The sequence below is a fragment of the Aphis gossypii genome, chromosome 1 (assembly GCF_020184175.1).
Source record: "Aphis gossypii isolate Hap1 chromosome 1, ASM2018417v2, whole genome shotgun sequence".
NCBI lineage: Eukaryota > Metazoa > Arthropoda > Insecta > Hemiptera > Aphididae > Aphis > Aphis gossypii.
The window spans coordinates 3,999,713-4,068,378 of NC_065530.1; the positions used below are offsets into that span (position 1 = coordinate 3,999,713).

General features: G+C 25.3%; 4 protein-coding genes across 6 annotated transcripts; all 4 read right to left on the reverse strand.

Moving 5' to 3' along the window:
- Positions 1–7,889: 7,889 nt before the first annotated feature.
- LOC114120164 (cationic amino acid transporter 3-like) lies at positions 7,890–17,495 on the reverse strand. Its single transcript, XM_050210393.1, has 12 exons — positions 17,042–17,495; positions 15,249–15,477; positions 14,467–14,595; positions 13,267–13,422; positions 13,072–13,176; positions 12,832–12,987; positions 11,578–11,702; positions 10,064–10,161; positions 9,861–10,000; positions 9,505–9,774; positions 9,164–9,417; positions 7,890–8,657 (listed from the first exon to the last, which is right to left on the reverse strand). Exons 1-12 carry the CDS (start codon positions 17,051–17,053, stop codon positions 8,424–8,426), a joined length of 1,908 nt encoding a protein of 635 aa, XP_050066350.1. The 5' UTR covers positions 17,054–17,495; the 3' UTR covers positions 7,890–8,423.
- Positions 17,496–17,950: 455 nt separating this feature from the next.
- On the reverse strand, positions 17,951–38,999 carry LOC114129015 (high affinity cationic amino acid transporter 1-like). Its single transcript, XM_050197118.1, has 14 exons — positions 38,516–38,999; positions 31,776–32,001; positions 30,268–30,396; positions 28,833–28,988; positions 26,864–26,968; positions 26,614–26,769; positions 26,420–26,544; positions 26,007–26,104; positions 25,782–25,921; positions 25,582–25,684; positions 25,366–25,508; positions 20,200–20,366; positions 19,915–20,023; positions 17,951–19,060 (listed from the first exon to the last, which is right to left on the reverse strand). Exons 1-14 carry the CDS (start codon positions 38,540–38,542, stop codon positions 18,957–18,959), a joined length of 1,788 nt encoding a protein of 595 aa, XP_050053075.1. The 5' UTR covers positions 38,543–38,999; the 3' UTR covers positions 17,951–18,956.
- A 15,813-nt stretch (positions 39,000–54,812) lies between these two features.
- On the reverse strand, positions 54,813–58,205 carry LOC114129024 (myosin regulatory light chain sqh-like). 2 transcript variants are annotated; one of them, XM_027993642.2, is made up of 4 exons: positions 58,089–58,205; positions 57,037–57,235; positions 55,727–55,956; positions 54,813–54,964 (listed from the first exon to the last, which is right to left on the reverse strand). In XM_027993642.2, the coding sequence occupies exons 2-4, from the start codon at positions 57,221–57,223 to the stop codon at positions 54,860–54,862; spliced, it is 522 nt and encodes a 173-aa protein (XP_027849443.2). In that variant the 5' UTR covers positions 57,224–57,235; positions 58,089–58,205; the 3' UTR covers positions 54,813–54,859. The 2 variants fall into 2 exon arrangements, with proteins under 2 accessions (XP_027849443.2, XP_050065616.1); XM_050209659.1 differs by lacking the exon at positions 58,089–58,205 and adding an exon at positions 57,943–58,022.
- Positions 58,206–58,819: 614 nt separating this feature from the next.
- On the reverse strand, positions 58,820–65,872 carry LOC114129022 (cationic amino acid transporter 2-like). Of its 2 annotated transcripts, none has more exons than XM_050203010.1 (14): positions 64,642–64,952; positions 64,160–64,391; positions 63,272–63,400; positions 62,982–63,137; positions 62,445–62,549; positions 62,071–62,226; positions 61,857–61,981; positions 61,669–61,766; positions 61,452–61,591; positions 61,281–61,383; positions 60,466–60,608; positions 60,102–60,268; positions 59,761–59,869; positions 58,820–59,185 (listed from the first exon to the last, which is right to left on the reverse strand). In XM_050203010.1, exons 1-14 carry the CDS (start codon positions 64,654–64,656, stop codon positions 59,079–59,081), a joined length of 1,785 nt encoding a protein of 594 aa, XP_050058967.1. In that variant the 5' UTR covers positions 64,657–64,952; the 3' UTR covers positions 58,820–59,078. The 2 variants fall into 2 exon arrangements, with proteins under 2 accessions (XP_050058967.1, XP_050058963.1); XM_050203006.1 differs by lacking the exon at positions 64,642–64,952 and adding an exon at positions 65,134–65,872 and having other exon boundaries at positions 58,822–59,185.
- Positions 65,873–68,666: the final 2,794 nt, after the last annotated feature.

The following is a 68,666-nucleotide window of genomic DNA, read 5'->3' on the forward strand; positions in this document are numbered from 1 at the left end:
TATTATATGCTGACACGTCAACTTTTTATACATTTTGTTTTAATTTATATATCTCAAGTTATTAGTTTTAAGCAAAACATTATGAGTTGTAACTCAGATTTTCTACATTATTATTAAATTATCAATAACTATGTAATTAAACTGAATTATTAATATTTGTTATATTTATCAAAAAAATTATAATTTGTAAATATATAATAACTTTACCTAATTCATAATTAATTTACTAAGATAAGTATACATATTTTTTGAAATAAACAAAGGAACCAACGATATATTTAGATATGACTTCATTTATGTATAATTTTATAAATATTCAAACAATTAATAGGAATAATTCCGATTAGAATTAAAGCTTCTTGTTTTTTTTTTTTTTTTGCTAATTACTTTGGTTATTGAGACCCATGCCGTGTAACAAAACATACATTTATAATCTAGTAAATATTAAAAAAAAAAATAAAGGATTAATAAAACAACTAAAAAGAATTTAAAAATTTAAGAGAATAGAAGATTAAATCAACATTTATAATTCTAATTAACATATGGATATAAATTTAATACTTATTTAATACCTAGAGTATTGAAAAATCATAATATTTCTATTATAGTTATAATATTAATTTATATCTGAAATTATAAGAATTTAAAACTTTGCTTATTAATTTCTGCCAATCACATAATGCATTATTTCCCGTTGTTTAACAAGTTGCAGTCATAGTTTAATAATATTCTGCTTAATATCATACATGTACATCGACAAGTGTTCACATGTCATAAGCACGTGTTTTGATCATTATAAAAGGTAATGTAAATTATTAATTAAACATGCCACGTATAAGTATTGAAATACAAAATAAATGGAAGACATTTTGAAAATAATAATGGCTCAACCTGTATTACGGTATATATCCACTGCGAAAAAACATACTACTTAACTACGTATATGAAATAAATATATATTAGCCACACTCGTCATAATCTCATAGTTGACGTACAATTTACTCTTTGAAAAACCCATACAATAAGTATTATACTTTCACGAGTTCACGCACAAGTGTTTACGAGATATTGGTTGAAAAATATGTAAAAGTAAAGATACTAACTGCACAAGAGACAACCACCTAACTTATCAAAGTCTTGTACTTGAGCTCTATCGATAGGTGAATATTTAGTACAATGCTCAAAGACCAAAACTACAGAAACAAATATTTAAAAAATATCAAATTATTGTTAATTTTTTATTGATTACATTTTTAATTTTAAATAAAATTGAATTCTTTCGATAACATTTGAAAGCCAACGTGCAATAATTACATTACTATTATTTTCTTTTTATCAAATCTTAAATAAGACATCTTTTTAAGCTATAGAAAGTAAGTCCGGAATAAGTAAAGTGATCAATAATAAAAAAAGTGATACCTTTTATATAAATAGAAAATATATTTATTTATAAAATATTAATATATTTATGTAAATAACAAATTCAGCATTTGTGTAATACCTACTTATTTGAATAACCATACCTACCATGTGTAAAAGGATACGAACAATTAATAAAAGCGAAAGTCATACCTATATTATATATTTATATTCGTTTTCAACATTCAGGGCCTTTTCTTTGAATAATATATTATTATAATCATAATAAATTAATATCGTTATAAATTTATCGAGTCCAGTCTACATAAATTACTTAAATATTGGCGTTTAATATTTTATTGAAAATATCGTTATACTGCTATAATATAATTTAATTTGACAGGCGACTATAAGAAAAGGTGAGATATATATAATTTTATAAGATAACATATAATATTCATTCTAAACATTAAAATATAGTAAAGTTATAAACGCCCTTGAAACATACCTACTGAGTGTCGGCGTTCGTCACTTTAGCGTTCAACCAATATTTAACAATCTTGGTCATTTTAAATTTTTATAATATATCGTCTTAGATTGACGGGCTATGAACGGTGTACCTTAAGCACAGATATCTGTATTAAAGATATCTGTGACCTTACGTTTCGAATATTACTTATCGTATTTGCAATGATTAAAAATTTCCAGGGATCACATGAGATAATGACATGAGTGAATTATTTTACGAATTTTGGAATTATTGTTATTTTTTAATAAATAACGTTAATAACCGTATGAAATGGAAATGTTGGTTGCAATAATGGCTTCATACGAATTGCGTCCGGATATAAAAAAATTAATAAGTTTATTCGTACTTGGGTACATCCGTAAGTACATTGCATCCGGCCTCATCTAAATAATTACATGAATTTTTTCCGGTTTTACTTGATTTTGTCAAGTTTGAGTCTGATTTTGAAAAAGCGATCCACTGATCATTATTAATCGTGTGGCCGATAATTACATGCAGGTTTCATTTAGGTCAAAGTTGGTTGAAAAAAAATCAAAGGTTGTTTTAAGTCAAGAATTCAAAAAAAAAAAAATCAGGTATGAAGAGTATTTTCTTAAAATATTTTTTGATTACTCATTTTTAAAATCAGATAAGGTGTAGAATTGTTTTACACGTTTTAATTTTACCTAGGTATACTCTTATTGTATAACAACGATAAAAATCAATATTTTTGACCTACCGATAGTCATAATTTTCTATTGAAGATTCCAAGTCTGTATGAAATGGGAAATGGGAAGGAAAATAATGTTTTTACCTTGAGACGCAATTCGTGTATTCATTAAATATCTTTGGAATGCAATTCATATAGAAAAAGAATGTCGGGACGCAATTTGGATAATAATTTATTAAATAGATTTTAAACGAGAAATGTTAATGAAGCTGTTGATCTAATTGCGATAGGTACTAACACTAACTGACGAACTAATATCATTTTATCTGGCACAGATATAACGGGATGATAGTAACTCATTTTTATCTACTAAGTATTATAGTGATCTTATTAAAGAAATTAGAAAATCAAAAAAGTAACCAGGGATAGTTTTGTTGCGGGTACTCAAGGGTACCATTGCTAACATCCAAGACCGGTTGCAAGAATAAAAATTGTGTGTGTTGCAGGCTGAAAAGTTTTATAACAGTAAATGTTACGTAGTGCAACTTGTAAAAATAATTAATTTTTACATAATTTTTCAAATTATAGAATTTGAATTTCACGTACATACTGGTATTAAACAATAATTACCTGTGTATTTGGTCAATAACGTTAATGACCAACGAATAATGTTAATTTCCATTTAACATTAATTACCGTAACATATACATACACAAATACTCCGATTAGTCACCGAAGATGTAATACAATATAAAAAACAATGCAAACAAATTCAATCAGTATTGTTCAATTGCACATTTTGCTTGTTTATCAGTTTGACAAAATAATATACAATTAAATAAAAGGAAATATTTTAATGTGTAATGTTTTTGATAAAATGATAACTGTTTTGATGTAGGTAAAATGTTATTGAAATTGATTACTAAATTTAAAATTTATTCGTTAAAGGTTTTAGATTTAATAAAACAACTTAAAACAGTATTACGATAAATGGGTAAAAATAAGTTAATGGTTATTAGTATACTAACAACTAATATAACATGTAATATTTAAAACAATGAGTTAAATTTATCTTATCAGTAAAAATTACTAAAATTTCCATCAAGTGGTTACTATTTATAATAAACTAAATTAGTTATTGATTTTTATGTAATACATAACTATTTAGCACAATTTAAACTTGGAATAATGATTTATCATTATTTATATGTTTATAAATGAATAGTGCTTTGAATTTTTTTTATTGATATTGCATGTATTGGATATACTAATTTATATTATGAGTATTATTTTTATTTTTACATTGTATTTTTTGAGTAAAATGACTTTTTTAAATTTAATAAATATAAAAAAATTAGCTATTTAAATAAAAAAAGAGCTTTTTAACATTATCAATTGTTATAAAATAAATTAAATTTCAAAAACATAATATTATGTAGATGTTACTGAAATGATTATGTATTACTAATGTATCTTTATATGATAGGGATTATATTTGGTGTTAAAATTAGACAATAGCTTTATAACTTTGTACTCTTGACATAATTGTTTAAAATAAAAATATTACCATATATCAAAAGTTTATGTTTAAAATAATATCAGGATATAATAATTATAAAAGTTATTTTTATCTGAATTGTTTAAATATTAACAATATAGCATCTACCGGCTACATGTCGATTATTCATAAATTGTTATTATTAACCACTATTGAATGTGACTGTGTGATAATTCACATTCAAAATTTAACTCATCATATTACACGCATAGTGCATACCATTCAATTAAATATTAAATACGATTTAATTACTATAATAGTTATTATACACAAAACTATCATTCATATGCACTTCAGTAGACGAACAAATTGATAAATAATAAGTATATTGCGTCCCCTCCTTCACTCATATAAACATTAAGCTAAATAATACCGCGTTTCGTAATCGTAAATGAAAAAACTTTATTAATTAGAGACTAACTGAGTATATGTGTAGTTTAACTTAAACCTGTTGTATGACGCCCCCGATAAATCCACTTAAATTAATTTGCAATTGTTTTTATATTATATTGCAGTTACATAATAACCTAGGTTTCAAATATTAGGGCATCACCGACGTGAATTGTGGCACACAAATATTACCTGCAACATAACTTATAGCCTATAATTATTTATTTTAATACTCATTAATTGCCAGTTTTTTTAATTTCTTCTTTTATCGTGTGATCATTTTTATTTTATAAACGGACTTGCATACTTGCAATTTTTTTGTGATATTTTATTATACCAATATCAACATGTGTGTTATAGGAACGCAAACACTGACATAAAGTTATACTGATCCCGACGAATATTTTTAAGTCAAAATAATCGGAAAAAAGGTTAATATGTATAGTGTATACCTTTATGAACACGTTTGAGCATTCGGTATATCTTTTTCGGGATGCCCAGTTTTCTTTTTTTTTCTTTTACGTTAAATACATTGGTCTAATTTTAAAATAAGTCACTATAATTTGTATAATATGTAATTCATTTTACTGTGCATAACGTCTATGTACTAGTATTGAATATAAAATAAAAAAAAATTAAAACTGCACATCTCGAAAGAGATATACAGAATGCCAAAACGTTTTCCTTAATATAATTTTACTCTCTAAAATTAAGCTTTTAAATTTTTTTTTTTTTTTGCTTTACACGCATTGAAGACGTTTCGCAGATTCTACAAAGACTAGTAAAAAATTAGTTAAAAATAAGTCAATATAATTTTTATTATCTATCAATCGATTCTGGAATGATGAGGTTAATTTTTTTATGAGCTCTGCATACTCGGCTGTCGTATGTGTTACATACCCATCTCCCTGTTAAAAATGCACAATAATAAGGAATAATGATTTTAGTTATTTTTTGTGTAATTCGTATTGTTATTATTTTATTTTCTGTTGATCGACGTGAATATAAGATATAAGTTACACCACAGTAGTGATTGAAATTACCGATGAGATGTTCAATGAATAGATTTCAACGGATGATTAATACAGTAAATTCGCCGATTTGGTATATAACTCCAGCAATTCCAGCTTTTGGTACTTGACAGTGATCCTTGCATAATACAATCTAAGAACGTCCATGTCCATTTTTATACATATACATGGTTATTTTTTTAATCGAGAAACAGTAATTATGTATATAATAAATATATAGTAAATATAGGTATATAGGTATATAGGTATATAGTAAATAATGGTGTTTTGAATTTTTTTTTTCTAAAATTAAATAAAACATAAAAGTTATTTTAATGTAATTTGTATGACATATCATTATTTGTCAACATTTTTTAATCCTAAATTTGAGCAAAACTCTGTGTTAATGTTATATGTGTTGTCCATAATATCTTCATCATTATTATAACCAGTGTCAGAAATATTATTTAAATATAAATTACTCTAAAAAAAATTAATTACAATTTGTTAAAAATAAGTAGAATAATAACAAAATTATTTAATTTTACCTAAAACTCATTTTGTGTTGAATTAAACCAGTTAAGTACTTTATTATGATCATTATAATATACCGGCTTAACTTTTTTTCTCAGAGACTGTCTCTGCAATATTATTATTATATTATTATATTAAACTATTTTTTTCTTTTATTATAAAGCAAAATGTTTCAGCACATATCAAAATAAATGCAATAACAACTATTTATACTATTTTTAGTTTCATCAAAATAGCTTAATTTTTATTACACTTACTGAAGGGTTTGCATTATTGTCTTTTGTTGGAATATTTTTTAAAGTTTTCAAAAAAGATGATCTAGGATTGAAGTTTATTTAAAAAAAAAAAACAGCTAATCACCAGTAAAATAATAAATTTTAATATTAAACAATGAACATTTCTACTAGAAAAATCTATTGATATAATATTGTAAAATAATAAATTATTATAAAATTTTGTTTATATTAATATACTTTTTTAAAAATAACATAATAATATTATTATAAACATTGACATATCAAGTTTTGCCACCATGTGTTTTTTTAAACATACGTCTTATCAATTATACTAAAAACATATCAATTTTTCGCATCGCATAGACGATTAAATAATGACTTATCAGTTTGGGTACCAACGGATGGCGTAATATGTGAGAGAGACATATCATATTTTGCTACCATATAAAACACGTGATTTCTAAACCATTTACATAATAATCCAAAAATGACATATTATCATCCTCTGCCATCACACCACAGATGTATATTCAAGTATGTTACAATAATATTTACATACTATTATTTTAATTTCATAAATTATATTATATAAATTTAACAATTTTATTAAAAATTTAAATAAAATAAAATTCATAATAGTATAATACGTATAATAATAATGTGATCTATTTAAGTTTTGACACTTGGGATCACATGAATCACGTATTCACTTTATACAACCAAATATTATATACTAAATACATATAAAGTATAGAAAAGTTTTTTGCAATTTATATAATTATATGAATTAGCTGTTTCTGTTACATCTTTATTAGTTATAGGAATTTAAATAATAATATATTTTTTGATAATCATAAAATTGAGTTGATTTAAATGCAGAAAAATAAAAGGAGTAGAATTAAAAAAAATTGTAAATAGTATTTGTGATGAAATTTTGCTTTGAAAAACCTCGAGGGGTTAGCAAAAAACTTAACTAGAGAACACCAGTAGCCAAAACAAAAAGATCAAACATTTTCAAGAGATCGAAATTGTTCAATTAAATAAACATGATCTGCTTAGTCTAACGCATTGGAGAAATCTGTATGAACCACATTCACTTTGGTGTAAGGGTCAGAATGACTAAAAAATATCAGTGTAGAGAAAAATATTATAAGTATTAGTTGCAGTCTAGAATATGTGTTGCTTTTCAACAAGAATGTGATTGAAGAATAACTAAATTTAATTGAGCACAGCCGATTCCAGAAACATAATGTATAATGTATAAAGTAATAGTTGGTAATTTAAGTTTAAAATAGATTTTAATCTATACCTAATAATGAGTTAAAAAAAAATAAGGTATATAATTATTATTATGATATAGTATTTTAAATGTTATATATTTTTTAATATTTATCTTTAACTCATCACTTCGTAAGATAAACTACGGGGTTGGGTAAGAGAGTTTTTCCTTTTGAATAAATTAAAGTACCTACAGAAAATATCTATTGTATGAATTATGATTATCACATACCTTTCAAATGACTCGAAGTGTGAAATTATATTTGATGTGACTTGATGTAGTGGATGCTGGATAATCGAGGTGGAAAGAGGTATGTAAGAATATTATATTCAACAAGTCGAGAAATATAATGTTAAAGTGAATTAAATTTATTTAAACTTATAAAACATTGACACAGAGAAAGATGATACATTTATTGATACAATGTTAGGTAAAAGACTGAGCCGAATGGAATCGATTGAGCCAGGAATTAATTGTTGTTAGCCATTTTATAGACATGATATGCCGCCTTATTTGTGATTGAATTTGGAGATTGCAGCGATTGCTCTTTTGTGTATCATCATTAGTATCTTATTTACTACATAGTTCATATTTGTATTATTTCAATGAATGTAATAATTTTTAAATCATTTTTTTTTTAAAGTCATTTAATTATTTGTAATTTTATTGTTGATTAATGTTTGTAATTTTGTATAGTAATGCAAATAATATTCTATTTATTTCTTTTATCTGAAAAGTAATTTAGTTCATAATAATGTATATTCTGGTATTCTATGTTTATGTAGTTGTATAAACAATTTATAAATCTAAATAATAATATATCAAAATGGATATATCATTACAACCTTATCACCATTATGCATGTGTTGTAACGCGTGTCTATAAATTAGCAGAAACCTGGTTTATAGGCTCTGTAGAATTCGAACGACTTCTTTTCAGCTCTACTCTCCGTTTCAAGCCCTCAGTACTATTATTCATACCATATAGAGCATAAATGCATAACCCGATTAGCAACCAAATAGTAAAACGAATCCAGGTGATTATGTCGAGTTTCATCATCAAGTAAATGTTCGTCAAAATGCTAATGCACGGTATGAGCGGGACCAGTGGGACCTGCAAAAACGGAACATATCAGTAGGTATTTAAAATGTTGTTTATTGATTAAACTAATGCTTGCAATTGAATGATAGTATATATTAAATTTAAATACATTTATAAAACTATGAGCAGTATATTGTGCATTTTTTCTATTATTTTCGGAGTGTATTGATTAATATTTTGGTTTAACAGTGATTTTTTACCTGTCTGTTATTAATTTTTGAATCAATAAAAATTAAGTGCTTTTAAAAATAACAGGGATAAAGAAAAAAATAGAAGATATTTAAAGGACACACGTTTTTTAATAAAATCAATATTTTTTTTTGATATAATTTCAAAATTAATGACCATTTGAAATTTTAACCTTTTCTATTATAAATTTCGTTACATATTTCAGAGCTATAGTCTTTTTTTTTAATTTTTTTGTCTATTTATATTAATTTTTTTAATGATTTGAGACATTAATGATTTATTTTTATACCATTTTTAATTATAAGTTCGAGTTTGATTATGCTTTGTACCTTGAACGAAAGTTTTTTGTTTGATTGGGGCTGTCTAGTCAGTAACAGCAACAGAAGCAACAACCCAATTGCCAAAATGGCACTAGTGTACGTCGCGATGCTGTTCCCGACGCATTCGTATTCGTTGCTGGTTACATTGACGCAACCTGGTTGGAAGGTCGTTCCGTTACTGTCGTTTTTGTCACACAATTGATGAACGGTAGCGACACACTCTGATTGTACACTTATAAAGCTAAACAGCGCCGACGTGCAAACTATAAGAAGTACAAACGATGTGATTAAACATTTTACAAAATCATTAACTACCACTAGAAAGCGTGCTATGACATTTCGAAACGTACTAAACGATATAATGAGGGTCGTGGCTACGCGCTGAGTGTCTTTGTCGGCCTTATTGTTATTGGACAGATTTAGGTATTTTACCACCGCATTTACAAATCCACTGGTCTCTAGTTCATCTTTGCTCTGCTCGTTTTCAGACTCGTCGACGTCCGAATCGGTTTTGTACCGTAACATCAGCACACAAATGCACACTATCGAGTAAGCTAATAACGTGCCAATCGACATCATGTTCATCAGTTGATCAAGGTTTAAAAGTGCCGTCACAATACCTGAAGGTGACCGTGAATTAATTACACTGAGTCAATATTGCACAAGCCATTCATAAACCGTGCAATTATATTAATATTATAATTACCCGCAAATAAACCCGATAATATAGTGGCCAATAGAGGTGTTTTAAACTTGGGGTGAATAATCGAGAACATACTGAACATGAGACCGTCTTCTGCCATGGCCATCAAAATCCTTGGCATCGAGAACATGCTGGCTAAGAGACTGTAAATGTCGTAATAATCGTGATTAAGAAACCATTGATATTTTTGTCAAACGTGTTCTTACCTGGCAAACATAGCAAATATAGCACCGGATGAAACAATCAATTTTAACGTAGTCCAACCGAGATGATCGTAAACGTAAGGGAACGGCGCGTCGATGTCCTATAACGTATGATAAGTGAACATGTTTATAATTCGAAGTTAAATATTAGAAATCTGTTGGTAATGTTAGTACAAATCAGAATTAAAACTATAAGAATAATATTATGGACTGTACTTAAGTATGCGATACAACAAAATTGTTCTTAAATTATTTTTAAATTTAAACACATACCTTCTTTACTGTGTTCGTGTAGAAAAATAAAGTAATAAAAAAAGAGACGATGCTACCAGGGGCGTCATTTGCGGTACGCAGGGAATACATTTGTGTACCTAAAATTCTAAATTGTAATTTTTGGCCCGCAAGGCACATCCACTTGGCCCGCTCGGCCACATCACAAAAAAAATAAAAATTATATTTATATACATTATACTTATATTAAAATAATAAATTTATATGTAAATATTATGAATTATGATAGTTGATAATTGATTGATTGATCACGTCTTTATAATCATAAAATAACCGTTGTATGATTATTACTAGTAACCACAAATTTTACTGATTTATTCTGTGCCTATCTATTTTATTGTTAATTGTTTTTATTTAATTTGACTGTTTAAATTTCATTTTATATTAAATTTAAACATTTATAGCTTTTGCACTGCTAACTGCTTGTATTATGTCATTTTATTTTATTTTAATTGTGTTAATAATTATTATTATATACCACTATAATATATTAATAATGTCAAATAATATGTCATGAAAAAAATTAATAGCGACCTGCTCAATATTTATGCATACAAAAAAAAAATTGAAATGACGACCCTGGGTGCTACTAGATCATTTTAGAGACACAATTTTAGTAAGACCACTAGTCACGGAGTCAAAATCAAAGTCAGCACGGACTATAATATGGCTATAGCCTCTCCAATTTTTTAGGGTTTAAAATAGTATTGAATCATAGAATGTTTCATATGATTTATAAAAATGTATTAAAAGATATGAACTGGTTGGAGTTTAGAAGCTTAATAGCATTTAACAACATTAAAATATTGTCTGTATCCGCTTTGAACACTGTCTGTAACAAGTCTGGGTTAACTATGATGGATGGACGTTAATATGAAAAATTTATGTCACAAATGGTACAAATACCTATACAAATATAATACCGGTTTTGATTCAGAAAAAAATTTATTCTTAACTAAGATATATATATAGTTTACTAGTAAGTAAATCAAAACAATCAAAATGAGTAAATTGTAAAACATGCCACAAATATACAAATAAATATGAATTAACTGTGTCCGACCTAACTTACCTAACCTAACCTGAGTATTATGTAATATTACTACTTCCTATAGGTAAGATTATAATAAAACTGATACCTAAGTGTATAAAAAACAAAGGTTAAACTATAAAGGTATCTACTATTTAAACGATAGTCAAATTTCGATTTTGAAATTAATAATTACCTGATCATAGTATGGCCACATTAGAGTTAAAACAGAACTGATACAGCAATATGCAAATGTTATGATGGTCAACGATAAAATGATGGCCAACGGAATGTCACGTTTTGGTTTTTTTGCTTCTTCTCCTATGTACAGAAAATAATTATTTTATTTTATAAGTAGATATTATTGCTTGGAGAGTTAAACATAACTTGCTATTGATATTTAAAAATAATGATTAAATTTAATTAATATTTACTTTAAAATATGGAAATTATTTTCATAATATTATAAATAAAATAGTATTTGATTTGTGTGGTGATAAAACTAAAAAATACCTGAATAATATATGAAAACTATTAAAAAAGGCATTAAGGACCAATTGAATAATAAAAATAATATTTTGCAAACAAAGATAGACAACATGCAACGTTTAGAATACAAACTTGGGCATTTTATTATACATTCAACAATTACAATGGAATATGCATACGTCAGGCTTAAATAGAAAATTACGTAAATTGTGCACTTTTTATAATATGGTAAAACAATTTTTAAATGCACATTAGTTACAAAAACATATCTTACTTTATTTCACTGTATAATATAATATGATATTAATTAATTATGGTACGAGAAGGAATTACGCAAAACTACATTAACTGCATAGAGCTTACAGAGAATACCTCTCTAAAAATCATGTATATAAAATTATACCTATGTTGTTTCCTAGTAAAAAATTATACACAGAAATGAAATTATTAACGGTAAACAAATTATTATATAAAAAAAAATATTTCATTATATTATGTATAGTTACCATAAAATAACCTAAGATAACAAAAACACAAGATCTGAAAATCTAATATTTCTCAAAATAAAACAGCGCAAAATATTAATTATCTATTTTATAGCAGATGGAAGATTATACGAAAATTTTCCTACTTTAATAAAATATTGCCAAACATCTGTTATTATTAAGGATTTGGCTATAAAATATTAAATAAAATGAACAAAATATTTTTATGAATACTATAGAACTTATTCTTTATTCATAATCACTAATATTATTTTATCAGTGATAATTTATCACTTTATTTATTTTGTAATACTATATTGTTGTAATTCTTTGGAAACTGTCGTTTTTCAAAACAAGGATTTTATTTTTAGTGGTAAACGATATAAAGCAATATTAGTATATTTTATTATTAACCTATTTTTGTTGATTTTAATATAGCTAAATACATAAATATCATTATTATATTTTACACTCACCTGTAGTTGCCACACTATCGAAACCGATGAATCCGTAAAAACATTTGGCCGCCCCCGCAGTCACTCCGGCCCATCCAAAAGGCATAAAACCACCTTCGCCGCCTTTCACATACTTTGGGATGTCTTGTTTTGGAATACTCCAATTGTACAAATTAACTATCATAACGATAACATAACATTATATTAATGTATTTATCATCAATGATTAAACAAATTTAACATACAAATATAAAATGTTACCTTTAAAAAATCCGGTTACAACAACTGTAACTACAGTGAATAAATTGACGACTGTAAACACGTTGTTGATCATTGTAGATTCCCGGACTCCCCATGCTAGTATAACTGCAAACGTAATGTATAAAATAAATAATAACACCATGAAAATATATATAGTGGTTTTTGTGTTTTGTTTTAAAACAATATTCTACTCACGCGATAATAGTATTACGAGACTGAACGACAAAACATCTGGGTAGTCGGCCAAAAAACTGACATTGATGGGGAAAAGATAGGTCATTGTATTTTTTACAGGATAGCCCAACAGCGCATCTATGTAATTACTCAAAGCTTTGGCAACGCTTGCAGTACCTGAAATGTGCAGTAACATCAAATAAGTTTTAAATGTTAACACATTTAGCAGGTACTGAATATTTTGAATTAAACTTAAACATTTCATCAGTCTTATTCAACGTTATGTAATTTTATTTTATTTTTTTAATTTCTAAAAGTCGTCATATTTAGAAAAAAAAATATATAATAAAACACCTTTTATACAATTTTAAAACTAATTATGCAGTTTGCCGTGTTCAGAAGATTGTATCACAGAGTAATTTTGGGTAACACAACCTTCAGAAATTGATCTTGATATACTTCAAATTATTTTAAAAAATAAATATAATACTAATGATGTCATTCAGTTAATACTACGAACATAAACACCTATTTAGACTGCATACGAACTAAATGTCTGAGTATCAATAAAACGTTTTAGGATGAATTGAATCTAGGGTTATTTTTAGGTATATACTAATTGAGTCCGGTTAAACTTTAAAAATAAACATATCTTCCTTCTCATTTGTACAGACTTAATACTGTCTGTAATAAAATGCTACAGGTGTGGTTAAAAATGTTTTTTTATGTATTTTTTAATATAACAAATAATAATATAAAATAGTTAAAATTAAATACAAATAATTTACGTCATCACGTAGTCTTTTCCATATACATATAATATATTATAGGCAGTTGGTTTTATGTTTAATTAAAATAATCCTAGGACTCAATTAGTATATTTCTCGTTTATACCCGGTACTCAGTTAAGAGGTACATACAATTATGGTACTTACGGTTCATAAAACATAAATATTAATGAAAATAAAGTCTCAAGATCGATAAGATTGAAAAGTATTCTTCTCTACTGTTGTATTTAACCTGTCTCGCTGCGGCATAGATATGTCATACACTCATACGTATCGATACGCTTTCCGAGTACATCCGCGATGTAGTCTGGTAATAAGCCTAAAATATAGTATCTATTTTCCCGTGATCGCATAGATCAAAATATTACTTAGTTTACGATAACATAATTATACAGTGAAAGCTCGATAGGTCTTAAGTCTTGGTACCACTCACCGATAACGTATTCAAGTATCAGATTCCAGCCGATCACAAACGCAACGAATTCGCCAACTCCGACGTAACTATAAACGTAGGCTGACCCGGCTCTCGGCACTCGCGCTGCGAATTCAGCGTAACACAGGCCTGTAAATATAATATTTATATATTTATATATTATTGCAATTTAGTCTTAAATAATAATATAGGTATGTTATTTCTGGTTTGAACTTTTTGGAGTGCTCGGATGTCTTAAGTGTGATAATACATTTATAACAGACACATTTAAACTATATAAGGTTTTCAACTCATTTAAATAAATAGACTATTTTTGTCATGAAACTCATCGGCAATATGGTTGTTCAAAATATTAATTATACCCTTGAATTACGAAAGATGAATTCATTTTATTTTTATTTTCCAGTTGCGATTAATTCTATGGAAAATATTTTTCAAGTGTTTTTCATAATGTTTTTTGATTATATTTATAAGAAAATCAACTCAAAAATATGTAAATTATACTTAAATAATTACGAAAAAATTAACTGGTTTATAAAAAATATAATATAATATTTGAAAATATTACAAATCTCAGATGAATTTGTTTATAAACGAGAATTGTCTTTTCCTTATCATCCGAAACCATTAATTTGATTTCAATTGAAATTGACTTTATCAGAAAATTGCGCGTATATCAGAGCACAGCCTTGGTTTAGTGAAGTTTTTAATTTGTTTCAACAAAACCATACTTCAAAATGTATGTTTTTTACATTAATTGTTTTATTTTTTTCTTGACTCACCTGCAAAAGCTGACGCAAAGGCAGCCAAAATGAATGACAGCACAACGGCTGGCCCGGCTTCTATTCTAGCAACATTTCCGGCGAGTACGTAAACACCTACTCCCAATGTAGACCCAACGCCAAGTGCCGTAAGGTCCATCAGATCGAGGACTCTGGCCAATTTCTTCTTGTCTGGTTGTAATTCATCCTCGTCTTTCCGCCTGAACAACACCTGGTACAGGGTTTCTCGCTGGATAAAAAAACATCCCACTTGATATTATTATTATCCTTCAAACAACCAATTAAATTGTTTATAGGCAAAACCGTAGAAAATTAATTTTATGAATCAAGTTCCCGATATCAATATTGAAATAAGGAATTATTTTAATATTATTAAAAATTGATGATTCTGTTCATTACAGGTTGTAAAAAGAAACAACACGCTGATACTTGCTTACATTCGAAGTATGGATACATTTTTATCTGATTTTTTTTTAAGTTGTAAACAATTTTTGGTACTTTGTAATGATTCAAAAACATTAATAGTAGAAATTTGATATATTTCGTTACCTACGTATTAATAAAATTAGGACCTGAAATCATTTTCTAAATAAATTTAAAACTTCAATATAAAATGGTCAAATAATCAAAAGTAGTATCAAATATGTTTTTTTCCTTATGATACTTAAAATTATGTTGAAATTGAAAAAAAAAATAAAACAATATCATTTATACAAAAATAATAATAGTTTTATAATAAAATTAAATTTAAAGAAAAAAATAATGTAATCTTAAAATTGAATAATAGTCAACGAGTGTATGATACTGTTAACCAATTAATAATAACTATGTTAAACTATTATTTTTTTCGATCCATTTTACAACAACACAAATTAAACGTGTGAAGAACGATAATACATAATATAAGCCGTATGTATAGAAAATAGAAATCTAAATTAAAATTGTTAACATGAAAAAACAAAATTTTAAATTTAAAAAGAAATTATGTTTAAAATTGATTTAATAACAAATTAGAAAAAACTAATATTGATAAGCAAACAAAATACATAAAATAATATCGATTTCAAACCCTGACTAAAATTATTATGTTTTATACACAACAAAGATATTAAAATATTTATAGTAAATTTAAGTTGTTTATACCATTGGCCTTAAAACTAATTATTATTGTATAATAATATGTGCATTAGTTTTGGAAAAACTTAGTGCAACTTTTCTTATTATATTAGATACATAAATTGCGAACATTTATATTAAATATTAATTGTATTAAGTATTTTTACTTTCGGTAGCAATTATTTATCACTGAATTTAATTATGATTATTAACATATTTTTTTAATTACCTACTCAATGTCCACGAGGTACACTCAAATTTACTATAATAATATCCTGTGATTTCCTCGGTTGTTAAAAAAAAAAAAAAATTTATTACAGTAGTCTGATAGTAAGCCTAAAGAACATAGATACTATTAAATAATATACTATAATGAATTCTTTTTACTACACCTATAATTGTCCAGTTTGGATTTAATGGTAGGTGTTAGAATAAGGAGAAGTGACTCTTAAATATACAAATTATTTATGCAGACTACAGACAACGATGTAAATATTATTTTTTTAATATTACGTCGACGAAGTCATATTAATATTTTTAAGCTTTCGTTAAATTTACCGGTGAACTATGAGTCACACACACACAATGTAAACATTAAACGATATTGCGATACTATCGACTTGCGACAATATATATATATATATATATATATTATTTATATACAACAATATACGTACCAACTTTATCATGACGTCGTTGTCGATCCGGGCGTGTAAATCACAATCGTACGTACTGTTTTATAGATAATATGAACCCTTGGCTCGGCCAAGAGATTTGAGAGACCGACTTGCGCCACTATCTTTCGGCGTCTTCTAGAGTGTTGCAGCTATTTCGATTCGCCCGATGTGAACACCACGTGGTTTAAATTATTATTATTATTATTTTATTTTATATTTACTTAATACAGACCACGGTACTATTTAACTATTGGGTGAAAGTCTGTATCTCGTAAAATATATAAAAAAATAAATTGTTACTATTATTATTTTACTACGACTGTTCGTTTACGGTGGTTTTTTTTTTGGTTATTATCAGATTACCGTTCGTCGACCGTTTATCGTTGTCGTTGTCGTAGTCGTCGTAGCCGATTGCGCCGATGGACCGCGTGTGTGTCCGTATACGAATAGTATTAAATCACATACACGCATCGCTCGTGATTTTATTTTCCCTTCCAACATCAGTCTAGCGCTCCTAGTGACCGAAGAGGGTTATTTGCAAACATTTTTGCTGCCAAATTACCCGACCTTTCCATGCCATAATATTATGTTGATACCACCACTATATAAAACAGTAGTGGACGCCACATTGACAATTTTTTTTTTTTTTTTAATTATAATTATTATTATTAAACGAGTAAAATGTTAAAAAAATCGAATTGAATGAATATTGAACTCTCGTATTTTGAGTAATTTGTAATATTAGTAGGTATATTAAAATATTATACTGATACACACAACTTATAGAGAGTTTTCACTGTCCGCTAAAACGTTTTGAAAATAGGATCGCGTCATCGTTATAAATCTAATATCTATCTCACTGTACTATAAAATTCAACAACACATTAAATAAATTAGAAACAAGATGTATAATTTGTATGTTGTTATATATTTTTAATAGGTATTATAATAATAAAATGTACAAAAAGTAATACGTAAAACAACATAAATAATCATATTATTATAATATAACATACATTTGTCAGTATAATATAAATATAAGATACATTTGATATCCATAAACATAGTTATCAATTATGTATTCATGTTATATTAATATCTTCAGACTCCATACTTAACAATTGTATGTAAAGCAAATTAAATCACTCTTAGGTACTAGTAATTAGTAATATCTCACAGATTAATAAGGATTTGGATGTTATTACAATATGTGTGTTCATTTCTTTTTATTTAGGTACTTCAATTAGGATTATGAATATTTAAGTAATATTATATTATAATTCTATGAACATTTTAAAATAAGAATTTTTATAAATATATATTAAAATTTTATATTTTTAAATATTTAATTTTTAGTTAAGGAATAATAATATTTCCTTTTACATCAACGATCACAGTGGAAAAATACGTTTATAATACTATATTATTATGAATTTATGAATTATTATACGACATATTGACATGTGAAAAATAGCCAAACAGATTTAATAGTATCAAATTATTATTTTAATTATAATGATTATTATTATTATCGAAAAATATCAAGTACTTCTATGTTTCCAAGTTTCTTTTTAAAATTGTATTTAATTTATTTGCACTCCATTTTGACATTTAATAATTTTAAAAAACATAATATTATATCTAAAAATATATTAATTTAAAATGTTTGACCAAAACTAAATATTAACACAAGTATAAATAATTATAATATAAATATTATAGGGTACGTATAGAGTTCGGATGTTATAGGCTATAGCTCTATAAAACATTAAATAAAACACTTAAATTAAAGCAAGAAGCACTAAAAATCCTAAAACTGGGATAAGTACCTATTTAATATAAGCAACTAATAAAAGTACCATATAAATTAAAATATGATTTCAGCTTATGGGTAATTTAACAAATAAACATAAAATTAACTGGATAATTTCGGTTTGATTTGAATTGTGTTTAGCTGGATTTTTTGCTTGTTGCCTTCCAAACTGTGACCAATACCGTAGAACAAATATATCAATAATCCTGTGAACAGTATAAACATATATAATTTTAAGTAAACATTTTAAATAGAAAAGAATTTGATAAGTAACTTTGAAAAATTAAATAGCAATTATAATCATTATATTGATAATAATAAGTATCTAAAATTACGAAACAAAAACCAACTAAGGTTATCCGTTTTTGCCAATTATATAATTAACCATAATAAAGGCTGTATAAATATATTATAATATATGTTTTTAATTTCCTACTTGAGATTTTATGTGTGACGTCGATGAAGTGTTCACATGTTACATACACGTGTATTAAATACTATTATAATACTTGTATAATATAATATTATTAATTAAAACATTATAACAAAAGTTTTGTTACTAAACAATAACGGTACACCATTTTTGAAATAATAATAACATAAAGTATATCGTGAAGAAGACAAAACGCTGACAATTTGAAAGTTGATAATTTAAAAAAAAATTGTATAGGTCACAAACATAATGAATTTATTAAATTTAAATTAATTGCATAGGTACGAACTGACTACGAAGGTATTCTGACTAAAAGACGGTATATTATTCTACATTACTAAGTATAATGTATACATTTAAATTAAATTATATTTTTAATTATTGCTGTGACTTTTGTAAATAAATTGCTAGGTCCACATCGATTAATAAATGATGACTTACACAGCCAACAAATACTAAACTAGCTACACTCATCATATGATATATTCAGATTGTTGAAGAAATATTTATTCTATGAAAACATGGAATAAATATTATGTACTCTCATGAATTCTACACATAAAATATGTGTTAACAGAATATTTGGTTAACAATGTAGTTATATCTTTTATGTATAAATAAACTAACCACATATAAGCCATACGATGAACCTTATCCAAGTCTTGTACTCTAGTTCCATCATCAGATAAACGTTTAGTACAATGCTCAAGCACGGTATGAGTGGAACCAAAGGCACCTAAAAAAATCAAAGAAATTTAATTATTTTTTCTCGTTTTTCAATCAATTATAATTTATACATGTGTTAAAAGCACAAATATTAGAAAAAAACAACGACATTAAAAAATATTCTTCAGACTAAATTTGAAAACCCATTTACAATTTTTGAATCTTCTTTAACAAATATGCTCATACCTTAAACGATAGATCTTCTTGAGCTGTCGGAAGTCTGGCCAGCATAAACAAAGTGACCAACAAAACCATAAGTGATATTACATTTATAATCATGAGTACGTTTCTTGTGTTGCCATGATGTGATTCCATATTTGATAAACTTATCCCAAACACAAACGTACATACACCTATATTAAAATACAGTTTTCAATGAATATACTCGTAAGTTTTGTGTCGCCATTTTTTCCTCCAAAAAGAATGCATTCTTAAAAAATAATTAAAAATTACTGTTACCTATAATTTTATTTATACGGTTACAAAATGCTTATTACTTAATTACTATGTTTACTAATAAGTTTATTTTGATTTAATATTATATTTAAAATATATTACTATAATAATTTGTAATTAATAATATTGCTTCTGCATGTTTTAAGATTATATTTATACCGTAATACCATAAAACTAAACAACTTAATTTGAAACAGTACCGTATTAAAGCAGTATTTCCTGCCAATTTAGTATCTATTGAATAAAGTAATTTTACAAAGCTATTATTCATACTAGATACCTAACTATAATATTGTTAGCTTTTTCTTTACGTATTTAAAATAGTAGATATTTATAATATTAATATTTCCAGACTATTTCACCTAAAAATTAATTTTTAAGTAAGGTACCTAACACCTATATAGGTTAACAACTTATCAAAATAATTTTAATAAGTACTTATATATTAAATTTAATAATCGGTAAATAAGTTTAACTTTTATGATATTGTAGCTATTAAATATTATTTTTAATTTAAGATACTGTACAGTTAAATTATTACAATCGTACATTCTTTCATAGTGTATTATGCGAGTTATTAATTGTTAGTATGGTGTCACGTAGTCGTGTAATCTTTAAATTAAATTAAAATAGAAGCGAAACATTAAAAATTAAAAACTATATACAATTTAATTTAAAATAAAAATAATCTTAGCAGATATTATTTGACTAAAACTAATAAGTATTATAAATATAAAATACCAATAGTAAAACAAAAACCATTATATTATATAGTATACGCAATCGGTAATATATAATTTTTTTTTTTTAATATTCTGCCCATTTAAATCCAGAACACCTTTTAGACCATTTAATATATTATATAATAGAGATTCTTATAAATATATCATACAATAAGTAGTAATCTATATTGTATCTGCATAATGTATAGTGAGACATCCATTTAACAAAATATTGTTGAGAACCAACTAAATTAGAATCATATTTATTTAATGGTATTAAATCATTTCTTTATAATATGATTTTTTTTTTCTCATGATACTATATAAAATATGAAAGTTTACACACTATACGTCTACGTATAGTACTTTATAATAATATAGAAATAATAATTTTGGATGTTAGCATTATGGAACATTCTATTATTATTTTCTTTCCGGCTTTGATCAAAATCTTACATACTCTTTTGAATAATTATCATTTAACTAGAGTAATTTAATTTTCTCAAAATATCTATTGTTTTATTATAATTATTATCATTCTTTTATGATTATTTTAGTAGTAGCTGTTTAATAATGACAATAATATAATTAATAATTTATTATGAACTATGGTATCACAATTTTGTTAATAAAATATAAATTACAAATAATTAAAAACGATTTAGTTATTATTATATATAATATATACGTTTTTTAAAAATGTAAAACTGGAAATAAAAACGGTTTTGTTGGAAAAATTTGTTCGTTTTATTATCACCGTCACCAGTGTCGAAGTTGCATCACCCCCTTTTGGTCGATCGATGCGTTTATGAATGAGATGATGAAATTTCAACGGTCGGTATCGTCAGCCAAGCAGTACTGAGCCCTTAGAACGCGCAGCTGTAGTGCATATCCAACTACGTAATATTATAATATTATATGAACATTTTACGATACCTATACGAAACCAGTAAGGGTTATTTTTAAATTGTGATAATCAGAGTTATATAAAAAAATATCCCGTTAATCTATACTAAATTATTATTTCATTGTTAAATTATATAAATACTTTAATTTTTTTTTTTATCTAATTTCTTTTTATACAACACTTATTGTATTGTATTGATATTAATTAATTATAAATGTATAGAACCGAGATATCATATACTTCAAATATTTGTGATGTTGCCTATATTAGTTTTATTTTTAATTTAGATAATCATAAAATGTGTCTATACTAGTATAATTAGTATTTAGTATATAGTACATATTCTGAGCATAAGGGAATAATATTATGAACAGTTGCTTGTTTACCCGGAAGAAAATGCATCTAGTGATGACCACTTTAGCAAGGTTGAAATATAATTTAATATCTTAAAGACTCCATAAATTGTATTTAAGTTATTAAATAAATTAGGAACATTATATTTTATATTATTATTTGAGTGAGTTATTAAAAGGGTGTTGCAATAGTATTTTTAATGATAATGTAATTTAAAGCTAAACGGTAAATACTTCATACTTATATATATATATATTTAGATCTAATTTGCTACTAAAAATCACCTACATAGTTAAATATAGAAGTATTATTTTATTTTTTTATTTTTACTCTAAAGGAAGAAAGAAGGTATTATTAAAAAAAAAATGTTGATAGTAATAAATAATATATACAAAATATAAAACAATATTAATTATAAAACCAACATAGTTCAGATCAGAAAACAAAAAAAAATTGTTGGTTACAGATAGATTATTAGAATTTATGGGATTCTATTAGAATTAAATGATAATAAATTTAATATGTGTAGCTTGACCTTAAACTTATAGGATACATTATTTTTTTCATAATTATAGTACTTCGTGTATATGGTTATATAATTTACTACATATTATAGTATTATAACGCACAATATATTATTATTATTTGAACGATAACACGTAGTTATATACTTATATTATGTTATTATATACTAAACATAATTATTTAATACATAATTCGTACAAAAAAATTGTTTAATTTATGTCAAATGATGATTATAAGTTATACCTATTATATATTGATAGAGATAAAATTGTATACAATGATAATAATTAAATAAAAATGTATTTGATAAGGATGTATTTGTAGTTACTTAATGATAAAAAAATTTTATAAATCAAATCTACACCTATACCTTATACAAAATAACAAGAAATAACATCCATTATCAATTATTATTTCGATAAATTCATTTTTCTGCAAGCCCCCGCTCTAGAGACGCTCAATGGCATATTTATGTGTATAATAAGTTAGAAATGTTTGGAAATAATATTCAAGTGTAATTATATTGGCCGAAAAAGTGTAATTAATGAAAACATAAATAATTGTAAGGCACATCTAATTTTAATATTTTTTTTAAAACGTACACATTTTTCGATTTTAAGTTATTATGGTGTACAGATTTTTTTAATTCAAAAATAAAAATAACAAATATAATATGTTTAAATACCTATTATCATTGACTATAAATTTATTTAATAAATGTGGTTTTAATTTAAACTCAATTATATTGCAAATATGTATTTAATTTTTATATCAACAAAATTAAAATCAATTTACTTCTGTATATGTAGCAGGTAAATTATTACGTATTTATTTAAACATTAAAAATTAGTTGTTTGTATACAACAAACAACTAGAATACTACATCAATATGGTTATGTAGTTAAACCCCTACTAGTTTAAGTTAGCAGCCTTTTGTTTTAGTAAATACAAATAGCGTCAATATCCTATAAGAGTGCGCCGATAAATTTTCTAAGAATAAACATGGTTACGGAAATTTTAAAAACGCTTTATGACAATCACAAAACTGATCTATTTCTACAATATACAAAATATAAATTATATAATATAATATTTTCAAAAATTATTTTAACTGTTTTATTATTAATATGTTCACGAAATAATTTATTTATATAACAACTATATAGCAATGGTAACAGAGAAAATGATAGAAACAAATGAAATGTATTATTATTTTATAATTTAAAAATATAGTATAATTAAATACCTAGATGTAAGAAGCTGAAGTATCTAATTTATAAATTATTCATTCTAAAAGTTAAAGGACAAATAAAAATAATAATTATCAATAATTGTCAGTTAATATTATAAGTCGATGCTATTTTATCTTTTTTAAATCTAAAACACAACGGCGGTATTATAAATAAATACAGGCCAACTAACTAATAATAATATATTGTAACAAACATCTCAATTTTCAAAAAATTTACAATCTTATTAGATTTTTATTAGTATTTAAAATTGAGAAAATTCAAATATTTACATGTTAAAAATTATAGCAAATCATTTAATATTTTTATTTTTTATTTAACTACACAATTTGTTAATATTGTGTGGTGTAATCTATATAAAAATTATTTATAATAATACAATTTTAAATGCCATCTCAGACATGTGGCTATGTTGCCTACCCTTTGAGCCAGGCCTGTATATATCACACAATCTAACTTCTTATTTGTTAGATTTTACTCATTAACGACATAATTTTAATACTCAATTGGCACGACAAATATAGGTGAATCATACTGTTTTATATTTTTACCCTTTCGAAGTAATGCCTCTAGTTTTAAACTGTATGTACTATAAAATTCATAGTAGGTACCTTTAAAAGTTCTACACAATAATATTATATTAAAAACATCTCATGTTATCTTTTTCAGAATCAACATTAGGTATTTGACCATTAATTATTATTGTAATTTGAAATTGTTGTCAAAACATTTAAAAACCAATTACTAATAACATCTGTATTTTCAACATTATTGAAATACTCATGTACAAAAAAATATTATCTTGAAAATCAAGCTATGATTTTTTTTAAAACTTTAATAAGGATCTCTCACCCTTCCCTCGTAAAGCCACTAATAGAAAGTGATGGATAGGCCATGGCTATTTCTGTAAAAATTATACTACTAAGATAAAAACACTACTGTAATCATTCATAATGATAATAAGGTCAATGGCCTATCCATTATGTAATATCTACAATTAACCGGTTAGTGAGCACTGAGCAAATATTATAGTATATACCGATGATAATGTTCATAGATAAGCTAGAAAATGCAATAAAAAATAGGGTCACTTATTCTGATAAGATATAAAAATAATATTGTAAGAATATATACATACTAAATATAAATATCAACGCCCTTGAAATGAATTGGGTGTCGGAGTTCGGTACTTTAGCGTTTGACAAATTCAACCATGTGTAAACCGTAATCGCTTTCGACTTCGATATATTGTCTTGGATAGATGGATTGTTATCGGTGTACCTGTTAAACAATAGTTCAATAATGTATTTCGTTTCACTCTTAAAAAACTATCTGCAACTGTCTTCCAACTAACCGCAGTATCAATACGCAAATGCAAACAATCGTATACGCCTGGAGGGTCCCGATGGACGCCATATCGATGAGCTGCTCGAGATTGAACACGGTGGCCAAAGTTCCTGTAAACAACAAATATAGAGGTATTATAGGTAATATGAAAATAGAATTATTGTCAAGTCAATCGATGACAATGAGCGTTCGTGACAAGTATATTACCGGCGAAAACTCCACAAATGACCGTGGATATTAGGGGGGTTTTGGTCGTGGCGTTTATATTAGACAAGAACTTGAAAAGTAAACCGTCGCTGGCCATTGCATACAAGATGCGAGGTAGTGGAAATATTGCACCCAAAAGACTGTATAATGATAACATAAAGATGCGAAATAATAAGAAAAAGTAATAATCGACAACTTTATGATATTTATTATGGAGGTACGTACCTAGTGCACAAAGCAAATATCGCACCGCCTGAGACTATAATCTTTATCACCGGCATTCCCAAATTCTCATAGAGGGCTGGAAGTGGTGCATCTGGATCCTGAAATGGTACATCGATATTAAAGTAATATAGCAACGTGTATACTGTGTGTACGATTTTCCCATCATCGTCATTTTATTTTATATATAAATATTTAGTTCGTTATTAGCTTGTATTTGTTTACCCTTACTCAGAATTCGTTGAAATTGAGAAATACATTTTTCAGCCAAATTTCAACTGACGTCAAACAAATTCTGAGAGAGGATAATCAAACTCAAATTAATTACGAAAAGTTGATTGTGGGGGCTAGCCAATGTATGTATGTACTGTTCGTGGATGATATTTTTATAAATAATAAATGTGTCGAAAGCATACCTGCGAATAGTAAGGCCACATGAGTGTTAAAACAGTAGCCACCCCACAATAAGCAATTGTGCTCAGGAATAGAGACGCGACGATTGCCAGTGGTATATCTCTTTTAGGATTTTTCGTTTCTTCGCCTTTCGGTAAAAAATTTAAAAAAAATTAACCATCGATATAAATTGTGATGGAATAAAATTAATACTCACCAGTCGTGGCAATCGAATCGAAACCGATAAATCCATAGAAACATTTCGCAGCTCCGGCTGCTACGCCGACCCATCCATATGGTAAGAAACCACCTTCGCCGCCTTTTACTTCTGGTGGTATTTCGCTTTTCGGAATAGACCAGTTCGAATAATTGGCTGAAATTGTGCATTTCATCATTGTTGTTATTGATTGGTTTTTATTAAATATTAACATTTAAATTTGGTTTAGAATTTTGATTATAACACTCACCTTTATAAAACCCAGTGACAATTACAATGCAAACGGTTATTAAATTCAATGCAGTAAATATGTTGTTGGTAAATGACGATTCACGAACACCCCACGCTACCAGTACTATGTGAATAATGTAAAATAATCAAATCAGTAATGTATTCTTAAATATATATATATATACATTTTTAACAAAAAATTTAATTAATATACATTATTAATAATAATCAACGATTTTACATCCTCTTTTTACCTTCTAAGCAACATTCTACTTTCTGGGAACACATTTTGAAATCATTTGATCTATAATGTTACAGATACCGATATGAAAATCGATTACTAAAATGAAAACTTATTCAATAATAATTTACATCTATTAAAATAACTTTTATAATATTATAAAACTGGGTAAAATTACTGTATATTATAGTCACTATACATTATTAGTTTATTGACTTGTAATAGTGTATTACTTAGAATAGTATAATTATATAACATACATTATTAAATATTTAAGAAATTGGTTAGGTAAATATCTCATTGGTAAAAGTTATTATAATTTTTATTTAATTATCTACTATTAATAGAAAACTAAATTACTTATAGATTATTTATGTTCAATATAATTATCACGGTACTTATAGAATCATCATTTATAGTTTTGGTAATAAATAATCATTGATAAATAGTAAGTACTTTGAATGTTTTTATACTATATATATATATATATAATATATATACATATTGTAAGTATTAATGTTATTATGTATAGTATATTTTTACACTGTTTACTTTGAAAAAAATTGCATTATTTAAACTTAAAAGATAAAAATGGTTTTTATTTAAATATTTTTAAAAATTGCATATAAAAAAATGATTTGTTACCTTAGATTTATAGTAATATATTATTAGAGCTTATCTATATATAATCTCTAAAATTAAAAAAAAATTTTAGCTGCTTCTCGATAGTCAAAAAATTCATCTTTGTTATGTCTTATTAGTTATTATTATTACTCGTATAGTGTGCACATTAATACATTATTCTAATAATTTTTTCAAGCCATTTTAATTTATCTATCATTATAATAGAAATATAGTACTTACAAACTATTTTTACATTTTTAACTATGTAAATATCGTAAGCAGTACATCCCAATTAAACGTCGAAATTATAGACAATTATTATTAACTGTCATCAAATGTGAAAAGATTACGATCGGGCATTTAACTTTTCATATTATATTCATAACATTCAACTAAAAACAATTTAATTGCTTTATTAATTATTATATGTACGTTAATCATCTAGACGCAATTCACTAGACGAATAAATTAATAACATCGCGTCTCTGCTCTAATGTGACCGCTAAATTAAAATGTATCTGTGCAATGTCTCATTGTCACAGACAGCCGAATCTCTTTAAACTGATTTTATTCATGTACAACTTCTCCTCAGATAGAAAGAGAATGGTCATGGTGTCTATAAAGACGGTCTCGGCAAATTCGTAATTCTCAGAGGACTGAAGTAAAAAAAAAAAAACCTAACTGAAGTTCAACACTAAACAAAACACCATACAATTATTAGTTATTAAGCTAATCAAAACTGTCTAGTCAATTACTTTCTCTTCGTAAACTACATAATATCTTTTCTAGTTACTGTGATTGCACGATCTTGGCGAGAAATATATTCATAGTGCTCGTAGGGTAGGTTAGTAACACATTATTATTATAGCATTTCTTTCGTTACAAATACACACGAATTTTGTATTATGATTATACTAAGTGTATGATGACTCAATTTTATTACATGTTTTATTTCTCACTTAAAATATATATTTTGCCATATCCTTTTTTTTATTTTTGTAATATTAATTTTAAACATTTTCCTACACTACTTATACATGCTTATAATATTGTTGTAATTAAATAAACATTTACTAATATATATAATGTATGTATATTATAAAATGCAAATATTAACACTTACGTGCAATGACGACGATCACGACAAATGACGCTATGTCGGGATAATCAGCCAAGAAACCGATGTGTATGGGAAAATTTTCGATCATGTATCTTCTTTGCGGGCTACCTAATAGAGAATCGCAGTAATTGCTCATAGCCTTGGCCACAGATGCGGTACCTGCAAATTATCAATAAAAACCAATAAAGAATAACACGGTGGCGTGATAGAAAACCAATATAATACTTAGTATTGTGCTAGTTTTAAAACTAATAAAAATGGAAAAATTTTGAAAGTTTACTTAGATTTATAATAATATTACTATAAACGAGGATGGTAACATTATTATAAGTAAATTGTTGTATATCTAATGATTCGGAAGAGCAATATAGTTGGTAATATTTTTTAATAAACGCTGCATGCTCGAGTGTAGTATAAGTTGCATAACTATTACTCCATGACAAATGTATGATAATATTATAATAACAAAATACAATATTAGTTATAAAAAATTATTAATGTAAAGTCTACAAAATATTTATTTTTTTTTCTCTCAGATCCACATACTACATAAATAAAACGCACTTGTGTAAACTCGTTTAAATGTTTTTTTTTAATAAAATCACCTATTAAAATAATTATAAAGGATAATAATATTTTTTTAGGATTGACACATCGCTTTTATAATTTAATATCATTTAATATTTAATTTTAATGATACATTTTACAAATTGTAATGAGTTTTGAATTATTTTGGAGCAATATTTTTACAAATATATATTAAGTCATATAATCGAAAATATTTTTCCCTATAATAATTATTATAATGTGTGATACCTATCACTCTAAAATTACTCAAAGACAAAAACGAAAAATGATTTTAAGTGAATGAATTTTTTCTATGTTGCCTGTAAGCCAAAAAAAAGAAAAAGAAATAATGTTTTGGCATTATCTTAGAAATTTACAACACGACAAATGTTATGTTTACAATAATACATTTTTTTTTGTTAATTTTAAAATTAGAGTGAAATAGTTTATTATAAAATTTAAAGGAATGTTTATTATCTAAGGTATCTCGGATGCTTTTATTAATACCTATTTTAGTTTTGAAGTTATGATGATTTAAAAATAATCATGAATACTTTGTAATTAAAATATTAATATATCTCAGAAATTTGTTGAAGGATAATAATTTTTTAAGTTTAAAAATGTTAATTTATTTTAATTTTAAAAATAAAAAGAGCTTTTGGATTATCGTGTACCTAAAATATGCGTATGTTATGTTTATTAAATGAATACAACCCATAAACTAACTAAACCTATGCAGATATGGCGTTCTTTATTATTAATAATTATGGCCACCATCATTAATTATTATTATTTTACTCTCTGTACAAGGGTATTAAATACTACAGACAATCTAAGATATCAGCTATACTTTTTTGATGATCAATATTACCGATGAGATGTTCGATAAGTAGATTCCAGCCGATGACGAAAGCAGTGAACTCGCCAACCGCCACGTAACTGTAGATATACGCAGATCCAGCTTTGGGTACTCGGCCAGCAAACTCGGCGTAACACAATCCTGGAAATGTTCATGTCAATACAATACTATGTAAACTGTTTATTATTTTTTTTTATCACAAAACAGTCAACGCACAGTTATATTACTCAAAAATGAATGTCAAATGAAATATAATATATTATATTATATATGTATATATATTTATCCTTATTTTTTTTTTTTAATTTATTTTAACAAAAACCATAAAATATAGTTTATTTTTTTCAGAAAAATTTGTAATTATTACTTCTTCAAATTATGTGTAACCTACTACAGTAAAAATGTTTTCAAAAAAATAATTACTAAATATTCTGTCATAAGTGAATCGTCATGATAAGAAAATCATCTTATATAATATTATAACAGTGCATAATTTAGTAAAGGAACAATTTCACAACTGACTGATAAATATATTGAAAGTTATTGAACAATATTTAATGGAATAATATTTAACTTTATTTTAACTGGTAGAAAGTTAAAACGTTAACGCTGCTAAAGTCATGTCACGAACATATGTAAAAATGTTAAGCTATTTTAATTATAATTAGGTATTTATTTATAATATGAAAAAATGATAACAATTATATTTTTATATTAATAGCAATATATAACTTTATGCACAATTAAAATTAATTAATTATATTTTTAAAAAATATTTAAATTCTATGCTGTTATCAATAAATAATATGTAACAAATACACTAATGATTACTGAAGTATGCGAAAAAAAATAATAAGTTTAACATTTAGACAATATGAAATGTCAACATATTTAATCTGAAAATATTTATTTTAAGTTAAACTATATTATAGAATATGCATTTTAGTTTTATATAAATATTTTGCCCCTGATCATGAACACAAGATACTTATTGTATAAGTAATAGATTCGTTCCTCGTCTCCAGTGTTATGCAATATGCTTTAATATACTCGTATAGTATATTGTATCTACTATACAGGATAAATCACCAAGCATTTTCGCCTATTTTTATTTAATAATGTAACTATTCAAAATCTGTTTTTGAATTATTTTTTTACCATATGACTCTATAATATTAGTAATACAAACAAGCTTAAATATCTAAAAAAAAAAAAATAGTCTAATTACATTTATATTTAAAATTCTAAAATTTTAAATTTTAACAAATTAATTATTAAAGAAATATATGATGGTGAGTATGTTTAGTGAATCACAATGTGTACAGGAAGTACCTCTGCTGGGTATATATGATTATGGAATATTATTAAGCCCGGAAGTAAGTTATTACCCAAGGGCCTAGAAGAACCGTATTTTACTCTATAAGTTATCCTAAAGTATGATTTAAATTATCCTATAATGATATTTAACTTTGTGTCACAGGTTTGAAAATTAATTCTGTAGAAATTGTGTATATCCTTACCGGAAAACGCAGACACCACAGCGGCTATGGCGAAGGACAGGACCACGGCTGGACCAGCGATCGATTTAGCTACTGCACCGGCTAACACGTACACGCCGCAACCCAATGTAGAACCGGTGCCTAATGCAGTCAAGTCGAAAAAAGTCAACACTCGGTTAAGTTTTTCTTTGCCTGGTTCATCCGAATCGGTCTTTTTCCTCGTCATTGCCCATGTTAACGAATCTGTCTGTTAACACATAATATCAAAACAGTATCAGATCTGACATTATGTCATTTTATCATGAGATATGACTTTGAAACAAACATGACAACTAAAACAAAATAAACTATAGGATTGTGGTTTTTGAGAGAGGTGACTTCTTTTAAGTTTGACCTTGGTTTTTATTTTTGTTGTGATTTATTATTGTATTAATATATCAATGTTAAATAAAATGAAAAAAACATTATTCGATTTAAGTTTAAAAAAAAGTTTAACTCTTTTCTTTTTAGAAGACAAATCCACCGTATCAATGAGATATTATATTATTAAGAATATAGTGCAATGCAACATTAATCTTTCTGATACTTATATATACTTTTCAGTAATTTTTTAATAACAACAAATTATTACTATTATTTAATAATTTTCAGTTTAAGACTATTATAGAAAATATTATTATAATTATTTATACTTTAATATTATAATAATATTTCGTAAATTTATTTAATTTTAGCTAGAACTTACTATAGTTTAAAATAAGCTACAATCTACCTATATTTATTTGTGTTTTACCACGTGTATACATCGCTTTTATGTGTTAGATATATAAAATTAGATATTATTCTCAAACGTAATTTATATAATATTCCTTAATATAATAATAACATATAATTTTACTGCAAAGACATTTTTTGTTCGATTTTAATTACCTATAATAATAATAATAATGATGATGATGATGATAAAAACACAAAATAGTAGATGTACCCAGGACATGACAATTGTTAAGTACCGCCAGTACCGGGATGCTTGTAATGATAGAATTTTGAAGTTAAGTATACAGTATACTTAGTAAGTAATAACTGATATAAATGTGATTATATACGCATTGTGTATAGGCGTAAAAGTAACAAAATTCTAAAGAAAACATAACATCATAAATATCATAATGTACGTAAAATCTATACAGCATAAAACGAATATTCGTTATCAAAAATAAATTGAAATTTACTAAACATCAATGCTTTTAATTTCTGTAACAAGCAACTATTTCATCTATTGGTACATTCATTATGCATGATACTTAAAAGTTATGACATTTTTAAAATGTTTAACATGAAACATAAATGATATTTAAGTATGTATGTTCATCCATTGACGCATGACATTAAATATAACTCATCAAGTATATTATTTCATAAAAAAAACAAAAAATGTGATATTTAAAATTTTTGAGACAGCTGTTATTATAATACTTAGTACACGAATATTAAACAATATGTTTAAAATATAAAAAAATGATACTTAAATGGGAAAATGTAGGTACTGCTTTTTTAAAATGTCTTATAACACATTTATGTAACGTTATTTTAATTTTTCATACTACTTTTTGATGTAAAATCTAACCTAGGCGTAGATCTATATATGGTAATATATACAAACAATGTATTTAATTATACATTAAATAATAAACAAAAGTTATATAGAAACGACAGTACACAAAATGAAAATGTATTTATAAATATTTTTATATATTTATTATATTTATTTATTTATATATATTTTATTTTTATTTTATTATTGCTGAGTAATCACAAATTTTATATTAATAGTAGCATAGCTTCTTGGATGATTTTTAGTGTTATACTGCTATGAATTCAATATTTATTTATTCCTAAAGCTTATCTAATATTATAGAGTAATACATTTCTAAAGTTTTATTATTAGTATTATTACAACTACAGCGTGTGATCATTTACGATATTTAGCAATTGTAACACGTGATAGAAGTATTTTTATTAAACTCATATTCCAATCTGCCACACATAATATTTTGAGTAATAAAAATGTTAACATAATATTAATTCAAATTTAGTAGATTAAAATAATAAATTAAGTAATTTTTATAACTAATTTAAAATGTTTAAGATATGTGTTTATACTTAGTCACTGAATGGCTGTATTGGATGAGATTTTTTCAATTTAATCTCTGTTTGACAATTAAAATATTAGGTTGAAAGTAATTTAGTAATTACAAATTATACATAATATATAAATAACTATATAGCCTATTTATGATTTTTGTGAAATAGGATTTATAATATATATACCTATATATATTTTTTTTGAGACAAGACTATATAAAATTATGTTGTATTTCGAATGAAATGTTGAAGAACCATTCTAAACGAGATGGTATAACTTTTTGGTAATTAAATTGTTACCAAACAATTATTGTAGTACATTTTCGTACTGATTTTTAGTTTTTTCGAGTTATTTTAAAAAAAATATTGAAAATTTCTAATTTTCACTCCAAAGAAGTAGTAACTAGATCAAATTTTCTATCATAATCTTTTTTTGAAGTTGATAATCAGATGATATTCTAATAGGAAAAGTATTTTCAGAGAAAAAATAAATAAATAAACACATATAATTGTAAAATAAATGCATTCTTTGATTTACTATTAGAATCTAAAAGTTATAATAAAATGTTGCTTTTAGTATCGAATTATTCCAAAATAATTGTGATATAAAACTTTTTCGTTTAAAAAAATTCTAACTATATTGTTGTAAAACCAAACAAGTTTTTTTCAATCTAAAAAATAAATGGAAATGTTTGTATTATAGGCTAATAATGTGATAAAAATCATTTAAAAAGACAAACTTGACTATCGATTAGCTCATTAAAGTGTACTTAATAGAATTATATTATGTATACAATAAATTATCTTAAAGTGTACAGTATTTTTAGGTTTATGGTTTTATTATTCAAATTTCATCGTCTACCTATCACCGTCAATAATTAATGTGTTATATATTGTCATATAAAATCATACAAATTATTTTTATTTCAATGTAACTCTGAAGTCAATAAAAAATTAAACAATATTTCTATAATAGGTACTATTGGGGTTATAAAAACGACAGAGTATTTAACACGCAATAATAGTTATAGTTATATTTATGTTTCACGTGTAATATAAAAGCTCAATATTATTATCACATCAAACAATAATAATTACAGTCATAGTAATAAATAAATATTTATATAAGTCTATATTATGGATGTTTTGTCACGAATAAAAATGAATCGAATATTGTTCGATACTTCGATTCTACATTATCAAACGTTTTATGCCTAATAAAAAAAACACAGCTCAGGATCAATGGCATAAACCGGGATAAGGTTAATATGTGATGCATACTAATTATAATGTATTTGGTGGTATAAAATGGAAGATTGTCCAGCACCTCCATAAAATCTATTGTTGAGTTCATAACATGAACATACTAATATGATTTATATATTATACTTTTATTAAAAAATGATAAGTTTATTATTAGCATAATATTATCATTGAAATAGAGCTAAAATATTGAACCTATTTAACATAGTTACCACATATTGGTAATAACTATAATCAACTGACAACACAAATGTATCAACAATAATTTCGGATAACGATTATTGTTATCATTTTATTAAATATAAGGTATTTCTAATCAATTTATTGATCTTTTTTCTACTGTTATTATTTATTGTTATTAATTACATTATTGCTTGCTTTTATAAATTGAATAGTGAGAATTTTACTACTATCCTAATACAGAAGTATAAATATATGAATAAGGATGACAAATTAAAAAAGTCATCCTTGTAGAATAATTGTATATTATTTAAAATACAAAATCGTGTTTTGTTCTTTAAAGATTTACTATTTGACGGTTGTATTTTTTAAAGAAAGTTATGTAAACGTCGTTCCTCCACATCATCACAAATTAAGGCCAATTCATGCTACTGGGCACATCAATAGAAAATATCGAAGAAAAATTATGTCCTGCAGTGTTGTAATAATAATGTTAATAATACCATATTTATTATATAATTATTTTATAAGAACCAGCAGTTGGCAATTTTAAAGTTTATTTGTGAATTATGAAAAATGGCATGAGCGTTTGTTTAATAACAATATAATATGAGTTAGTGTATATTATGTGGCTGGTCATTTTTTCTTAATACTATATACTTAATTACTATTATATTATTATGAGTAAATCGTGTCCGATCATAGGTTATGAGCGTAAACAGTATTGCAGAATTATCGTATTACCGTATTATAAAGAACGCGACAAAACAATAATACAACACATTATCGTGCATAATGATTTGCTGCAGTTTTTGAAAGCGAACAGAGATCGACTGTTGGCGATTATGTTATTATAATAATAATTATCGTTTAAACGATTTAGAGATTATTGTAACGTAATCGTCGCGTGGCATAAATTATGTTGTGTAACTATACGTTATTATCAATTTCCGATAGGCGCAAACAAAGTAATATAATATAATATAATATAAATTTAATTGTGTCGCGTGCGCTATAGGTATTGTTCTCGCGCTGTGTCCCGCGTAGTACCTACAACAGTTCTATTCATTAATATTTTGTGAAAGACACGACAGCACTACTGCTGCAGATATCAATGAATTCATTTAAATTGTAATTTATTTTTTATGCGGTCCTGTCGACTTTTACTTTTTCTAAAATGTTAATGCAAGTTTTTCAACTTGATTCTAGTATGATTGTTATCCCAACTTCTTCAAAGGTTTACTTTATACTGCTTATATTTTTCTACTAGTTAATCGTTTGGAGATTTGAGATACCTTAATGATTTTCATAATATTCTAATCAATTAAAAAACATAAGGAGTAAAATCATCACCTAGTAAATAAATAGACAATTTTATATTACAGATCCCTTAACATGATATAATACTCTACAACTATTATACAAGTGGAAATGTATTATTACAATGAGAATAAGGATTTAATCGTGTATTATGTATATATAAGGTCAAGAGATATTTTTTGAGATATTTAGTATGTAACATTTTCAACCTCGCAACTAAGTAAATATTTATAATATATTTTTTACTGTGCGTGAACATTGTATAACCTCGAATATATCACTGGGGTAATGTAACTGTGCTAATCATTCCACGCAGCCAAAACATTATTAATACATAACATACAAATTAAAAATAAATTGAAACTGAGAATTTAAAAAAATAAACATCCAATAAAATCTCTTTGTTTAGTTAACATTTAATATAGTATTTAAAATATATTTATTATATACTTTATTAATGTATTATACTATATAAGTAGTTTTAAATTCATAATAATATTATAATAGATTATTATAATCATTTATTATAATTTTTTTTTTAATATAACCTATTATACAATTAGAATTATATAAAATATAGTATAAACATATGAAATATGTATGCATATAATCAAATATTTGAATAAACAAAATGCTAATGAACTAAATTATATTTATTTAATAAAGTTATAATAATTAAACTTTTATAGTAGTAATGTTTTTTAATATTTACAAAGTATTTGAAACTGTAAATATTTATAATCAAAATATTTATATTAATATAAATATTTTTGTGTATTAAGTATTTATAATTTATGGGCTTTTTAACAATATATAAATAATTATTAAATATTAAATTAAAATTGTTTTTAAATTTTATTCATAGTAAAATTATAAAATATACAATGTATAAATGTTATATACCAAGCTGCATAAATATTTTATTGCTGAACATATAAGGATGAATTAAAAGTTAGCTAATTATCCATTAAACATAATTGATTTCGTCCATTAAATTTTAGTGAAACACTATATCAATCAATTTCTATCACGCGTTAAAACTTTAAACAATAATAATAAGTAAAGACTGATTATAGTAATACATTTATAAATTTTATTTTTTCTTAATTTGAAGATTTTTTATTGGACAATTTATTTTAAAATTTGACAAAAATTTAAAATCATATGGACAATAAACAAATAAAGAAAGAATCATCCAATTTGAGGATTTAAAAAATATATAATACATAATAATTTAAACCACACAAATTGAAATTTTACTAATCTAAACAAATTATTATGGTTGACTTTAGAATTTTGATCACCAACATTGTATTTATTAATAAAAAAAATTTAAAAAAATTAATTATTTATAAAATATATTAATTATGTTTGTAAAAATAGTGATTTAAATCAAACGTATCTATATTATAATTATAGAAGTTGTATACTATGTACCTATTTATAATTTTCGTTATAATAAGAATCTTATGGTAAATATGTAATTTTTATTTAATTCGTAAAAGTAAATTGTTCCGAAATTTAAACAATTTTCTTTATTTTTTTATTGACAAATAGTAGGTACACCATGAACTTGCAGTTCCTTTTGAATGAAATATTTAAGAATTTAAAAGTAATTTAAATAACAAATTTAGCAAAATATACGCGTATTGTTTATGAATACGTTTTTTGTGTATGTACGAATAGGTATAGTACTTTAAAAGTTTAAACAGAATACGTGATATACTACGTTTTTAGTTGTCAAGATTATTTATTTTAAAACTTAAAATGCCGGTCACTATTAGTGTAGCATGTAAAAAATTTAGATCTATTATTTTTGGATGAAATTTTGTCCTGAAAAACGAATGACTTACCGATTTGTACCAAGGATCGTCCATCATAACTATAATATCAGTACAATATGTATGGTGATCGTCGTATTTGGTGACGGCCAAGACACAAAAAAATCAACTAAAGTTGATTGAAATATTTTTTCGTACGTATACTAGATTGCGATTAATTTGTAATTGAAATAAAGGAAAAAACGAAAAACTTTACGCACAGTAGCGGTCACGCCGCAATACGCAATTAAAATGTGACGATCGCGTAGGTACCTACGTTTGTATTATGAAAGCACACAAATAAATTTAAAAAAAAATTTACAGCAACAGCAGCAATGCTTTAAAAATTAAATAATATTACGACGATATCACATGTGGACTACGATATTAAAATATAATCGTTATTATACGCGAACTAAAATATGGTATGAATAAAAATATTTTATGCAGCGAACGATCCGTGATGTGCCGCTGATGAAATTCGAGCGGTGTCTGCGTTCGTTCTTCGACTGGACAGTACTCTTTAAGCGGCACACCGGTAAAAGAGGGAAAATAATACTACAATTATAATAATAATAACCATGGTGTAGGTAATAGTTATAGAAGAATTAAGGTATCGCTGCCGCCGCGTGATTCGGCGAAGAACGTTCGGTAATTTTCGTATTGTTCAATTACCATCGCCGTCTATGACCTCGGAAACTTCCGTTTTTATGTTTTTACACACCTAAATACTTATACTCGATAATACAAAATACATGTGTGCACCGATTTACGAGTATTCGTGGATATGGCGTGTCTGATTTCATAGACTAAGAAAAAAAAAATTATAATAATGAACAAATAAATAATATTAAATTTCATACGCCTGAAACTGAAAAATTGCTAGTTTTTATTATACTACATTATTATTGAATTTTATAAGGTAGTAGATATTATATTTATAAAACTCCATTATTTATACAGAAAATATTATATAAAATCAACAATTTATAAAACAAGATAGGTAAATATAATATAAACAATATTAATAATATTAAAAATGTGCCAGATCGATAAATTTATCAATTAATTAATTTGTACGATTGACGTATTATTTAATACGGTTCGAACCTAATTGAATTGCATGTCAAGTTTGAATACATATTTTACAATATTATATAGAAATGTGAAGTATAACAATTTAACATTTTTATGCAAAATTTACAGTCGTTACCTGTCATATCTGCGTAGGATTTATCAATTTTGTTCGTGTATAAAAATTTAGTTAGTTGGCTGCTATGTTGAGTATTGATATATTGGGGCTGCTGTTGAAGTTGTTGTAAGGCTTATTTTGAATTGAAAGTATATCATTGTTGGGTTTATTTATATTATAAATAGTGCATCCCTTCTAGTTAGTAGGACAATTTTCATTGATAACCAGAAAATGTCAAAGGATAGGCATGATTTTGTGCACAATACTGTTCAATTATATCCAGCGTATTTGACACTTAAAGAGAATAAGAGTAGTAACTTTTAGCCCAACCATTATATTGACACTTATTACAATGGAGAATTTTTCGTTACTTGTGTGGGTCTTCCGTTTTTATTTAAATATAAAGTACTGCAATTACATTAAAAATATCATTAATGTCTTCATTGTGGTCAACGAAAACAGAGGAAGTGGTTTTTTGGTTTGGTAGCGCGGGATATTAATTATTTTTTTTATCAATATGGCTATTTTTTTTTTTTTAATTCTGAACTGAATTCAGATACACGATTCAACGGATAAAGATTTCTTATTTAGAGTAGTAACTCTAAAAAATGCTTTGTCGGATTCAAAAAAGTTAATTATACATTTAATGAATATTAGCGGTGTCAAATCTTTTTTTTCATGAGTGATGTGTATGTGACACTATGTGTGGAAAAGGTTTGTGAGTTTGTAACCCCAACTTTGCGTATTAATATAAATTTTATTACCATTGTTTAAATTAATAGAGCTGGTTAGCACTGAGACAGAATCTGCAAGATTAGAGTATCGGTTTGGATAAATAAAATATTTTTTTTCTTGGAAATATAAGCTGAAGGTAGTAGAGGTAAAAGTTTTCGTCGACGGAGAATGGAAATAATGACCGTTTATTGTTTTCAGAATTGAGAATTATTATTATTCTTTATGGATGTAGTTTTTATTACTTGGTTGTTAATTATTATGGTGGGTGAAATATTTTTGGAGTATTAACTTTGATTTTGGATTATAATTAGCTAGAATAATAAATTTATTTTATATGATTTCAAAGATCACATGCGTGAAAGTGTCTTGGAAAATACTAAATTTGTCAGACATTGTTCAGTTAAGATTTATATTTAAATATTTAAATTAAAATTAATATTCTTCAAAAGGATAACGAAAATTGACTGAGGAAACGCTAAATCTAAACATTTCACGAGAAAAACTACCTCAGTAATAATGTATGTGCACTGGACAACGAATATGGGTAGTACTATATAATATTATATTTTTTAACAGTGTGAGATGCAAACGACTACCTACATTTATTTTTTTTACCTATAGGGTATAGTGATGATGTACAAACTAAAAATTCTGATAATCCTAACTGAACAGAAAACTAAAAAATTATGGGTCCTCAGCGGAAAATTATTCAATCGCTATTCTAAGTTCTAACAATAGAGAAATTTAGTTAAATAATATTACAAGGATACAAAATCGAAAAAAGATTTTTAGAACATTAAGCTGCATTACGATTACATATTTGATGATTATACGGATTTAGAGTATCCAAACTTTTTACAGAACACGTTGTAGCAAGGTTTAAATTATATTATATATATGAGTATAATATGCCAAATGATGCTTTTGCATATCATGTGATTTACCTAGTATATACCATCGAATAGGTAATTTGTCATATTTGTAATAAAACTGATTTAAATGTTGTTTGTTGTTATTTCTAGCATTAACGTGTTAATTTTTATTGACATATTATTGTATTTTAATCCTTATATGGTATTATTTTTATTTTATGAGCGATATGATATAATATAATGTATATTATGATGATTAATCATCTAATATAGTTTGATAGTTAACACCATAGTGGTACATCTTTGTTTCTGACTATAGTTTAGGTGGGTAATAAATAATAGAAAGAATTAGACGAAAAAAGACCACTCGACTATATGTGTTTTTATATTATGAGTTCTTGTAATATTTTATTCTATTGTATGTTGTTATTCATTTACTATTAAACTAATTTTCTTTTCTTTAAACGTTTTATTAATTTGTAACACTCATAAGTTAAATTTAACTAAATTGTACGGAGTATTACCTTAAAAAATTGTAGTTTAACAACTTTAATAGTATATTATATTTTTTGATTATGATGTGTAATTATAAATAACATTTTTGTTATAAAATTAGGACATTTTCTTATTTGTGTGTGCGCTTATGATTGTTCTATTTATACATATTTTTACATGGTTCCCAAAAAAAAATTTTTTTACCAGAAATAAGAATTAATATTCAGCTACGTGTTTGACAGAAACCAACCATAAATAACTTACTATAAAACAGAAAACCGAGATTTTTAGTTTTAAAAAGTACTTTATATTACTAAATTATAAATTATAATACTTTAATATGCATGTAAACATCACAACAAAGTTATAGCGATAATAATATCGCAAGTTATATCGTACAGATATTTTAATGAATCAATATAATAAATGTAGTAAGAACTTTATTTTTTTATTTAGAAGCAGAATATATATATATAATTGGTCATAAATTTGAAAAAAAAACCACTATATGTATTATATACAGTACGTCGATTAAAAATAGTTATTAGATAAATATGAAGATATTCCATTTCTAACCAATGTTCACATTTTTCAATTAAATTTATACTGATTATAATTATTGTAGTTATTATTAATGCTGTAAAAATATTTCACCAATTTTTTAATCTTGGTATGTTTTTCTAATATTTTAGATCAATAATAAATTAGGGATCAGGTGAAACGCATATTTTTATTTTTTGTTTTCATTGAATTGTATTCTTTAATCCATTTAAATTTGGTAGTTACCTTGTTGCACTTTTTCTAACATTAAGTTGTACTCGTATATAAAACATTGTTTTAACTTTAATAATTAAAACAATATTTATTTTATATTTATTTTTTTGGAATTTTTAGCAAATAATGTTAAAACGCAATAATATTAACATGCGATCAAATTACCACGACATTTTACCATATTTTTATGTGATACGTGCTACTGTGTATGCAAATTTAACTATATAGATATAATTATAATCTTACCAATTATATTTCTATCTGCGATTAGAATTTGTGTTTTTATTTCTAAACTATAATGATAATATACAGGTACCTTATACTTAACACGTAAATAAAATAATTTATTTTCGAAAGTCATTCTATATTGACAATTGAAATTAATAGTATTTTAATATTTATTCTATTCTATAATAATATAAATGTTATAGACCATAGAAAAATAATAAATTATTTTCTATTGATTTATTTTGTTATGATTAATTCCTATTAACAGTATTCTTCTGAAGAGATTAAATCTAAACAGCTTTGTTCTTTTTTAAAGCAAAATTAAAGAGACTAGACTAGTCTTTTATACTAAATATAAAATAAGTAATAAATAATAATATAATAAAACTAGTATTTTATTTACTTTATTAAAGTCATTATGTGACTATTCTAGTTCATTTTTAATTATTTTATTAACAAGTCATTATTTATTAAATATTTATTATTTCTTCTAAACATTATTTTTTTCTTTTACTTTTTTTTTTTTTTTTTATTAAAAAATGGTCATAAAAAATATAGTTTTTAACTTATTTGTGAAATGGTCATTTATTTTATTTTAAACATCGACAAGACTCTTATTTATAATCGGTTTTTAGTTGTTATTTTTACTTATAACGGGTTGTATAAACAATAAAATTTATAAAACAGTTAATTATTTTCGATTCATTTGCGTTTACCATAGGCCACTAAATCGTTTTCTAGGATCCATTAACAATTACAATTTTACTATTGTTTCATATTAAATATTGATGATTTTTTATGCATATTCAATATAAGAATTTTTTTTTTATTAATTAATTTAAAAAATATATATAAATCTGTTTAATTTTTGAGTATAAGAATTTAATTAATTAACCTAACCGTGATTTAGCATGTGTTATATAAATAAATGTAGTACTAAAACTCTTATCGTTGTTCTTCAACAAAACCTTTACATCGCTTGGGAATTTTTCATTATTCCCTATAACCACCATAAAAATTCACTTCTCCCGATTCAATATTAAAATTACCTAACACTATTACCTATCATATTAGGTCTAAAAAAAAGTGGTTTTGTTAGTATACCGATAGAAACATAATCAAATAGAATTATGACTGTAGAAAAACCAAAAACAATAAGGTAAAAAAATGATTCATACTGTCCATTATAATACCTATTTAAAAATATTGAGCCAAATCATATTTAACGATTATTTTATGTATATTATTTATAATTAATTTTCAATTTTTGTTTACGAACCTCACATAAAAATATTGATATGTTTTTTACAAAAAAATATATTTACTGAACTTAAACATTATTATATTTTGTAACTATTTAATAAAATCATTTTAATAGTAAGTTATTCTATACATATATTTGATATGATAAATCAAAAAGAAATTGTTGTAAGGCACACTTTCATTTATTTTCATTCATACCGTGTGGAAATGTCTAAAATATGAACTATCAAATGATAAAGATATAGCCGTTATAGGATCATATTAATGATTTATTTATATGTGTGTATTGTGTGGCCATGTGGTTTTAACATTCACTATACTTAAATGGTTGTTTTGTTTGCTAAGTACAATGACCTAATCCTAATGGTATACGTACCCATTTTAATTTTCTATAAACTGGTCGAATTCTGAGCTATTGGGTTTCTTAAAGTGAATCGCATAAGTTTGTATATAACTGGCTCGCTATGCTGTGAACACTTTATTTTTCTCTAGTACATAGTTATTTATTTGTGCATTACATTATAATTCTCGGTTGCTTTGGCATTTTTTTACGCTCAATTCTAGAGACTTTTACGAAGATTTCTAAATTTTAAGCTGCATAAATCGAATTTATTTACCTTAATAATATTCTAAATACTGTACCGAAGGAACCAAGTTCTTGGTTACGAAATCAACGTACAAAATTGACTTAATAAAGCTGATAAATTATTATGTTTATTCAATTTAGTGAATAGTCAAGTATTTATATTACTGTAAACTTGAGAAAAATGATTATTTATAACAGTTATAATTTATTTATATTTCAAAAACAATATTCTATAGTATAGAGACAATACTATTTTTATTCATCTTTACAATTTTCTGAATACGTATAGACAATTTAGAATTTGTAAAAACAATGACATCATATATTTAAAATGTTGGTTTGAAAATTTAAAAATTAGTCTATGATATTATCTCATAGATATTTCTTTCCTTTATAAATGAAATATCTTAGATCAATTATTGTTCGTTTTACTTATGAGTTATAACCATATACACGTTAAAATTACATGAAAATACTATTTTTACAACATATACACATATTTTGAAGGTTATATTATACATTATTACTGAGTGACAAAAAACATCTGTAAAAATATAAATAACGAGGAGTATAAATTATTTAACTATTATAATTTCCAATTGATCATAATATAACGAGCCTAAAAATTGTATTATACCGTGTATAATATTTCTTACTCATCTGTAATTTATTTACACTAACAATATAATATATTTTTAATATACTAAAAAAATAAATTCAAACAACCCTTTTTAATTGTATCCGTTTCTATTGAAGTAGTATAAACAAGCTTTTGTAAAACGACGCTCTAACTATACGTATAGCTAATACAACTATTAAAGTTTTTTCTTTTTGTCTTTAACAATTTTAACTAACTAGATAATTTTTCGAACATAATAAAGTTAAAACTTTAATATCACCATATAGTTGTACTTGTATACCATGTATCATGGAGATATGACAATTGTATATTAAAATTATATTTGAATCTGTCAAATTATTGTGATACACTTTATATATTATTTTATACCTACTTGTATATACTGAGAAAAACAATGGATAAAGATCTATTAAATGGGTTAATATTATGAGCTATTAAGCAGTGGTTAATGTTGATATACTGCGTTTATATATTATAAATATTAATTTATTAATTTAAGTTATTAGGTCATAAATGTTTTTTTTTTCAAATAATTTTTTTTTTTACATTTTGACCTTTTTTAGTGTTTTATAAAATCTAAAGTTCAAATCATTTTAAATTGTATCTTTTCACGAGCAGATATTATTTATCTCTCGAATTCTCGGTAAATCAAAAATATTGACAACTAAAACTAGATCATAATTGATAGCTGCAGACTACAGTTCTATTTTTAAACTAATGCAAATAAATACAAAAATAAAAGCAATTAAACATTCTCTATTACAGACATTAAATTTTTCAAAAATAGTTATTCAAATAATTTTGAGTTAAAAAAAAAATGAAAGGTCTTAGAATGTTTCTTATATAAAGATGATGCTTTATTTTTTTTCAATTATTACTACTAAGTACCTATATTTTTAATTTCATATCTTATTATAGCGAAATAATTTTTCAAAAATGTAGTATTGTGATTGGGTAGGTATAAATAACACTTTTTACTTTATCTTACCAACTTAATGTAATATTTTTGAACAAAAAAAAAAGAATTTACCATTAGGTACTATCGTATTTTACAATTGCATTACTATGCTGAGAATCACATCTCTCATATTATAATCTATAGTTTCGAGCGTTAAACTCACCACGTGTTGCTTGTGTAGTGTATCACGTGTTTTCCCGATTTCATGACGTAATTACATTTTTTATACATAATAATAAAAACAGCCAAAGTGGCTTAATTGGAAATCCTCTTTAACAACTTACAATATACCCAAAATCCATCGAGGAGCACTTGCACAGTTGCACTTACTGTAAATAATTATGTAATTGATCGTGTAATAAAAAATTAAAGTAAAAAAAAAACAAATTATACTCAGACGGGTATAATAAATATTAAGTTGGAATTTAATAAGAATATCTATTAATTACATAATTCAGTTATTTCTGTGTACATTTGATGTAATACATCTTGTAATTAATAGTTCTTTTGGTTTTACCTTACGGGTGAGTAAGCAAATTAATAAACAAACAAAATACAATTGAGATGGGCATGCTTGGTGAATTGCCAATGACTTTGTGTTATGTATACATATATTATTAAATTGTTAGGTATTAAAATTCACTCTAACCAAGTATCACGGTGCAGCGACCTACCAATAAAATAGTAATAATAGTATCATTCATACATATAAAATGCCATGTGTTTCATATGAGAGCATAAATCTTTGCAAAAAAAATAAATAAATAATATTACCTATTACCTATTATTATACCACAACTTTACTATGGTAGCCACCGTTAACAATAATCAAACAGATATACCCACACATTATTTTGTATCCACGCGAAATGCGTTGCACGACTCTCGGACAAAAAATCTCAAGACACGATCTTGATTTATATATTGTATGACGCCTGTTAGCCAGTATATATAGTAATAATACTCTTGATCTTTCTACGCAGCTGATCGATACCTACGACTCTTTATTATATATTATGAACGCACATACAACTGTAAATTGTAGAACCGCCGTCCCACTACATTCTGTCTCGATTGTCAAAAGGCCGACCGACGAATATGTGTACACCGAATGTCTATGTATACATATCCATCCCATTCGTCCTCTCACTCACTCTCTCTCCGGTATATAATATTAGGTATACCTCGACTTACAGTCTCGTATTGTTGTTATAACCATATTAATATGTTCGCATCATGGTCGATAATTTCTACGCGTCATTTTCGACTTTTTTACTTGTCGATCGCGAGTGGTTTTTTTTTTATACTACGTCGTAGTATCTACCCATACCTGAAGCCCGCTAATATCGTGGTCACTCCACCCTTGTCTCGCTACCGGTTTCGAGAACGACGACGCGTCCGAACAGCTTTGACCTCTTAAGACATTTTTTTATAGCTCGACGATGATTAATCGAATATAATGCTTATAATACCTGTGTGTGTGTGTGTACGCCGTGCAGAACGGCGTCGCAATTCACGTGAAAATTACCACCGCCACCATACGGTCGATAATATTTTTATTAATGTACTTTGTACTTAACGACTTTTATGTGTATCATTATCGCACGGTCGAATATAATAATATGTACATAACACGATAGGTACATGCCATGCGTGCGTTTTACGTGCAAAGTTAATTGTTATTTAGACGTGATCTCCGTTTTCTTCGTGGTGAACTTAATATTTACGCGTACGAACGACTTACGCTCCAAGGATTTCTTTCGAAGAAAACACCAACGAAACCGCGTACACATATTAATATAATCAGTTACCGATTGTTCCGACTAAATGACCGACCGTGATCGTGTAAATTATTGTTGTTGTAATTTGACTGTGTGTGTATGTATGTGTGTGTGTGTACAGGAAAATATTTTCGACTAAGTGGCTAAAATCTTTTTCAACCTTATGGGAAATCTTAAATTAGATTGAGTACGAACAAAATGATTTCCTTACTTTTATACATATTTTTTCAAAATAATCAAGTTTAGCATTTTTTTTTTTTAGCGTGATCTGTAGATATGACTGTATATATTTTATTTGCGATGTTGATTGAGAACATGTACGCTCACCATCGTAATGTGCAAATATTAAAATGATTAATTGAAGTCGATGCGATTAGATGTGAAAGTAATAATGAATATTATTCACTTATATACTATTTAAATAACAATGAACTTATAGCTAAAAGTTCAATTAATCAAAATTTAAAATAATGAATAGTGGTAGGAGTACTATACGTACCTATAACATAAGATAATACTTATATAAATTTGTTCAAATTTCAAAAAAATACCTTTTAGTTGTAGCAATAAATGAAAACATCAAATCATTATTTTAAAATATTTTTAAATATAATTTTGCGTATATATATATATAATATTATGTAGTTTACCTCGTGGCTCATTTAATATGCAACCTTGGACATTATTTACTATAAGAAAACCATGTACCTATTACGAGTCTATATACAATATTATACTATGTTTTTCAACCAAAGATAAATTATTTATGGATTATTAATTTCTATATATTGTATTAAAAATTAACAAAATAGTCAAGTCTAAGTAAAAAAAAATGTGTTTTATAATAACTATCCAATTACATTTAATTTAAAAATACGCTACACTCTATTTTTTATAACGTTCATAAAATCTGTTTACTTTTATGTTAAAGTAAATTTAAATGATAGGTGCAATAGTTTGTTTACACGCGTAGATGATTTTAAATGATTGAACTTATAATGATGTTCGTGAAAAAATAATTACTTATAAATATTAATATGGATTATGTGCAAATATATATCTAAAAAAGTAACCATTTAACAATTTTATGTTATACGAATTTTTTAATACTATTTTTAATATTTGGTTTTTCAATGATTATACATATTATAATACCAATAATATTGAAAAAATTACACAGACAATATATGTAAACAAATAACAATAATAATATTATTATATTAAGAAAATGAATAAAAATATAACTAATAATATTTCAACCTTCAATCATTGAATGAGCACAGGGATTATGTAAAATACCTTGTTGCAAGTTCAACTTAAATTTAATATATTTTATTTAATCAACATATAATTTATGATCATAATCGTCAATTTTTTTTAAGTTTTTGAAAAAACATAATTCTATTTTAATTCTTACACATAATTATGTAAATGTATAATCGTAGCTGCAGAAATGAACGAAATCGATAGATTTATTATTTAACACACCTTAAAACCGTTTAATACTAATTGACAATGCTAAATGTTGCCATAATTTAATATTATAATATTATGAGCTTATTTAAACGTGTATATATCTAATATCTAAATCATATTGCAGTATAATATTATACTGCAATATTAATGTAAAACTATCAAACTATAATATCCATTATCCATAGACGCTTTCACTAAATTTTTCTGATTATTTTTTTTTCTTAATGGATTATAATTTATTGCGTTATAAAATTTGTAGTATTATTATTTACTGTAGACTTCCTTAAATAATCTATTTTAAACTATCAGTATAAATATTAAGAATTTTTTTAAAAAATTGTTTTGACTATTGAGGTTTTTTGTTATTAAATATTTTAGTATTACTGAGGCAATAACATAATATAATAACTGATTAAAAATACAAAATATATAAGATTATTAAGTAATAATAATATAAATGATTTATTTTTTTTTCAGAAACTATATTATTAGGCCAGTTCAATTTAAAAACAATCTTAAACAGCTCTACACTAACATTCTATAATATTATGTGATATAGGTATTTGATTTGTATAATATGTATTATGATAACACGTCATATACAACCAAATTGAATACATCCACATATATTAATAACTGTTGAAAATAAATTGAAACTTTAATAATTGAAAAAATAAATTAGTGTATGAACAACACAATAAAAGCTTAAAATATATTCATTCATAATGAGAACAGTGCGCAAATTATAACCGTTAAAAATTATTCTCTTCAGGACCATATAGGTTAGTCTACTATGCATTCCTCGTACAGCCAATTAGTGTAGCGTTTCACAACATATTGTTATTACATTACAAACGCGTTGACATAATTTGCTAGTATTATATAATTTATTAACTAGTTGGAAAAAATGTATCTCAACTCAAACCAGACCTAACATGAATATAATATGTAGTATTGGATATAGTAATGTAGAAAATAATCAAAATACTGTGTTGTATCTTAAACACTATTTAATATTATAATTAATTATTCTTAAAAAAAATAATATCCAAGTGATAGATGGTAATGAAAGAAACGGGTAAAAATAGGTAAATGTCCTGTACAATAAATGTCTAATTACCTCATTAATGACTTAGTTACTGAATTTTGTATATTATATCCATTTTTAATTTAATGATTTATTGAATACAAAAAACAATTCTGAGCAAAGATAGAGCCTAAATCACTCATTATATCATTAAAGGTTAGTAAATTATTTTACTTAGTTTTTATTAAAAATATTTCATTTAACCGTGTTTTAAAAAAATACGGAATAGGTAGCATACATTTAATCTAAATTTGTTATACGATTGTATATACAAAATAAAACAAAATATTACGTAAAAGTTTTAAATGCAAACAAACATTTTTTGAATAAAAACAAAAAAAAAATCATTATTTTGCATATGTTTTTAACCATTTTTAACCAATCAAAAATTGTTTTATTTATTGAATATTTATTCAAAAAAATTAGAAAATATCAATTGTATATACTCGTATACAATAATACAATATAATATATGAATATATAGGTTAAAAATAGTTAAATAATTTAATAATGTTATTATATAAAGAAAATGTTCATATAAACATTTAAATTAGCTACAATTTTTGTTTATAAATTGCCTATAATAAAGAAACAATGATTTTATCAAAAACTGCTTTTGCGTATAAAATTCAGTTTTTCCTTAATTATTTTTCGCTTTTCCAATCATCCTAAAAAATACTAGACATTTTTTGCTTTTGACTCCCCTGAGTGACAACTAGATATAATTTACTACCAAAAAGTACTTAGAAGAAACTATCTTTATAGTTGAAAATCCAAGTTTTTTTCTACACAATAAATTACCTTCAGTCGCATGTACAAAAAAAAAATCAACAAATACGTCATTGTAAAATCAATATATTTATGGCTGTGTTCAGAAACTAAAAATATTATAAAATAGTGAATATTTTGTCAAATGTACCTACATTCCATCTATTACAATATTGTATGTGATTATAACCCGTCTAATTCATTTTGGTACTCAGAAACCGTTAAAATGTTAAGAAAAAAATGGTTCGAAAACTATATTATATTATTAAAAAAATAATCCAATTCTTATACTAAATAATAAATAGAGTTAGATTATAATATCATTTTTGATATAGGTAGTACAGTTTTTGGACCACCATTTTTTTTTAATTTCTCCGAATCAATTTTCTATACTAACTCAATATGATGTATAACTTTTAGTTTACCAATTTATTTGAAAACTTATTGGATACTTATTAGGTACCTATTTATAAGTATTTTTCAGTTAATTTAAGATTAATCATGGAATATTATGATGTGAAATTAAAAAAATTAGGTAAGTTTATAAGTAATCCAAAAAATGCATTGGACTTTCTCGCTACTACCTATTATAAATGTTAAAAATTTGCATGATTATGATTAAATAATATTATGTATAATAATATTTAGTTAATCGTTTTTTAAAATTATTTATAGTTTTCTTTTTATTCCTATCGTCATAAATATTATACATGAAAATGAAAATCGTGTGTTTGCTGTAAACAAAATTTAATAAGCAATATTAGTTAGTTTTGCAGATTTGGATGAATCATAAGTAGATTAATCACTATTCACACGTGCTACTAGATTTGGTGAGTAAGAACAATCATATTGTTGTTGCATATATGATAAGGCATGTCTAAACGTAAGAAAATAATAAAATTATTCCAAGATGACTGTTTCCTTACTTTCAGGTAATAGAATTATCGAAATTGGTAATTGATAATTGTTATAGTGCCCGAATCAAAATCATATCTTTTGTGTACCTCTTTGAAGGCTAAACTATGTTAAAATCTACCTTAATACTTACAATTTTTTTGTGTTTTACAAATATCATATTATTTGTTAACTAAATATGTTTTTTTTATTGTTGTGATTTTTATTCCAAGTTGATTCTATTTATTTTAAATATAAAATAAATACATTTTACTTTAAAATATTCAAATTATTAATGAAAAAAAAAATTAAAAAACATAATTTCTGTAGAAATATCGAATAATACGATGTACTAATGCATTCAACATTCCCTAATCATTTTATTTAAAATCTTAAATTAATTATTATAAAACAATATTAATTTATTATTTTATCTATACTTCACAAAAATTATGAGGTTCAAGGTTTTTATATAAAACGTGAATCTGTACGTTTAAATTGTTAAGTTTTACAACCACATCATCGAAAATAATTAATACGACCTAGTAAATTAATTTAAATATTTGTATTATTTTGTTGTGTACCATTTCCGTTGTTTTCCACGTAATGTTTTGCTTGATAAAATTCATTGTTCATTGGTTGACCTTCAAAATATATATAATAAAATATAGACATAAATTCTTCATTCAAACTATATAGACACAACAAAAATCAATTTTTAATAGGATGCTCAAGTCAACTTAATTTAATTTTCAAAGTGACAAGCGGTCGCTTTATTACCTAACTTTTTTCTCTGACTTATGAACGCACAACATAAGAAACATACGTACAAAAAGAACATATAATTATTATTGTTTTGATAGTTTTGACTTGTAACTGTAGCGTAAAACTACCCAAAATAAAAATCCATTGTCGTTAAGGGTTTTGATATTTTAATTTTAAGCTAGCAGACAGCAAATATTTGTAAAGGCAATATTTTATACACATGTAAGTGGCTTTAAAATATCAAAATCACGGCCAATGTTAAAACTGCACTGATAATATTATTTTATTATTTTTTTATAATGATGACATTATAAATTATTTTTTACAGATAACAGACTAATAGGAATAGACTAATATTGCAACCAAAAAATTTGCTATATTATGTAATGCATTTGTATTATGGAGACGAAAAAAATAATATTATGGACGTGTAGTGTTTTCTCAATAACCAATAGAAAATCATATTATTATGCGTTTGCAAATAATTTGATGATAAATCCGTGCCAATGACCGATGTTGTCGAGGCAGCAATGGCCAGTAAATAAATAATAAAAAAATCATCATGCAATAATATTTAGGTTATTATTATCATTGCTATTAAACATGACTATTCATACAGGTGCTCTGCGAATGACTTGGCACATTTAAACGTCATTTGATTTTTGTTTGATGTGAATAAGTATAATAGATGTCAGTTTCGGCGTAAGGCATCACATTATATTGGCGAGGTCGATAGATGCCCTAGGCAGTAATATGAGAATAAATTATATGTACAAATAATACATACAAAGTGTCGAGGCGCAGTTTAACAGTCGAGAATCCATTAAGCGGAATTCTCGACGGCTAGTCCCATACAAGCGAAAATATAAAATATATTAATATATTATATTGTTTGACCCGTTTAATAAACACAACAACAATAATTGTTATATTGTAATGCATGGTCGATGATAATATTATTATACACCCAATATAAAATCTGCAGCAGTACACCTATCTACCTATACCTACCATTAATCATGCGATAATAACTGATAACTTTAAACGGAAAAACTACGAACGGTTTTTTTCGCAGTTGACCTTGACAACTGAGTAACAAACTCTGAGCTAAACGCATGCACTCATAATAAATTCTACTATTCATTTCATATGGACATTCATGCTGAATCGTGATGAATTCTAAATAATTGTGTTTAATGCAGAGTAGTTGAGAATAAGTATCATGTCACTTTATTTTAATAACACATTTGTTTCATTCATTTGGATTGAGTTTCTACTTTCTATTAAAGTATTAATACAATAATATTAAAGAAAAAAAAATAATAATGATGTATATAATACATAAATAATATGTAATTGATAATATAGTGTAATTGCATTGATATTTTACTTTGCTTTTTGAGTTAATTGAAACTTAAAAAAAAATTATTAGCGGGTAGTATCAAAACGTATTGAAAATAGTTCTAATGGCCAAGCTAAACATTTACTTTACCTGTAGTGATTTAATAATAATTTTATATTAAACGAAAAATAAAAATATTTAAATGCATATTATCTATACAATGAATACCATTGTCATTATTATATTATTATTTTAAATTATTTTTTCGGCACAACTTTGTACCTTAATTGCCTATTCATTACGCCGTCCGAGACATTTATATTAAATTTATTGGTTGAAATACTTGGTCAAATACTTGAATTTTAACCTCACTGTCCTCACTAATCACTATTATCCTAGCTACCATCAGAGTTTATACGCTATAATGATTGATTATTAAAAATATAATATATTCTAAATAATTGAAACGTCATATTTTTGCGTGAAATCTCAATTGATGTATTCAGTAAACAAAATAAAATTTATACATTATCGATCTCTTTTGCCCCATGTTTCAAAACACGTATGAATTCAATATAATTTAACTTCCCTTCTGAAATAGGAGCTTCGTGAAATATCTCGTCAACCTGAAAAAATATTACTTAATTTATCGATCAAAAATATAAGTCTTCAGTAAAGATCCTAGCAAATAAATAAAATTATTTAATTCAGATATTATTTTTATTTTAAACTGACGACTAATAAGATCATCTTTATTATTAAAAAATAGAATATTTATTAGGTGCGTGTAAATACTTTAAAACATATATATATGTATGAGATGGACACGATGCCTTAATTCAATAAAAGATTCCATTTAACACTTAAAAATGTATTAACGATCACAACAGTTGTGACCAAAACGAAACGCTTTGAATGAAAGATATACTTTATGCATGTTTTATGAATGAAGGTTAGAGTACAATAATTTACTTACTGACCATCATTATCGATGGAGCATAATATTATTACAAGTCTATGTCAACCTATCATAGCATACGTATACTATAATAATTGTATAATAATTATATAAAACGTCAAACACGTTCGACAGTAACAATTAATTTAAAATAACTTCTTTAAATCTAACACCTATTAAAATTTTTTTTAGATAATAGAATAAAAATAACAAATCGTTGGTGTATATGTTTATAACCTAAACATCATATAGGTATATAGTAGATTTTTAGATATTTGTAGATTACAGATACTTATCACTATGCAAATTAGACTATTTAAAACCATTACGTTTATCATAACTCAGTACGTAAAAATAAAATTACAAGCTCGAATTTTTACCACAGTAATCTAAGAGGAAATAATATTCTAATATATATAGTATTACATACGTCTTCGTCTGTAAATCTATCTCCCATCGTAACCAAAAGCTCACGTAGTCTGTCCACATCAATAAAACCTTCGTTGTTTTCGTCAAAACAGCTAAAAGCATTTTTTATGACATCTTCAGGATCTGTACCACGGAGTCTTTTGCTAAACAACGTCAGAAACATTTGGAAATTAATTGGAATGGAAACATCATTTATCATCTCCACCAAATGATCGGCATTGGGTTTTATACCTGAAGAGAACATTAATACTAAAATTATTAATATACACTTATAAAATAGTATTATCTATACTATAAAAGCAAGCTCTGGTTTTTTTTCACGCATACAAATTCACACCGTTCAACGTATCGTCACCAATTTTTTTTCTGTTATACCTGACAGTTTGCTAGAGGTTTTAGTACCACTATTGTTAGGAAACATGTCCAATATTTTAAAATTTTCAGATTTTTACAGAAATATTTATTTCTAACATACTATTTGGTATAAAAACGAAACATATCTAAGCGTTCCTATAGTAACAGTATGTGTATCTTAATTTCATTTATTTCGAAAAAGGAACATAATAAGCTTTGTGTCTTTCCTGTAAAATTTGAACTTCAACGTACCTAAATGACGTATTACATTTTATAATATTTAAAGCATATAGTTAAGCAATTGCCCACGATCCACCTTAGAATATAGAATCAACGATGAATCAATTATTATTGTCGACGTATATGAGATGTGATAACGGCTCGGTGCTTTGAATGGTCCTGCAGGGTTTGGAGTATAGATCACTGCATTCTAACTACGACTAACGTACTTTAATCTTAAGACTTGAGTAATTAAGATAAGTTAAAACACATCCAATAATAATAAATTAATAACCAATAGAAAAGTAGTATAATAAGTCAGCAGCTTGCTGATTAGCTGTATGATGCGAAAACTCACAGAATGCCATGTCCAATGTTGTTGTTTAATAATCATTACTATTGTTATTCATTTAACGACATTATAATATTATTATATAATATATTTCCCGGGTGTAAGAATAATGATATAAATGTGAGAAAAAATAAAATTGTTATACCTATTATTTACCTATCTATAAGTATATTTATGAGAATTTATAAACACCTTAAATTATTATTCTTTTGTGTAAGTATGTACTTTATAACATTTTATAATCAAAATAGCTATAAGACAAAGAAACAGCCCTACAATATTTGCAAACAACTATCCACGGGGGCGGAGCACGCGAGTGACAGCACTATTATAATAATATAATATTTGTCTTCGATATGATTGTAATACATAAGTTATATGCGTACCGAGAGAGATCAGCATGTCGTACAAATCTTTTTTATCGATAAGTCCGTCGTTGTTTTGGTCCACCAAGTTAAAAGCTCTCCGGAAATCTTGTATCTGTAGATGATCGAACATGGCAATAACATTTGACAGTTCACGGTGTGCCCGTTTTTTGGTGACTGAACTTTTCGTTGATTTTGTTAATGACATGCCTAATTACCGCTGCAGATATAAATTTAAAATAATTACGATAATGGTAATATAATAACGACAGATGGAAGTCACAACTTAATTATAATAATAATATTCTTGCATTTGCATTTTTTTTTCAAATTGTTAAAAAAAAATTGATTAATCCGAGTTAAAACTTTGCTAAACAGACGAATTGAGTAAAATAAATTATTAGATAAATAGTTATAATATTTTTATAAAAACCATAACAGTATAGTATAATGTAAACTTTTACTTCATAAATCGAATTTGAAAGTACTCACGATTCATGATTTAATCTTTTTTTTTAGTTATAATCGTTTCTGTTTATTTAATATGTATCTTTTACAAGGCAAATGGTATGTGATGCTTGCTCATGCATAATACAAAACTTTAAATAATAATATTAATATTTAATTGTTGTAGATCAATTGAGGCGTAGAACTGGTTTTATTTTTATAATTTATTAATTTATTAAACTGATATATTTTTATAATATTTATATTATATTTTATATATTTATTTAATATTTTATAATTTATTTATCGATTAAGAGTACTATTGAATAATTTTAACTGGTAACTTCAATGGTAATATAAAAATATTTAAAAATGCATTATACTATGTTTACGAAAGGAGCCAACCATTATGGTTCTATCAATATTTGTTATGATATTACGTAAGTACATACAAGTACTACAAGTACTATGAATACTTACATTGTAATATAGAGTTATTAATAAAACTAATTTTATAACCACATCGCTCGCGGGCGATAGTTCAATAACGAGCACTAACCAACAAAGTATTATAATATATTATACAAATTATGTATACATCTAAACCACTTAAATAATATACATACCTATAAATATCCTATGAAACCTTGAATGTTGAACTTTGTCATAAAATTGACCTATTAATTATTGTGTTATTTCAAAGATTATAAGTGCCACCATGTAACCATAGATACAGACCAACGTTTTTTACACTTTTTACTGACATATATTGTTTATTAGAAACGAAATTAACATATCAAAATGATTTTATTGCTTAATATATTTTAATTTTTGTTTGTTCTAATATAGAATACTATATCATCTATACCTAATAAACTATAATATACTTCATAATATTTTGCACTAAAAAAACATTTATGTGATGCTAATTCATAAAAATAAATTGAATGCTGTATACTGAATTAGCTACTGACTAGTGACTTTTGATAAGGAATTGCTATAAATTGTTTTATAAATCTTATAATTTCTAAAGAAATGAATCTTTGATTTTAAATAAATATTAATAAATAATACAATTTCATAAATTTCTCAAGAATAAAACTCGGGAAATTTAACAAAGCTCATAAACTAGTATGCACCGTACTATCAAATCATGTAGAGCTTCTTTAGTACTAGAAGACAACTTATCTATCAACTATGGGGTGAAAGGTTCTTAATTATATTTTGTCCATTATTATTTAAATATCTTTATATAATTACCACAATTTCAAAATAAGATTACATTCCTCAATTTTATAAACATTTAGGCTATCTTATTTAGGTGTAATAACTTGTATTAAAATTATTATCAAGAACTGCGTATAATTTACTTATTTCATTATAAAAAAAATACAATTATTTATAAATAGAAAATATTTTCAAAAAAAAAAAATTAAATACATATTTTTAAAATATAACACTTATATAATAGTAATTACATACTTAATGTATAACATTATTACAATATTAAAATTGTAGTTATAGTGACTATTATACGCAATAGCCATCATCTACTAATTAGAATATACAAATGTAAAAAAAGTATACAAAACTTGATTATAATTTAAAACTTATTACTAGGATGAGATTCTTAGCGTTTTTTTGTTTTCTTCATTTTTTAACGCTCGTTGTTTGCTGCCTTCTAAGCTGTGATGAACGCCATAAAATACATAAATGATTATCCCTAAGAAAAAATAAGAATGTTTTCAACATATATTACAGTTTGAATCTAAACTTTAATGATTTATTGTGTTTGTTTTACGATTAAATACGACGATGATAATCATGCGTGTGTTAACACACATATTTAATTTTAGCCTAATATATGTGAAATCTGTGGTTTCCGATAAAACTAAACGAAAAAATACTATGCAAAACACGATATTTTTTGCCTAGAATTAAAATTTGGAAGGTAAGTATATTTATTAATAATATAATTTAAAGCGTTTCAAATTATCTTCATAAAATAATATGTATTTATATTGTATATCGTATATATATATATTATATATGTATATCATAACATTGGTAAATAATAAATGTAATTTGTAAATCGTGTGCTGTGTACTGAATTTTTGGAAGAAACTATTTTAGATGCCATCTCATGATCAACTAACCGATAATTGACCTAGTGTAATAATGGATGACAATTTAATAAGTTTTTTTGATCAGCACAATTGGTATGTTTATCATTAAACCGCATGATCAATAAAACAAGACAAAAGGTCCATATAAAATAGTTAGTTGGTTAATACAAACCTAATACAAGTCCCACTCCAAATCTTATCCACGTCTTGACACTGAGTTCCATCATAAGGTATAAATTAAGAGTTATACTCACACAAGGTATAAAAGGAACAAGTGGAACCTAAATACAAATAGAATTTTAATATACATAAATAATAGTTAATCGCGTAAAATAAAGTATAACTCAAAAGTTAAAATATATAAAAAAAAAAAAATGGGTAAAACCTTTGAGGCGATAATTTTACATCAATAATTATTGACATTATCGCAGTTAAGATAATCAATTAACTGAGTTAACCAAATACGATTATTGATCAGTACAGTTGTTAGAAATTAATAATACATTTTCTTACCCTAAATGCTAAGTTTTCTACTGCTTGTGGAAGTCTGTGTAACATGAACATGGAAAGTAATGATACTGTGATTGAAATCCCGATTAGAATCATTAACGGAAACTGATACGCTCCTTCGTAACAGTCAATATTCACCATACAAATGCAAAATACACTAGCACTGAAAGCTATAACATATTTATAGAGTGAGTTTTAATTTTAATCTAAAACCTTATATCTATAGCTATAATACTATACAACAATATCAATTATAATAAAATATAGTTTTCTCGAATTAAATAATTATAATTAAATTTATACATATATATAATATGTAATAGGTATACTACATATAAATTACTATTAAAATGTATTGATAACATACTGTAAACAATTATCAATACTCTTGATATGTACTGAGTATTGGTGTTTGTAACTTTTGAGTTGAACAAACTGAACCATTTGTACATTTTATAGTCTTCCGAATTACTGTCTATATCCTGAATTGCTGTTTTAGTGTCTTTGTACCTGTAATATAAAAATATTTAGCTTAAGTAAAAATGTCCAGGTTATTATCCATTACATATTTCTAAGAAAAACAGAATTATATTCAATTACAAGGAATATATATTATGTTAAATTAAAAATATTATTTATCTAAAGACGACCTAATACTAAAATAATATGAAAATTGATAATTTTTTGGTATCTTATATAACGTTTAAATAATACGAGTTTGATTATTTATTATTATACGTAAAATAAAACTAAAATAAGTTCATGAAAGTCTGTTGTATAGTGTATACCGAACATTAGATGACCATCATAAATCTATAACGGATAAAACCACAAAATAATTTTGGAGAATTTTTTTTTTAACCTTGTCAAAATCAAAAATGATCGTGATTTAAATGTGGGTAAGTAGATACGCCAATTATATCAAAATAAGTAAAAACAGTTTATACTGCGTGACACAAGAAATGACGTTTATATTAAATTAGTATATTATATGTGGATTGTGAATGCATGTTTCAAAAATTTTGTTTCCTTTATATTTTTTATAAGAAACGTTTTAGCTCCAAAAACTCTTTCTAATTTTCAATCATTAATGACACATCTACCACAAAACATATTAATAATATGCAATATTTTATAACTGTATAATAGTAAAATAAGACATATTATTAGCATCTTACACACCTGAGCACCAGTAGACAAACACAAACGATCAAATACGATATGAGGGTGCCAATCGACGTCATGTCGACGAGCTGTTCGAGGTTAAATATTGATGATAAAATGCCTAGAAAAAACATAAATAGTTAATTAGCTAAATTTGTGAATATGTTTATAGGAATTGAAATATTTTACCAGCACCGACTCCGCATATCATTGTGGCTATGACTGGTGTCTTAGTTCTTTCGTTAACCTTCGACAAGAATTCAAACAACAGACCGTCGCAGGACATGGCGTACAGTATTCGCGGTATTGGAAACAAACATCCTAATAAACTAAACACAAGGAAACAATTATTACAAAATTAATAACGTATTATCGATTAAAAAACTACACGATTCAATGACATTACGAGGTAAAAAGGGCGAATACCGCACCACAGGTAACCATATATTTGATCACAGGCAAACCCAAGTTTTCATAGATGACTGGAAACGGCGCGTTAGGATCCTAAAATGGTTTTAACGACATAATTTAATATTGTTCACGTATTTTAAACATATAAAATGCATATAACGGATTTATGGATTTTAATAATACCTGATCGTAATACGGCCACATCAAGGTCAACACTGATGCCACCACAGAATATGCCGACGTGACAAAGACCAACGTTAAAACGATTGCCAGCGGAATTGTTTTTTTCGGATTTTTTGTTTCTTCGCCTAAATAATGTATCCAATAATATTATTGATAAATTTTAATGGGCTTAAAAATAATATTTTTTTCTTAACAAAAATTAATTATTACGGACCGGTCGTAGAAATAGATTCAAATCCAATGAATCCATAAAAGCATCTTGCCGCTCCTGCAATTATTCCACTCCAACCAAATGGCGCGAATCCACCATTGCCGCCGTCCACTCCGGGTGGAATTTCGCTTTTTGAAATATTCCAATTTGAAATTTTAACTAAAATCAGTTAAAAATTAATTGTTTTACTACTTATCAGTCATCATAATATTATATTATACCTAAATAAATATCAGATATTCTATCTACGTTCGTAATTATAAATCGTTAAATAATCATGAAAATAACTAGTGATATTTACTGAAGTATTATATGATTTTAATTTTAAATATTATATAACATACGATATTTAATGTGATTTTCGGATGTATACGTACCAAAAAAAAGTCCACTTACGATGACTGTGCCAACGGTCAGTAAGTTAAATGTAGTAAATACTGTGTTGAGAGTTGATGATTTCCGAACTCCCCAAGCCATAACCACTAAAAATCGATATACAGACGTATTATTATTTTATTATATTATGCATTAACTTTATTTTTATAACATTTCATCATAACATAGTATGGTAAGTAAAATATACTTTACTGTTATGCGTCATCTGCTTTATCTAATAATAAATAACTTCAAATATCTTATCTTAAGGTTTAAATTAATCCTTAAGAAAAATATCCCACATAGGACAGTTAGGAATTAGATATTAATGAATTATTTAGATCTAGATTACTCGAATAAACTTGATGTTACATCATTAAATTAAACTCTTATGAAATTAGTAGGCCATAAATTATGTAATTCTCATTTTTTGAGCTCCTAAATTATTTTTAACATACATATATGTATAATTGATTTATTAATAAATAATCAATATAATATATTATACTATATGTAGTAAGTAGGTGGTTGATAGTTACACGCAATAAACATAAGGAATAAAAACGCCGCGACGTCTGGATATTCGCCCATATACTGCATATGCATTGGAAAATGTGCTAACATGTACCTCTTTTGAGGATCACCGAGCAGAGAATCTAAGTAATTTGTCATGGCCTTGGCAGCGGATGCTGTACCTAAAAATGACAATAAAAGAAAGCCATTATCAAATCGAAGTCATAGGTAAGTAAAGATTGTTAAACTTTATTAAATATTTTTTATTTTAATATGGACAAAATATTATCTCATTTAAATTGTTATTACAACATACCAATAGTATGCTCAATAAACATGTTCCAACCAATAATAAAAGCGATAAATTCTCCAACTGCTACATAACTGTAAATATATGCGGATCCAGCTTTAGGTACACGGCCAGCGAATTCAGCGTAACAAACTCCTAAAAATCAAAATCAAAAATAAATCGTTGACCATTTATTAACGATAAAACAAAATTAATATTGTTGTTATTATTGTTAAAATGACAGCGTAAAGTTTGTTTTCTATCTTGCTCGAGTGTAATAAAAAACAAATGCATTCACGCAAAATGGTTTTATTTTCATGTTTTTGAGTTATCTTAAAATAAAATTACATATTACTTGTATAAAAGTTATGAAGAAAAAGATTTTTAATGAAATGATATGAATATTATCAATTTGTCTAAATATTGTTATAACATAGTTTAATATCCATTTACATTTAGCAAGAAAAAAATTGTTGAAATTGAATAGTAAGTCAAATAATAATAAAATATACAATCGATATGCCAAAGCTCATGAAAATAGTATTCTTTGTTATTTTTATAATGAGAAATTTTACTCTGTGGTCCTATAGATATCCATCAATGGCACAATTTCATAGCAATTAAAAGACAACGCAGTTGCGATGCGTACGATAGATGACTATCGCGACTACAGGTGAGACTGGTCGTAAGATTACTCAAAATCACGAAAAAACTATATTACGCAGACAACCTCTTTAAAATTTCAGCATATAAGATATATGTCTATATATACTGTCATGGAAGTTAGTGAGTCGTGAATCACGGACTCGTAATAATATCCTAACTTGTTTTAATTATATAATTATTATATTCATATAAAAATTATAATGACACGAAATTAGATCATTAACAAATATATTGAGTTGAGTACGATACCGGCAAATGAAGAGACGATCGCAGCTACGATGAATGACAACACTACCGCTGGCCCAGCAATAGATTTAGCCACTGTCCCGGCCAAGACATACACGCCACTCCCTAATGTAGCACCAATGCCCAAAGCGGTCAAATCAAAAATGGTCAACACCCTTTTCAACTTGTCTTTTTCCAGTTTAGTATCCACTTCAAATGTTTTTTTCCTACTCAAAGTTTCAAAAAGTGTTTTTCCCTGCAACAATAGAAAGAACACAGTAGCCAATAATTATAATCCACTTATTATATTTTGATAATGATAACAAGTCGAATAAAAAAAACTTTAACTGATTTAACGCATTATTCACTCTAAAAAAATAGAATAATGTTTAGATGGATGCGGTGATATGGTTATTGAATGTTATTGAATATTTAAATTAACAAAAATAATTATTATACTTTGGTAATAATAACTAATAATGTTAATTATTTCCTTATTAGCTCACCATCGTTCTCCTCATAATATATATTTTTTCATCGGGAATTCCATTCAATCTAGTTTTGTTGACTCTCCTTCCATCATTTTTACACTACTAAACTTAAATGTTACAATCCGAAGTATCTGTCAGAATTATTGTTTTGTTAAACCTATTTCCTCATGACTCAACCAAATATTTAAGAAAAGCTTCTCATCCCAACGACAAAATTTTCCATCAAAAACCCGAAATTCCTCCTTTGATTTAAGATTTTAATACTGTAATATAATTATTATAAATAGGTATATACATCTATTTATTGTTAGTTAACGCTCTATATATTATAATTAAATATAATATTATAATATTTAGTAAACTATCGAATAAAATATTTGATGAGCATATCTCACCCAACTGAAACGGTTTCAAGATCACATTTTTTAAATCTTAGTTAGGTACGGTATTATAATTTACATATATATATTATTATTTATGTTATATTGATGCAAAACGAATACTTACCGACCACGAGTAGATCATGTTTATAAATTATATTGTTGTAACTTCTAAATTGTAATTTTAAGTCCGGAAATAGTATACATTCACAATCCCCGTTGAGGTAAAAACTACGAGTGTCGTTAATAAAAAATTATAGTTAAGTATTGTATGATATAATGTATAGCAGCAGTTGTAAAACAAATCGATAATCGACAACTTGGACAACGGCACTTCAGATTTGCGTAATCCACTGTTCGACTTTCAATAGCTAATATAAAATGTGCCTTAAATGCATTTCCCACCAAATTTATAGTAACATTTTACGCTGATCTGATATCTATGAGATAAGTGGATTGGACGAGAATAATCTTAGTTAATAATTATATAATTTTATTATCCTCAAAAATATTTAAAATAAACAAATAAAAGTGACTGATTCCCATAATAAAGTTCGGCCAGCTTAAAAAAAAATTGTATCAAATTAATTATTATTTTAATATTACATCAGTATTATCACCGAAATCTCCGTGACTGTTGGTTAAATCTCTTTCTATTTAGCTTGTAATAAATTATAATACCAATTAATTTATATTTATATAATTTGAGTTAAGAACACGAATCTTCGAAAAACACGTGTAAAAGAAATAATGCACCATACCATAGATAATTATTTATAAAAAAATTCGTGTGAACTTACTTCATCGATTTACTAATCGACAATTTGAATTATTCGCCTTATACTTACCAATTATTCCTATCTATTTAAGATGCTATATAAAATTATTTTCCAGCTGTATCAACAAAAATGTCTAAAGTTTAAAAAATTGTCACTATTCATTATATATGGCAACAAAATTAAATGTAAATAGAATATTTTATGTTTGTAAAATAATTTAACAATAATATTTTGGAATTTTTAAAATGAGTCAAATATTATTTTCTTTAAAGTTTTTAGTTATACAAAAAATCACATAAATGAAACAATTTACAGGTAGGTTTCATATAATCAAAGGTTTAATTTGTCATTTGAACTATGATATAAATACATAATTAATTTATGTATAAATTTAAACGACTTATATTTTATACGATAAATATTTAGTAAATAAAATTAATTTAAAACACGATTTTTTAATTTTAAATATATATAATAATAATAATAAATAAAAAATAGTTTTTTCTATAAAAATTATAAATACGTGTAGTTGATAAAATATATACGAAACCATTGATGATATATTAGTGCATTAACAACATGTTTATTATATGCACTTGAGATGTTAATAGTTTTAATTTTAAAATACGATTATTTTATTATAATATGCTTACGAAATATTTGTGCTTATTGGTATACGTGAATGGATCAATTTAACAACAAATTACATCATATCATACGTTTATTTTCCGTTAGATACGTTAACTATGATTCCGATAAAATATATCATAGAGGTATTGTCAGTTATTTCTATTTACAGTAAAACCAAGTAAATTATCGCTGCTAACAATAAAAGAAAACTATAAAAATATATTATAAGAAAAAAGGAATAAAAATTAAATGAAAACTTCTGGTGTTCCAATACTATTACATTTTTGACTAATACGTACGTCACATGTAAGTATTATTATAATGTACTTTATATTTAAATACTTTAAACATTATAAAAATTAATTTATAGTTAATTACAATAAATACACTAATTAATCAACAATTTAAAGCTAATAGCCAGTGAAATTAATACTTATTTTTTTTAAATTTTGGGTTGCATATTTATTTTAATATTATGATAATTTAAAAATAAATATATTTTACAATAGACATAATAATCTTTGTATCTGTACAACTTATAAAATATATTATGTACCACAGGATATCAGAAATAATCATAAATCATAATTTGCGGACTCTATAATTTCCAAAAAGACCACAAAATAAATTAATTAACTGTTTATAAAATAAATTAAACTTACATTGTTTCGTTTCTGAAATATGAAAACCATTATTGTGATATTTTGGGTTAAGATTATTTGGCTGAAATTTCATTAAACATAGAAGTATATAACGCTAATGCATGTGTATATATTGATTTATTTTAGATTTTGAATGGAGTGATGAATGTATTGATTCTACAATGATGTGTATTTTTTTGTGTCTGTGTACAACATAACTATAGCTGAAATAATGCTTTAATTTCAAACTTCGGGGGTGGTTTCCGATGGCAAAATGAATATCCTTGGTGCATTATAGAGTCAAAATTAAACATTTTCCAACAGTTTTTAAAAAAAAAATTGAGAAAAACAAAAAATAAACGGGAATTTTTACACAAAACCAGTTTTCGACCAATCGATTTTTTTATATGGCTGTAACTCAAAAACTAATCACTGTAAATACTTGAAATTTTCACCACATATTTATATTATTGTTATTAATATAATAATTTTATAATTAATATATTTTTAAGTTATTTATAGACCACTGAAATTTTAGATTTTTCTGATAATTCGTTTTTGAAGTGTCGATAAAAAAACTTTGGAACGCCAAAACAACTTGAAAATGTAATACAAAGTTCCTCATAAATCTTTCTTATAGTAATTCAAAAATTATAAGAATACATCGGCACAATTTTTTTTTATTAGCATTTGAAGTTCAAGTATTGACAACAATTTGTCAAAATCATGAATATTTGCAAATTATTTTGTAGGTATAATTCATAAAAATGTTCGTATAAGTATCTAAGAGTTGAAAATTTAATACAAGATTTTCCATAAGTTTGGCTTACAATAATAATAAAAGAACTTACATTTTGGTGTATTCAGGCCATTAAAACATAAACCACCTCATCACCAACCACTAGAAATTTTATCCTAAGCTAACAAATCATCTTCGTTCGAAATCGTTTTTCGTATACAATGATATCTCTCATTGGATTCAAATTGAACATATCAATTATAGTGACCAACTATACAACAGAACGGTACCCGCTTTTTTTTAATATTATAATATTTTTTCACTGACTTATTTTCACTTTTCAAGTGTTTATAATTTTTATATTCTTAAAACTATTTCATATTTTCACGAAATATATGAAAATTGTGTATGATTTAACTAGAGAGTAGAATTTAAATTTTAAATTTTGTACAACAGTAACAAATTACAATTTATAGGTTTTATTCAATATTGAATAATTAATACCTAATAAAATAAAAGTGTAAGAACAATAAAAATTATATTTTGTTAATAATAATATTATACTTTACATATTTATTATATTATGATTGTTTAAAATTTAAATAATATATTTAATATATTGAAGTACCTAATATACCTACCATTAAAAAATAAAGATTTACAACACGAATGAAATATGTGTAACATTGATTTGAAATTATTTATTCTTTCGCCAAGCTTTAAAAGTAATATACTTTTTACCCCACTGAAAACTACTAGAAATAATTTGAAAAATCGATTATCTATAACTTGTTACACGTTGTTTCATAATGAAATTTAATTCTAATTCGAGTTGTTGATATCCATGTTCAAATAGTCGATGTTGACTTAT

Bases quoted from the DNA above. Each gene is read 5' to 3' on its own strand.
- LOC114120164 (XM_050210393.1), bottom strand. The intron at 11,703-12,831 runs GTGAGTGTAAAA...TTCTGTACATAG, and splicing joins CGATAGTGTGGCAACTACAG to GAGAAGAAGCAAAAAAACCA. The intron at 9,418-9,504 runs GTACGTTTCGAA...TACTTCTTATAG, and splicing joins GACCCTCATTATATCGTTTA to TTTGCACGTCGGCGCTGTTT.
- LOC114129024 (XM_027993642.2), bottom strand. From the start codon at position 57,223: ATGTCATTAACAAAATCAACGAAAAGTTCAGTCACCAAAAAACGGGCA. The intron at 55,957-57,036 runs GTACGCATATAA...TGTTCTCTTCAG, and splicing joins CGACATGCTGATCTCTCTCG to GTATAAAACCCAATGCCGAT. The intron at 54,965-55,726 runs GTATGTAATACT...ATATTTTTTCAG, and splicing joins ATAGATTTACAGACGAAGAC to GTTGACGAGATATTTCACGA.
- LOC114129022 (XM_050203006.1), bottom strand. The intron at 61,982-62,070 runs GTCCGTAATAAT...TACATTATTTAG, and splicing joins TGAATCTATTTCTACGACCG to GCGAAGAAACAAAAAATCCG. The intron at 60,269-60,465 runs GTATGTTATCAA...AATATGTTATAG, and splicing joins AGTATTGATAATTGTTTACA to CTTTCAGTGCTAGTGTATTT.
- LOC114129015 (XM_050197118.1), bottom strand. From the start codon at position 38,542: ATGATGGACGATCCTTGGTACAAATCG. The intron at 25,922-26,006 runs GTACGTACCTCC...ATCATTATACAG, and splicing joins ATATTTGCTTTGTGCACTAG to TCTTTTGGGTGCAATATTTC. The intron at 25,685-25,781 runs GTAATATACTTG...TGTTGTTTACAG, and splicing joins CATTTGTGGAGTTTTCGCCG to GAACTTTGGCCACCGTGTTC.